This window comes from Anabrus simplex, chromosome 1 (genome assembly GCF_040414725.1).
Source record: "Anabrus simplex isolate iqAnaSimp1 chromosome 1, ASM4041472v1, whole genome shotgun sequence".
Lineage (NCBI taxonomy): Eukaryota > Metazoa > Arthropoda > Insecta > Orthoptera > Tettigoniidae > Anabrus > Anabrus simplex.
Window position 1 is genome coordinate 720,123,414 of NC_090265.1, and position 72,089 is coordinate 720,195,502.

At 40.2% G+C, this 72,089-nt stretch overlaps 1 protein-coding gene across 2 annotated transcripts; it reads left to right on the forward strand.

Moving 5' to 3' along the window:
• Window positions 1-10,307: 10,307 nt before the first annotated feature.
• Window positions 10,308-53,657, forward strand: meng (meng-po). Of its 2 annotated transcripts, none has more exons than XR_010859929.2 (3): window positions 10,308-10,344; window positions 36,954-38,193; window positions 53,145-53,657. XR_010859929.2 is itself a non-coding variant. In XM_067146308.2 (3 exons), exons 2-3 carry the CDS (start codon window positions 36,969-36,971, stop codon window positions 53,232-53,234), a joined length of 1,146 nt encoding a protein of 381 aa, XP_067002409.2. In that variant the 5' UTR covers window positions 10,308-10,344; window positions 36,954-36,968; the 3' UTR covers window positions 53,235-53,657. The 2 variants fall into 2 exon arrangements, 1 of the variants encoding a protein (XP_067002409.2); XM_067146308.2 differs by having other exon boundaries at window positions 36,954-38,024.
• The last annotated feature ends 18,432 nt before the right edge of the window (window positions 53,658-72,089 follow it).

The following is a 72,089-nucleotide window of genomic DNA, read 5'->3' on the forward strand; positions in this document are numbered from 1 at the left end:
TGTAATGGATTGACTTTTAAAGAAAAGTTTAACTTGTTCTACTATTTTCCCCTTTATATACGTTTTTTACAGATCCTTTTAAAGTTAGTGCGATAAACTTTCGTACTATTAATTTTAGTAATAGACTTAAGATTTCCATCGGAGAAAATCTTAAAACTTTGCGTCTGAGATGGGACAGGTAAATGAGAAAGTGGAAATGAATTACGCAGGTTGAAGCATGTCAAAATAAATATTTAAAATATTTAAAATCACCTGATGAATATATTGAAACTCGCTCCTGTTGGATTGTTTGTCTATGTGTAAAAATCCTTCAGTTAAAATCTGACGAAAAATCAAATGGGACGTTTATGAATCAGGCTAGAACAACTGGATAATTTTTCTTATAAATTAAGAATGTTGGGTATAAAATTTCACAGGTTTTCCCCCAAATTATGGACGTAGCGCTTTGTAAAGTTAGCGCATGTATTTCATAGATGTCTCTCTGTACGGTAAGGTCATAGTATTCTGACTTTCTGTAAATACAATTACCTGGATGATTACGAGCTCGGGCGTCCCAATTTAAAGTTAATCAGTGTCCAGTTATGAAGGATATATGAAGGTTATATCACTACAAGAAGTGTTACTTAACATCTAAACTATACTGAAATCTGTTTCCCTGAAATATTGTGTTGGTGGTGAACGCGTCGATGGATTTCTTAATGGACTTATAGGGAATATGGAAAACGAAATTATTAAAGCAGTGTGTTAAAAAGAAGTAGAGGTCAATTAGTTTCTTATTTGAAGACTTCTTCTTCTTCTTCTTCTGGTTTCTATCCGTTCTGGATGTTGGCAACCATCTTGGCTGTGCTCGCCCTGTCACTTGCGGCTCGAAAACGTTCTGTAGATGTTTTAGAGGTCCACGTTCTGATGTTCTTAAGCCAGGATATTCTTCTTCGGCCAACGCTTCTTTATCCTGGAATTTTTCCTTGTAGGATGGTCTGAAGGAGATTGTATCTGCTGTTGTTCCGCATGATGTGTCCCAGGTACTGGATCTTTCATACTTTCACGGTGGTCAATACTTCTTTCTCTTTCTTCATTCTTCGTAGAATCTCGACATTTGTGACATGCAATGTCCACGGTATTCTTAACATTCTTCTCTATAGCCACATCTCAAAAGCCTCCAAACGTTTATCCAATGATTCTGTCAGAGTCCATGTTTCAACACCATAGAAGAGAGTGGAGAACACATAGCAGCGTAGAAAAGTCTGATCTTCGTCGATATTTCTAACCTGTGATTCTTAAACAGATTGCTCATCTTATTGAAAACAGCCCTGGCTTTTCCAATTCGGGTCTTCACCTCATCAAAAAGATCCCATTGGTCATGTATGGTGGTACCAAGATACGTGTACTTATGGGCTTGTTCAATGTTGTTCTGGCCTATCTTAAGATGACATGTAAGAACCTTGTTTTTTACTGATTATCATTGTTTTCATTTTTGGAGTGTTGGCATCTAGATCATATTCAGAGCTCTTTTGTGTAAGTCTGTCTACAAGGTACTGTAAACTATCCTCACTATCAGAAACGACGACTGTGTCGTCGACATATCGGATGTTGTTGATATATTTGCCGTTTAAGAGCACTCCCATCTCCACTTCATCAAGAGCTTCCTTAAAGATGCGTTCTGAATAGATTTTGAAAATCAGTGGGGATAATATACAACCCTGCCTTACACCTCGTAGAATGTCTATGTCCTCCGTATTTTCTCTGCCCAACTTCACAGAAGCCGACTGGTTCCAATATAAGTTTCTTATACGCAGGTCCTTGTCATCCAAACCAATGCTTTTTAAGATTTCTACGATCTTCTGGTGTTTTACTCTATCGAAAGCCTTCTGGTAATCAATAAAACAGGCATAAACGTCGTAATTCACGTCTCTGCACCTTTGAAACAGCACCTGGATACAAAACAATGCTTCACGCGTACCAAATGCATTTCTGGAACCAAATTGTGTAGGAGAAATTTGTTCTTCACAGATCTTGTATATTCTTCGGTGAATGATCCTCAGAAATATCTTTAGTAAGTGACTCATGAGGCTGATGGTCGTGTACTCACCACATGTTTTAGCTCCGGGTTTTTGGGGCAATGCAATAAATTCAGATTTAAGCCAATCCCGTGGAATGCAACCAGAGTCGTAGATGTCGTTGAATAATGCAGTCAACAATTTTAAATTATCTTCACAGAGAAGCTTTAGAATTTCGAAATTTACATTGTCAGGGCCAGGTGATTTACCATCCTTCATTCCATTTATCGCAGTTTGTACTTCTTCCATCAGAATTCTAGGTCCTGTTTCGCAGTTTACTTCAGGAGGTTCAGGACGATTGTCATAAAAGAGTTGTTCTACTTATGTTTTCCATGTGTTTTAGCTCCTCTTGTCCAACAATTACTCTCCCTTCACTATTCACCAACCTGTTCTTTGTTCTTGATTTGTATTTCCCAGTCACCTCTCTGACGTTTCGGTGAACATTGAAACTGTCATGCTTCAGTCGTAATTTCTCTATTTCATTGCACTGTTCCTGTATTTCTCTTTCCTTAGATTCTCGTATCCGTTCCCTGATCTCCTTCTTGATATTCCTGTATTCATCAGGGTTACTTTTCACTCTACTCCTTCCGTCCATCATTTAAAGTATTTCTTCGGTCACCCATGAATTCTTTTTGGTCATATTAGGTTTCAAATGTTCCTCTTTAATGGATTCCACTATAGAGTTTATTCTTTTAATTTTATCTTCAGTGAACAAGTTACCTGACAGAGACTTTCATTATTGAGATGGACTCCTGCATTTTCTCTTATGGAAGGTTCTTTTAATTTTCGGATATCATACATTTGGACTCTTTTCTTCTGAATTCTTTTCATTCTGATTTTAAAGACACCAACTAGGGGAACGTGGTCTGAGTTAATGTCAGCACCTGGATATGTTGTCATTGAAACAGATATTTCTATACCTTTGATTTATCAAGACATATTCAATCTGATTCCGGGTAATATTTTCATCTCAATCTCCTGGGGATTTCCAGGTATAGAGACGTCTAGGTGGTAGTGTGAAAAATGTGCTAGTTATTACAAATTTCCATTCTCCTGCAAATGCACTAAGCACTTCGCCTCTCTCATTTCTTTCACCAAGTTCATAGGGACCTATAATGTCGCCGTCAGATCCTCTTCCAATCTTGGCATTAAAATCACCCATGATTATAGTAAGATATTTCTTCGATAGTTGTTGTAAAACATCTGTGATTTGGGAATAAAATCCTGCAACTTCTTCATCACTATGGTCTGTTGTTGGAGCATAGACCTGAATAATGTTTAGCTCCTCGTTTTTTGGTCAATGAAGCAACATTACTCTCTCCGAAACAGGTACAAAATTGGTGGCACATTCTGCGATACTACAAATCCTACTCCAGACTGATACTGTCCATTAGATGTTCCTGAGTAGTGAAATCTGTGTTAATTAATGTTACAGGAACCTGATCCTGGCCATCGCATTTCACTTACCCCCATAATCTATATGTCCATTCTTCCATTTCTTGGATTGCATTGTTTATTTTACCAGCCTGAACCATCGTCTTCACATTCCATGTGCTTATCTTTATACTATTATTCAATGATAACATCGTCTTTGTTACAGCGTTGATAAAAACTATCGCCCCTCGAACTTGAAACTTCGGAACATTTGTTTTTTGAACACAACCATGATGTGTAACTAGAGAAATCCATTTGGATATTGAATGCAGTAGTTTCTCGTTGCTTTCTGCATTCCCATGCCGTTGGCTAACCAGTAGCTCATCCGCGTTTACAGGCGATTTCTCACCCCTTGGACAAGAGAGTGCCCAAATCTTCCACCAGCTCTTCACCCTCCAAAAAGGCGGTTGGTATGTGATCGAAGTTTATCTCCTTATCCCGGGAGATATTCGGTCCCTGCATTTATCAATCGCCAATGTATTTATTTATGTACCCGCAGAACAAGTGTAGGGTAATGTTAGGTGAAAAACCTACGAACGTTGAGCAGCGTTGTCCCCGCAATCAGAAGTGTAGACTCTGTGTCTTAGGAATATCGGGAAGGCCATACATCTTAGAGCATTACGAAGCCGTACATAGCATCCATCTTCTCCATGACTACCGTGATATTGGTGGCAAATCAAAAAAATTGCTGACACTTAAGGCAAGAATGTAACCTATATATCTAGTGTCTCTCTTCGTAGTGTTCTCTATGGATCGAATGCACGCAAAAACAATATGGCTGATACTTAGGGCAACACAGTAAGAAATATTGATGCCTAAACAGGTGATAAACGATCAAAAACTCTCTAGACAACACTAACATACACTAAACACTTAATGTAGTGTCAAAAATACTGCCTAGAAACCACAAACAGAGCAAGCATAATTATAACATATAGATGGAGATAAGACGCACAGAAACTACACTTGATCTTATGCTAGGCGGTTATAAGTAACTGTGTCCGCAAATATACTAAATTTGAACCAATGCAAGAAAATAGTTAAATATTCTATTAATATAACTCATATACATGCTACAGTGCTATTAATATTCAGAAGACTGATCATCTGAAAGGCCAGTTTTCTGTGGTTGCTTAGTGCAGGTTTCATCGTATTAACACACCCTATAATTGAGTTGGGTTGGGTAGAATGTTTCATTCTGTACCCTGACAGGGTAGGGTGGGTCGCCTAGACGGTTATGCCTTCTTTCAGGCCAAGGATATTTGTGTTGGTGATGTGATGTACGGAGGAAGTGAGGTGGATGCCTTTGAAAGAACTGTCCCGGCATTCGCCTTACTGCAGGGGAATGGAAAACCACTGGAATCCATTCTCAGGACAGTCAACGTTGTGGACCAGCACTCCTCCACTTCCCGAATGTAGAGGCTACTTTACTCGGTCATATTTACTTTGCAGGATCTTCCTGATTTAGCATACCTGAAAGGAATTAGCAGGGTGCATGTTGCACAGTAGTTTACTTACATATTCAGCTTACACACAGTGCTACGTAATGTTTCTTCTCCACGAAGTCTTGCTTCCTATAAACGCGTATTCTGCCTGTCGTAGGAGGCGACTAAAAGGGGACCAGGGACTCTCATCTTGGGCGGTGTCTGTTAGCGACGAAGGGGCCATTATCTGAGTCCCGACCTTGCTTCCAGTTACTTGTGCCGGTCTACAAGGATTTATATATTCTATACAAACTCTCTTGTTCTTTTCCGACCCCGACGGTATTAGGTTTACAAGGGCCAGGGAGTTGTTCAGTTTCACGCCCTTCGTAGTCCTTTTGCCGATGCCTTCATTTTCGAAGTGGCGAATCTCTTCCCTTTCCTTTTCGATTAGTGTCCAATTGCACTTCCTCTTAAAGGAGTAATCACCATCACCATCCAATTGCCAGAAAACAAGAATTGCTCAGGGTGATCACGTTTTCCCTTACTGTGGAAGCGAGCATATTACGTGACAAAACTCAAGATTACTAAGTCTGTATCAGTAGTTGTAGATCCTTTGTAAAATTCGTACGAGAGCACTGCAGCCCTCTAGAACCATGTTCGTTATAAGTTTGTGTGACCGTCTCACACTTCGTGTACATCTCTAATAGGGCCAGAAACAGGTCCAGTTCAAATTATGTTTGTTACATCAGCAGCTCAACGAATTTTCTCGGAAGTCGGTGTTTAACTTCAGCGATAGCCACCCCGTGCACTAGGCTATGGGTTATTTTTAGCGTGCTGCTACACTAACAAACAGCTCAGTATGTTGAATTCTCTAAAGTAACAGGTGGTTTGGAGATGTAGAGTTGCAGTCCAAACTCCCGATGTGCCGGCTACTTCCCTGCTTCACTTGTACAGCGGGACGGTCTACTCCTACTAAAGGAGAATGATGCAGATTCACATCAAAGCAAACAAGTTTTTCTACGACTAACTAGATGCGGTTTAAAGCATTCTGCACGAAGGAGGGGGTAATTTATTGAGGTTATGACTTCACTCGCAGTAGAGTGTTAGTAAATGTTCTGGTTATATGTTCATTGATTGGCTGTGACGTCGGAAGAGACATAAACTCTATTTGACGAGGTAGGGAGAGGGTGAAACCCGGTGTTGGCCTTTTCCTGTTGGATAACACCACGGTTCAAGTCTTCAAGTCCACATTCGACAGAAGAATAACCATCAACAGTGTCATATGCCTTCACACCATAAGAGCAATGTGGAGCGGTTTGGATTTGAATACAGGTTTCTGGTACGCAGTCTATTGATTGGGAATTGTACACCACTACCTGTATTCTCCTGCCAGTCAACACGATTCGAGCCGGCTAACCACGGTATCAGGTATCAGAGCTTGGAGACTTCACGCATTAACGATGATCGCCACCAGGGGCACTGGTTGCATGTTGATATTTACTGAATGCAGCAGGGGAGGAAATGTTGTTAATATATGAAAAAATCCAGGAAATTAAGTTCATTTTATGAACTTCATTTGTAACATAATGTCACTCCCGTCGTTGTTTCGGGTGTTCAAGAAAGCGTTATGTGGTGCATAGTGCTTTATCTAGGACAAGAAGTTGGTGATTTTAATTATATTTTGTTAGAGTCTTCTTTCTTTTTTATAAATCCGTTGGTTGGTTTTCCCTCGGACTGAGCGAGAGATCCCACCTCTACTGGCACAAGAACGGTGTTCTGGAGCATGAGACAGCTATTCGGGGATACAATCGAGGAGGACTAGTACCTTACCCCGGAGGCCTCACCTGTTATGCCGAATAGGGGCCTTGTGTGGAGATGGTGAAGATTGGAACTGATAGAGAAAGAAGAGGGAAGGAAGCGGGAAGAGGGGAAATTAGGTACCATCCTGGCATTTGTCTGGAGGAGAAGTGGGAAACCAGGGAAAAATACTACAAGGATGGCTGAGGTGGGAATCGAACCCCTTCTACCCAGTTGACATCCCGAGGCTGAATGGACCCCATTCCAGCCCTCGTACCACTTTTCAAATTTCGTGGTAGAGCCGGGAATCGAACCCGCGCCTCAAGGGGTGGCAGCTAATCACACTAATCACTACGCCACAGAGGAGGACTATTTTATAATAATAATAATAATAATAATAATAATAATAATAATAATAATAATAATAATAATAATAATAATAATAATAATAATAATACACGGCGAATTGGCCGTGTGGTTTGGGACGCGCGGCTGTGAGCTTGCATCCGGGAGATAGTGGGTTCGAACCCCACTGTAAGCAACCCTGAAGATGGTTTTCCGTAGTTTCCCATTTTCAAACCGGGCGAATGCTGGGACTTACATTAATGAAGGAGACTTCATGCTCCGAAAATATCATGCAACATTACTGCGGTTCGCGCAATATTGGGACGGTGTTGCAGCACAGCTCATTGCTATTTTTTGGACTGCTGCGAGACTGAAACTCTTGTAGACGTGCTGGGAAGATGAATTTTATTGCTGCTGACTGCAGGACATCACAACGCGAGAAGTGCATTAGGGTCATCCTCGAGAGCGTTAGGATGGGAAACCCATGAAGAGTCTTCTAACGGATCTTTTAGAAGAGCTGATTTTGTCGCAGTAAACCGGCGTACCGGAAAAACCAGTTCTATTGGATCCAACAACTCGCTTTGAAAGGAATCAACATCAGGCATCTGAAGTCGACCAAGAAAAGAGGTCCATCTTCGAGCCCAGTCTAATCACTTCCGTGTTCCATTGAAAACCACGTGGTTATCAATCCCATTGATCGGAAGGAAAATGAATGTGGAAATATGAAGAGAATCAAGAAGGAACGATTAGAGAATTAGAGAAAACAGTATCATACGAAATGAAGGGGAAACGATTTCGTACGTCCTAAGAAAGAAACCTGAAAATGGTGACGGACCCCTGACACTGCACTGACTGCCTCGTAAGTGATATAAACAGTGCCCTCTTATCTTTTTTCAGCTACAGTACTGGTTGACGACAGGAAGAACAGCCAGGCGTAAAACAGGGTCGATACCACTTGTGTGACAGAACGCGCCTGTGACTTCATCGGAGTGTGGGGAAAGTGGAAGTAGACGAAGAAGAAGAAGGCATCACATGCCAATCGATGTGTTAATTATTAAAATGCATGCCGTGTGTGGTTCATGCATGAGTCGGTTTAATTTGGTTTCATCGTCTAGGCATTTCCTATGTACTGTACCACTGGACACAGCTTTATGGAGTGTTGTCTACCTTGAGGAGCTGTGTTGGTCTCAACGTCTTCGTCTTTCCTACAGAACTGTACCGCTGAACATAAGTGTACGGAGTATTGCCTACCTCCAGGGCTGAGTTGGTCTGTATTTCAACGTCTTGGTCTTTTCAACGGTATTGTACCGCTGAACATAACTGTATGGAGTGTTGCCTTCTTTCAGGGGCTGTCTTGGTCTATTTTGTTGAGAGACCTCGTGTTTATAGAGAACTGTCTGTGGTATGGGCTAGAACATTGATCTGTCTCAATCACATCCTTGGCTTTGACAATATGAAAGTGACTGAGGTATGAGTGATTCTAGTAATACCATTCATTATGGTGTGAACAGGTCACTTATAAGGTCGGTTGGTGCATTCATGTCAGTGGGCTTGGCAGACTGATATGTAATAGCAACTTCGGTCTCGGTGAGGAAAGCAATGGGGAACTACCTCATTTCTCATTCTCCTAGTATCCCTCTTCAGTGATGCGTAGGCTATCTATGACAGTTTGATGGGGGAGTAGTTGAGGATCAAACCAGCCTTCAGGCTGAACACTCGACATACGTTATTATTATTATTATTATTATTATCACTATTATTATTACTATTATTATTATTATTGTCATTATTATTATTATTATTTCGTTTCACTCTCTTTCGGGAACGTTGAATCAATCATTTCTCTGTGTGTTTTCTTTCCTTAGAGCCCAGCATTTCTTCATTCTCTCGCATCTTCGTTTCGTCTCATCGTCTGAGACAATAGGTTTGGCTTTTAGTTTAGATTTGTCTTTGAACCTTATAATTTCGAATTTAGTTATTACTTTAGCTGTTCGATCTAATAGCGAATTTTCTGTCATTTTTAATTCTACTAGGTCTTTTTCAGTTTCTTTAAACCATCTGAGTTTTGTTTTGCGGTTATGGAAGAAGACAAAGATTTATTTCGTTTATCTATCAGAGTTCATTCTGAGAAGACCGTAAAAGTTTATCTTCTTTTTCGCATACTACCTGGGAGTTTTTCAATTTTATTGTAGAGCGTTTCATTCTTGATCTATATCACCTTATTATCCTGAAATTTTGGTCCTATGATCTGTCTTTAAATTTTAGTTTCTTTTAGCTCGAATTTACCTTCGGGCCCTTAAAATTCAATTTTAGTGTTTCTGCTACGTATAGTGCTTCTGGTTTAATCACTGTTTTATGATGTTTAATCTTGGACCCCCATGAAATGGATATCTTGTTTTATCTTTTGTTAGTTGGAAAGCCAGTTCAAGGTTATCTTTCATGGATTCCATTTCTTTGCATTCCACATCACTCCAACTAATCCGTTTTCCGATATATTTGAATTATTTTACTATTTCAATCTTTTGTTCTTGAACTTCGAGGTATTTGTGTGGGTGTTTGTTGTTCCTCATGATTTTGGTTTTTTCCGAATGAAATATGAAGACCTGTTTTACTGTATCTGCTTGTTTCTGCAGTTCAAGGATTTGGTTCCTTGGTTCTTCCATTGTTTCAGCTAACAAGGCCATATCATCTGCAGAAGCAATACAATTGATTTTGACGTTCTTTTCATTATTATTATTATTATTATTATTATTATTATTATTATTATTATTATTATTATTATTACCGTACACACAGGGGTTAGTGTCTGATAAGTGTGAATCCCTGGTCACATGAAATGCTTATCTCGAATCTAGAATTCGTGAAAGTTCGGGTTGAATTTCGAGGATTGTCCCCGATCTTGAAGTCATTTCCCTTTAAGAGGAATACCTTTAGCTAGCCTATGTGTCATATGCTCCAGGCGAGATGTGCTGCTAAGCAACCCTCCCTATAGCGCCGAGCTGTCGGAAATGACTGTGTTTTGAACTCCGGTCTCCATCATATCTCACTTAATGGACTGGTTTTTATAAAGCTTCACGTCGCCATTTCTGACACGATGTTATTGTAAAGCATTGAAGAAATGACACCACCCACGCGAATAATTACACCCACTCTCCCGAGTTGTTGGTAAGCCTGTCTGCGAGGGGCGGAGGGTGTCGCAGCTATATAAGCCGCGAGCAGCCGGCCTGCGCGGCCAAAGCCTCCTGGACCCAGCGTGCTATAAGCTCCGCTCTTCTCTCGGCAAACAGGTGAGTTGTTTCTGCTATCACTTCCAGCGTGGGATTGATACTTTATCTCTTGTTATACACGTTGTTTGTTTACATATGGTAGGGTACACAACAAGGAACTATAAGTAAAGACACGAAATGAAATAAACTTTTCTTGATGTAAAGTATTTAAACAATCGTAAGTTGTGATACCTCTTCTGCTATTATACCAGATATAATGAAATGTCGTATGGCTTTTAGTGCCGGGATATCCCAGAACGGGTTCGCCTAGCCAGGTGCCGGTCTTTCTATTTGACTCCCGTAAGCGACCTGCGCGTCATGATGAGGATGAAATGATGATGAAGACAACACATACACTCAGCCCCCGTGCCATTGGAATTAACCAATTAAGGTTAAAATCCCCGACCCGGCCGGGAATCGAACCCGGGACCCTCCGAACCGAAGGCCAGTACGCTGACATTATACCAGATAAGCTACTGCTTTAAATATGACAGTTTTAGTGGGTGAGATAAAGTTCCTTGAAGAAACACAATAATAGTAATAATAATAATAATAATAATAATAATAATAATAATAATAATAATAATAATAATAATAATAATAATAATAATAATAATAATAATAATATCTTCTTCTGGGTCATTTGTTTCTTCCTTGCCCAATAGTTCTTAATTTTCATTGTTCCTCTTAATTTCTGTTCCTCGGACCAATTACGTCGTGTTGGTTTCTTCTCTTTTTCCTTATTACATTTCTATCCTGCAGATTTGGTGGTCCTCATTCAGTGAGGTCTTTCTCTATTTGCTTGTACCATTTTGATGTCGAACGTTTGATTTGCAAAAATGTGCGTAGTAGATAAATTAGTCTGCTTGTTATTCATTCTCCCCAAATGGCTTACAATCTGAACTCGCCGCAGTCTCACTGTGTTACTAAGTTTAAATATATTTCCGAATGTGTTCCCTTTTTAATTATTGTCCCTAAGATTCTTCTCATGATTTTACTTTCTTTAATCTCTAATATCGTTCCTTTAAATTTTTATGATGTATTCTGAGCGTTTCTGAACCATAGTGACGAAATTTACTGTTCCAGGATAAGCTATCTTTGTTATAAACATTCTTTGTGTGTTGAAGAACAATTACCATTTTCTCAATTCTTGAAGCCACTGAATTATTTTAATTGCTATTTTCGATAATAATAATAATAATAATAATAATAATAATAATAATAATAATAATAATAATAATAATAATAATAATAATAATAATACATTTTTGTTTGTCCATGTTATCTGGAATTTAGTAGCTAAGGAATTAAAAAACAAATTCACATTTGTTGGTGCAGTGATATACAATTGTAAAGGTCTAAGAGAGGAAGATGACTTGTTGTAAAACCATCAACTTGCTGAATTTACAGGTTGCCACTGTGCGCAAAGTCAACTAATACATTATAGAATATAGGCTTACATCCCTGTAAGTTTATATTTTGTGTAAATACATTGTATAGTGTTAGGTATAACTAACTATAGATGTAGGATTTTACTATTCTTAATTAACTATGGATTACGTTAACCACAATGAGTTATGTGTTCAATATGGTGAGTGTGCAACTTTTTTTAAGTGTCCAAATGATGAAAGCGAATTAGCAATTTAATATGTAAACAAACACTTTACAAGCTTGTCTTAGAAAGAGAAAGGTTTAAACTTCCAAAACTTATTAATATATTTGTTGAAGGTTATCATTAGTCTCTGGATCTATATAAATTTCTACTTCTCCTGTTGGATGTAGACTAAAAAATTTCTTGCTATTGATTGCGATGGATGATTTCTATGGCTGAAGTGCAAAGTTGCTGCTATGATCCACAGATTCGAGATGTTGACAATATTCTGGCTAAAACAAAAAAATCAACCCTTAAATACGAAATTGATTATTTCTTTTAAATATGATGGTTTATCATTCCGAAAATAATAGATGTTAGCAAAAAATATGTAATTTATTTCGTCAAAATTAATATATTTTTATTTACTTCTATCAATTAAAATGTTAAGAGTTTTGAATGTTTTACTCATCGGTGTGTGGAAAGTTGTGTAGCTACTGTCATACTTCAGTCGTAGGGATGTCCCGGCTCACGAATTCTCTAAGGTAAACAACATTTTATTTGTTTTACCTTAATTGTTTAAGGTTTACACTTCACTCCAGCTGATTAGCAAGAAAAGTCAAAAATAAAAATATTGCTCATTTTTAATACACTGCAAGTACTAGAATTGCTATCGCTCATACGTCAGTCACTTTCATATTGCCAAAGCCAAGGATGAGACTGAGACAGATTAATGTTCTAGCCAATAACAGAGACATAGTTTTCTGTAAACACAAGGTCTCTCGAGAAAATAGACCAACACAGCCCCTGAAAGTAGGCAACGCTGGATACAGTCGTATTCAGCGGTACGGTACCGTTGGAAAAACCAAGACGTTGAAATACAGATCAACACAGCCCCTGGAGGGAGGCAACACTCCGTATAGTGGTGTTCAGCGGTACAGTACTATAGGAAAGACCAAGACGTTGAAATGCAGACCAACACAGCCTCTGAAGGTAGGAACACTCCATACAGCTGTGTCCAGTGGTACAGTACATAGGAAGTACCAAGACGATGAAACCAAAGAAAACGGACTCATACATGACACTTTTAAAATCATAAAGCACATATGACAAGCAAGTATATTCTCCTTTGAACATATGCTGTTCATTTATGGGTTAAGATTTAGTAGTCGATTCTGCAAGACTGCATTCGAGTTTATTTGTAAAATGTGACACATTTAGTAAAAGATAGTCTCTATAAATGTTCTGCCCTTGTGCAGATGTAAGGTTATAGTACAGTGTGTCAGTTTAGTGACAGAGTTCAGGCTGTTCTGTGCGTATGCAGCTTGTGCCACGTTGCAAATGTTTGCTTTTCTTGCTAGTTGCTTTACGTCGCACTGACACAGATATGTCTTATGGCGACGACGGGACATGAAAGGCCTAGGAATGGGAAGGAATCGGCCGTGGCCTTAATTAAGGTACAGCCCCAGCATTTGCCTGGTGTGAAAATGGGAAACCACGGGAAACCATTTTCAGGGCTGCCGACAGTGGGGTTCGAACCCACTATCTCCCGAATGCGAGCTCACAGCTGCGCGCTCCTCGCCTGGTGTAAATGTTTGTTGAGAAAGGAGTGTATAGTGTTTCTTCAAAGAAAAGGTAACTATTGATTGTGCACATTGGGTCATGTGACCGATACATACCCGGATATTTTGATTATACCGACTGGAACACCAGGTAACTAATGTTAATGTAACATTATGTCATTGTTAGTTGCGAATTTAAAACCAGAAAAGAAGTTTCATATTAGCCTCTGATATAAGGGCGATATTTCTAGGTTGACCTAGTTTCCGTGGCATATAGAAAGAGATTGACCACAACAAATTTGAATTTTTGTTTTTTTACAAGAAATGTTTAATATCTTCTTGTGTAATTCGTGCCAGGTTAACCAGGTTAAGGTTTATTTCATTGTGTCCGCTTTTCTTTTACTTCAGTTTTCATAGAATACGACTATTTGTTTTATGAGTTTTCTGATATGCTGCCAAAAGTTTAGAGCGCATTTTATAATGTCACTGTATTGCTTGATTTTCTGTCCTTTCTGAGTTTGTATATTCGCTAGTGAGTTTTGAGCCCGGAAGTTAGCTTTCGATTTTGCGATTCTTTCTGCTCAGTGTTTCCGATGTCCACTCACATATTAATAATGAAATGAGATTCAGATTTAATGGTCGTATTGTTACGTCTAATTTTTAGCTTTGTGTGTTTAGATATGTATTTTCATTGATGATATTTTCGCTCATTCATTTCTATAACTTTCGCATCTAATTTCGTTGGCGTTTGTTTCTAATCCGTTTACTTGATATTTTCAGCATGTTTTCAAATTACGGACCTCCTTTGATTTTTCTGCTTTTTTGTTGCAGGAATTTTCGTGTTTGTTTTCTGTGTTTCCGAGTAATGTGTAAAGACCAACTTTTTCTGCTGTTTCCTTCAAGATCTAATTTTGGGCTGTTGGGATATCACGAGTTAAGGCTGCTAGTTCGTCAGCAAACGATAGGCAAGATATCACTAATTCTCCTCTGTCTAATGAAATTGGTTGATTGATTTTGAGGATTATTTTTCGTTTGAACCATTAATGTACTACTTCTTCTAGGGCACAGTAGAACAGTAATGGAGATAATTTATTATCATGCCTTCATTTTGAAGGATTATGAGAATTTCCCTTTGAATGTAAATTTGGACTTTGATTCTTCTTATTCATTTCCAATTAACAAAACCTTTTTGCATCTTAGGGCTGTTTGTGTGTTCTTGACAACTTAATCGTCCTTGCCTTTGCCTCTTTGTACTTTGATTTGGTTGTTGTTTAGCTTCTTCTTATCTCTTTCCATTCAATCTTTTTAAAATTGGATTTGTGGACTTTCTTATATGACCTTTCCTTGGAAAGCTTGTGTGTTTTGTCTTAGTGTTTCACAAAGTTTCAAGACCTTGTATGACCTGTTTGCAACAAAGCGATGTTTTATTGCATTAACTGTCTCTGTCGATTACCCTGCTAGTCGCGATTATTCCAACCTTCTAGGTTCTCGTAAAATTGAGGCGTCTTTTGATAATGGCGTCCCTTACATTTACACTTCCTCGTTGAGCCTGTGTTGTATCATTATTATTATTATTATTATTATTATTATTATTATTATTATTATTATTATTAATCGATACGGCCACCTGTGGGCCACGTTTACACAATCTTCCTTCTGTCACGCAGACTGATACCCTTCTCTTTACACTCTCGCCAAAGATTCTTGAGTCTTTGACTTCTTCTTGCTCGTTCTTCCACCGAGATGTTCCGTGGCTTCGCATGTTGCTCTTCAGACGCATCCCTCAATCCCGCAACCTTCTTCCTAAATGATGTCCTTTCTTTTATATCCTCCTCCTTGATACCTATTTCTGCCAAGTCATTGTGCACGTGTGTAAGCCATCCCGGTTGTTTTTTCCACCTTTCCTGCAGAAGAAGTATCCTGTTGGTCAATCTCTCAGGGTTCATTCTTTTGATATGTCCATAAAACGTCAGTCTCCTTTTTCTCATCACAGTCGTGATTCTTTCTACTGTCTTGTAGAGCTCCAAATTCGATCTTAAGCGGAATGTGTTTGGGTCACTCGTCGACTTTCTAGGGCCTAAGATTTTTCGCAAGAATCTTCTTTCTCTTTTTTCAAGGACTGGGTCAGCCATCCTCGTCAAGTAAGGCCATTTGGACCTACGCAAAGTTCTTAGAGATTTTATTTGCCTTCGTTCGTGCTCATAGAATTGGACTATTCTATTGGTGATCATTCTTTTGATGTGTTCGTAAAATTTTATTCCACATTCGCTAATGTCGCTGTGAATGCTTGTGTGTTGTTTGTTTCTGAGACTTTATTATTCGCCTGTGAGTTCTGAGCCAAGAATTTTCCCTGTGAATTTGTGTTCTGTTTCCGACGTCTACTTTCTTCTCGAATGTAATGCTTGCGAACCATAGAGGTATTCTGCTTTAATGACCGTACTCTAACGTCTTAGTTTAGTTTGTCTGAAAACAAGTTTTTTGTTGTCGCTATTTTTGGTGAGTCGATATTCTGTTTACCTTCTTTAGCATCTAATTTCGTAGGTTTTCGACTCCATTTTGTATATCTGAATTGTTTCACGGAGAAATATATAAATTATGGGTCTCGTTTGTTTCTGACGAATTTTATATGCATTTTGCGTTTGATTATTGCAAGTATTTTTCTTTTTTTACAGGTTATAGGCGGAGATCCTCTTTCTACACTGTTTCATATAGACGTTTGTATTGTTTTGTACTGTTGGAATTTTGCGAGTTAATATTATTAGATTATCGGAAAATGTTAGGAAAGGTATTTATAATTTTCCTCTTCCTATTGAGATGATTAATTGATTTTTAGGATTTATTTTCGTTTGCGCAATTTTTTCGAGGGTACTGATGAAGAGTGCTTGAGACAGACTGTCACCTTGTCGTGCCCCTATTTTGAAGTTTTATAAATATTTCGCGCATGAATTAAATTTACGTAATGATGATGATGCTTGCTGTTTAAAATGACCTAAGATGTCGGTCATCGGCCGCTAATGGTACGAAATACAATGAAATGAAATATCACATTAAAATTTAAGGGGAGCCAGGACTGAAGTTTTGAACTTTTACAATTTACCACTTATCAAAAAGAAATTTAAAACTCAAGCACAAATTAATAAGATATAGACCCACATAAAATGTGGAGTTAATTAGCGAATTGATTGAAGAGTTATTGACAAAAAAGGTTTTTATTTCTACATGTTGCATAGAAAATGCCCCTTGGAGAACATATTTTATTTATTTAGGCTATAATTTCGGAGGCATGTTAAAAGTACTCATATATTTAAGAAATGTTTTTTTCAATCAAGCATAATTTATTGGGGATATAATTTTGTCAAGTTTTCCTTATTAGGCTAATTCAGTAGTTTCGTGCTATTTCAGGAGTAAAAATATGAAGTTAGTATTCAACTAATAATAAAATTTGGAACAGCTTTTAATGCCTATACATATTGAAATTTTTCTGAAAATGTCAGGTAAATCCGATGAGAACTCTTTTTCAAAGAACGTTTTGTGCGTGGCAAAGATCTGAAAGGTAGTTAAGAGCAAGCATACTTACTTTAAAACTTATCTGGACTGTAAATTACACCCTCAGATGTCTTTATCCTCTTAGGCACCGCGGTATTATTGAAATGGTAGTCCGCAAGAACTTTGAAGGTAATGTTGTCTGACAGCGTGAGAGAAATGGGCGTGGGCTACACTTTGAATGCGGCATTTTGAGCTTTAAACATTGTGTTAGGGGAAAACTGATTTGAAACAGGAAACTTTGGGGGGATATTTAAGGTTAAATTTGAAACTTTTTTGTGAAAAATAGCAAAGTTTAAGTCGTATTACACAATGACTAGGATTTAAAATGTGAGGATAAAAATATATTATGAATTGAAAATTAGCAAAGTATATTAAAATGTAATACTTTTCTTCTTTCCGTTGAGGCCTACTAAGAACCACGTGCCAATTTCAGTTCAGTTCTTCATACTTTGTTGTTTTCTCTTCCGTTCCTTGCAATATTCTTTCATCCTTTCACTATGCTGTTTTTACTGTCCTCGGATCACTTCGCACCAGGTTTCTTGTTCAGGCTTCCTTGGAATCCTTCCATACTTACTACCCTATTTCTAAAAATTTCTCTGTCCATAGTTTCTTCTTCTCTTACATTATTTCTTTCTAAACCTTTGTTTACTTCTTGAATCCAGTTATTTGTTGTCTTTTCGTCCGAAAGGTACTCGAAAATCCTTTCTGTTAATCTGGAATCATCCATTCTGTAAATATGTCCAAAGAATTGCAATCTCCTTTTTCTTGTCGTTTCTGTTATACTGTATTCTCCATGTTCCTGTATATTTCATCATTAGACCTTAATTTTCATACTTTTGTTGTTTTCATAGAGCCTAAGATTTTCCTCATGATTATCCTTTCGAGTATCTCAAGTTTATCTAATCGATAGTTTAGTATCAGGCATTCTGGTTTCACCACTGTAGTGTAGTGCCTTACTTTAAGACGTTTAGGTGGACACTTTTTGTTATAAAATTTCCTTCGGACTACCATTTCATTGATATCGCTAGAATAAATCTACCTTGCGTAAAGGAAGACAGACATCTGAGGGAGAAATTTACAGTCCAGGGCAGTTTTAAAGCAGGCATGCATCTTAAAACTCAATACCTTTCTTCTCCCTTAAAATATTTTCAGCTGTTTGCTACACATAAAATGCTCCTTGCCACAGATTTCTTATCGGAGAATCAGAGAATTAATATGTACAGGTGCGTTTTATTATCAGTTCAATATTACCTTCTTATTTTCACTCCTGAAATAACACGAAACTAGATTTTTCTTATTGAATGAATAATGAAAAATTAAAAAGAAATATCTCCGATAGTTTATACCTTAAAACAAAACACGGCGTTGTTCTTAAAAACAGGCTGACCCAAAAGTCAGCTAACATTTGACACGGAATATTGCAGGTAGACAGATAATAATTGACACATATGACTGGCGTGACATGGGGTTTTATTGACACGAAAATAAAGTAAATAAATCTTCACTAACAGTTCCTTTCCTGGTGACGTCAACATGCCGCGATTGCAGGCGCATCTCACGACAGCTTCTTTTATACCGTACACGGGTCTCATCAGGCATCGCTGGCGTCATCTGTTGGCCTCTTTGTGCTCTCGTTGTTGGTGTCAATAAAACCCCATGTCATGTCAAGCATGTGTGGCCATTTGTACTTGACGTGTTGCTGTTCAGCGCAAAATTTTGGTCATTTTGTGCACTGAATTTTGTTGTCAATAAAGCCCCATGACGATTATTACCTCTCTACCTCCAATATTCCGTGAAGTATTGCCTCGTCAAATGTTAACGGACTTTTGGGACACCCTATATATGAGTGTTTTTGACAAGTCTGCAAAATTATAGACCCAATTATAACCAAAAAATGATGAAAACTGTGCCGGAAGTATAATTTTCCATGCAACATATAAAAATAAAAATAATTTATCAATAACTCTGGAACAAATAAACAAATCAACTCCAAATTTTGCGTGGTGCTGTCTTATTAATATATATTTGTGTTTGAAATTTAGTTTTGGTAACTGGTAAATTGTGGAAGTCCAAAATTTCAGTCACGACTCCCCTTAAAATACAACCTCATGTACTTGACCTATTTCCAAAGTCGCACATGTTACTGCGTAGCATAAGCGTACTACGTGACTGGTGAGAATATCTAATTTTTTCGTGGTTCGCCAGTTTCAAGAAATGGCATATTCTGTTGTAATCGTATGGCGTGGATCATACAATTTTTTAAACATCGAGAAATCTTGATTTTGGCACTTAGACCCTTTGGAATTTAAAGTCTTTAATATCACTTATTATTTTCCACTTAGTGTCTGCTTCTTTCCTGACCATCTTACGAGAGTTCCACTCTACATGTTAACACGTACCGCTGGAGGGTTGCCTATGCGGAAGGAAACAGCTCCGAAGAAGTTTGACGTCTTTGTTCACCCACCTGTGTTGTCCAGTGAGCATATTCTAGTACTAAAGTGCCGCAGGTGGATTCCAAAAATAATCGAACGTTTGTGTTCCTTGGAAACAGAGTCATTGGCAGCCATCAGGCTAAATTTACCATCAGATTACAAGCTGCTGCAATAAACACACAACAGTTCTTTCTTTATGCTCGAAATCAACGAGTGCCTGCCAAGGACACGCTGCAACTGGACTGGAGACCCTGATTTACTCACCAGCCGGTAATTTAGACCGCAGCCTTCTTTTAATGCATTCTATATCGAGATTAAAAATATAATTTAGCTAGCTGTTGCCGTGGCTTAGATCGCGTGGTTTTCGTAATTTGATAAAAGTAATCGTTCCTCGGTGCTGCAACAGGTCATTATCTGAAAATCTCTAAAGTATAAAAACTCACCGAAAAAATGAGTTTCATTTATCCCAGAAACTCTTTGTAAATCACATTCATGGTATTGGCTTATGTGGCTAAAATGACCAGACTAGTGGCAGAGCTAATTCTGGAACATGCGACATAGAACTGTACATGTGAGGAATAGTCCTCTCTCAAGTCGAAAAAAGAAAAGTACGTGTTTCATTAATTTTAAAGGAGATTCCAAATACTTATTTTCGCATATGTAACATCTTCAGTTTTTGAGGTATAAGTATCCCCCAAAAATAATTCAAACACTTTATAAGTGCTTCCCGCCCCCCACCCCGTACCCAAACTTAAGTGGATTTTCTGAAAACAAAGATACGTGTTACTTTATTTTTAAAGGAGATTTCAAATACTTATTTCCATATCTACAACATCTTCCAGTTTTTGAGGTATAAGCATCTTCATAAAAAGAATTAAACTCTTTTCTGACTTCTATTCACCCCCATTAAGTGGCTTTTCTGAAAAAAAAAATATGCACGTTCGTTTATATTTAAAGGAGATTACAAATACCATTTTTAGCATCTGTAACATGTTAAGTTTTTGCGATTTGCTGTAAATTCACTCATTTTAAAAACTCACGCGCTTTTTCAATTCTTTTCACCCCCTTAAGTGGATTTTATGAAAACAAAAATGCATGTTTCTTTATTTTTAAAGGAGGTCCCAAACACTAATTTTAACGTCCGTAACATGTAAAGTTTATGAGATAAAAGTCTCCTCATAAGAAAGATTCAATCCATTTTTCACTTATTTTTACTCTCCCCCTATATGGATTTTCCTAAAAACAAACCATTGTGTTTATTGATTTTTAAAGGAGATTCAAAATACCAATTTTTACGTCCGTAACATGTAACGTTTATGAGATAAAAGTCTCTTCACAAACATTTTTCAACCACTTTTTCACTTCTTTTCATCCCCACCCCTTAATTTAATTTTTCGAAAACAAAATAATGCAGGCTTCTTTATTTTTAAAGGAAATTACAAATACTAATTTTCACGTCACGTCGTTAATCTGTTAAGTTTCTGAGATGTAGATATGCTCATTTGAACAATTCACCCCCTTAGCGATAGAATGTCCAAAAATCCTCCCTTAGTGAGGACCTACACTCTAATATAAATGTACACCCAAAGTTCCATTTCTTTATGTCCGGTAGTTTTGGCTTGGCGATGATGAATTAGTCAGTCAGTCAGTCAGTCAGTCAGTCAGTCAGTCAGTCAGTCAGTCAGTCAGTCAGTCAGTCAGTCAGTCAGTCAGTCAGTCAGTCAGTCAGTCAGTCAGTCAGTCAGGACGTGTTATAACCACTACTAGAGGACCTGTAGAGCTTGTTTGTTATAAACATATGAGATAACTTGTCTTCATAGGAAGTTGTTCTATGCGCTGCCTGGGTATTGATTTTAATGGTTACTTTTAGGATTTGTAACACTAGTTTTATTGCAGCTACGTTATTCACTACATGTCTCCTCAGGGTGATATCGTTCACATAGTTCACAGATGCACTCTAAGGCTGGCTCGTGGAAGGGTTTGGTTTTACACACTCGAAAGTGGAAGCCGTGCACCGAGGAACGAGTTACCATATGTCGGGCGCTTTACAGTCTGAAGATGTCATGGCTTCTGTTGCATAGAATTTCGACCACATTTCTTTCTTATTAGCTTGTAGGTCTGTTAGCAGGTCTTGGAAGACGGCTGTGGATGGCGAATCTGTCTTGAGACAGATTGGACATCCTCCAATGAATATCTGTCCTGAGCATCTTGCTTCAGTTGTCCATAGCTTCTTTGATATCTGTTAACCTTCCAAACCTTCTTCTTCTTCCTCCTCTTTCTTTTCCTTTACTTCCATCTATTTTTCTCTACAACATCCTCTCATGAAGACAATTTCTACGTAGCATATGACCCAACCAGGAAATTTGCCTCTTCCTTAACGTTTTCATCAGGTGTCTCTTCTCGCATACTCTCTTTGCCACTTCATCATTTCTCACTTTATCTGTCACTTCACTTTTTCCATTTTTCTCCACAACCATATTTGAAAACTTTCCAAATACTTTGTTTCTTTCTTAATGTGCATTTTTCAGCTTCATATGACACTACACTCTACACAAAATACTTTGTGAACCTCTTTCTTAAATCAATAGGGATTGAATTAGATGTAAAAAGCCCTCCCACCTTTCCGAAAGCTTCTTTTCCCATATATATTCTGCTGTTTATTTCATCTCTACCGCTTCCATTGCGTGTTAACAAGCTTCCCACATATCTGAATGACTTACTTGTTCGAATTTCTTTCCCTGTAGTGTTATAAGAACAGCAGTCTCCTCCATCACCTTAGTCTTCTCAATGTTGATATTCATTCCGAACTCTTTGTCCACTCTCTAAATATTTTCTATCATGACTTACAGATATTTTTCTGATTTCGGTAATACCACCACATCATCTGCGTATTTTATGGTCTTTATTGGTTCTGTGTAGTCATATATCCTCTAAATAAAAGTATTTCCTGGCGAATTCGTATGTTAGTCTAGACGGGGCGACAAACACAAAATATTCTTCAGAAAACTTATCTTCGTTTTTTCAGTTTTTGTTAATATCTCGAATATTTTCAATTAACGGACTGCAATTATTGGAGCGATCATTTAATGATGACGGAAAGTATGGCAATGGAGATTATTTTATCAATTAATAAAAACATAGTTTGTGAATGTGAATTCACTGGGGAGACAAGGAGAGATTTAGAAGTATATGGCTGTAATTTGAACAATAGCAAACATCCCTACGAGTCATGTAGGGGAGGTTGTTGGCTTGGTAATGCCTTTCTTAACAAGAAACCGTCAACCAGACCGGTCAGTCCGTATTCTGATCAAATCCCGTGAGCTTGCTACCTTCGAAATGCCAAAAGAAGTTATATCTGTCGAATTAAGGGAACCAGACAGTGTGAAATGACCAAAAAAGGCTATTTTTGTTTCTGGGCTCAAAACATTTTGCTCTCTTTTCCTATTACGGCAATATATAACACATTGTTATTTCTGAGGTCATTACGGATATTTTAATGCGTACGTCTACGTCTTGTAGTGCCACACCCTCTTTTTTCTCATATTCTACTTCGTGTAAGTGAGCGGTAAAATTTATTGTGTTCGGGGATTATCCTGTTCGTCATATTGGCTGGCCGGAGTCTGCTTTAACGTTATTCAAGTGTTTTCCTGCCTTCTTAATTTTATGTTTACACGTCATATCCTCTTTGAACCGACGCGTTGGATGAATGGTCAGCGTACTGCCCTTCGGTTCAGAGGGTCCCGGTTTTGATTCCTGGCCGGGTCGGAGGTTTTAATCGCTTCTGATTAATTCGTATGGCTTGGGGACTGGATGGTTGTGTATGTTCCAAAACTCTCCTCTTCATATTCAGAAAACACACTACACTACCAACCACCACAGAAACGCAATAGTTATTACATCCCTCCGTATAGGGTTGGCGTCAGGAAGGGTATCCGGTCGTAAAACAGAGCCAAGTCCACATATGCGACGCAGTTCGCACCCGCGAAGATGTCATATCCTCTTTGGGTGTTCAGTAAAAAGGTGTGTCTTGATTGTGATTTATTTTCGAAGTGTAGAAAGTGTTTTGAAAACGGAAATTCTGTGGAAACCAGCATGCACCCTTTGAGAAAAAACGGTCATGTGAGGAAATAACTGAGCAGGATACATCTCCACCTCCACATTATGCTGACATAGCGGCTGAATATTCAACCAACAAGACAAGTAAAGAGAAGCAATGAAGAGCAGGAAGATGATAATTACCGTGGAATTTTTTAAAATCGAGGGCAAGTTCTTACTCGAATTTCAACCTCAATTTTCTTAAAATGCAATTTTTGCTCAGTTATGTACCTTTTTCTCAGAAATTACAAAGCGTACTGCCGAAAAGTCTCTACCACATACTGAGAAAACACCAGCACATACACTGTAGAAGAATGGGTTTGACTTCATTTGTAGGGATTGAGATAATAATTAAATATGAACCAAAAATTGGTTTAAAAAGGCTTAAAAATGTTCGGTTAGATCTTTTTTTATAAGATCAACTATAAAAGAAATCACTATAAATCTTTTAAGGAGTATTAAGAACCTATATTTGATTGGATATACCTATAGTTATGACTCTGTATCATCTAGATCATCAGAAAAAGGTACACAGAAAAACAGTATTTTTTCGTTTAAAAAATTGTAAACTTCGTTCACTGCTCACCGGATCAATCTATCCCTACTAAATTCAAGAGTTATTCCACAAGTTATTGTGGCAATACCGCAAAATCTCTGAAATATTGTTTAATTACTTTGGAAGATATTAAGGATTTATCGGTGACCCCTGTTTACACTACCCGATCCGCTTTTAAAATACAGTCGGGACCGCCAATTAAGGGATTTTTCCAAAGTGATCCAACTCTACTTTTTTCTGATTTCAAGCTGAACTTGGGAATGTATTCTTTGTCATGTGGAAAAGTATTTATTTCCAAAGTGGATTATATCTTTGTTAAAAATGGCACCTACGTGTTTTATTTATTTCCAAAGTGCTACAACTCCACACGACCGATAGCCCGGCGTGCGCATATCTCGTGACCGCTTACAGATTGTAGCGAGATTCTGCTCTTTCGCTCGCCGTTTCGTAAATTCTCTGCGGTTTTCTGTAACACTGGCGAATATTAGTGCAAATAGCGACATTTGACGAAGAAAGTCAAATCATTACGCTCGGAAATGGAAACGAATACCAGCAGAATGGCAGGAAAATAAGAACAAAATTAGAAGGTGTAGAAATGATGGTCGGCAGCCGGCGATCACGCGGTGTCAGGCCCCGGGGCTGAACAAGAGAGACTGTAACAGCTTTCATCGGCTTTTTTATAACTCAAGACAATCAGCTTTGTTTCTTACCAGTCATCTTCTGCTGTATTGTAGGCATTATTACTTTTTATTCATATTACAAGAATGTTGAAATTTATAAATTGTGAATAAATATAGCATTTTTGTGGAATATTTGATTAAATATAGCCGGCCCCGTGGTGTAGGGGTAGCGTGCCTTCCTCTTACCTGGAGGCCCCGGGTTCTATTCCCGGCCAGGTCAGGGATTATTTCCTGGATCTGAGGGCTGGTTCGAGGTCCACTCAGCCTACAATTGAGGAGCTATCTGACGGTGAGATAGCGGCCCCGGTATGGAAAGCAAGGAATAACGGCTGAGAGGATTCGCCGTGATGGCCACACGACACCTCATAATCTGCAGGACTTCGGGCTGAGCAGCGGTCGCTTGGTAGCCCATGGCCCTTCGGGGCTTTTGCGCCATCCTCGATAGCTGCAGTCGCTTAAGTGCGGCCAGTATCCACTAATCGGGAGATAGTGGGTTCGAGTCCCACTGCCGGCAGCCTTGAAGATGGTTTTCCATGGTTTCCCATTTTCACACCAGGCAAATACCGGGACTGTACATTAATTAATGCCACGGCCGCTTCCTTCCACTTCCTAGACCTTTCCTATCCCATCGTCGCCATAAGACATATCTGTGTCGGTGCGACGTTAAGCAAAAAATCCAACAAGAAACGTAGTTGGTCTTAAATGACGAACGCAGCATTTTATTAATGCGGTCTTATTTCGTCCAAATCGTATGTACAGAATTCAATAAGGGTGTATAAGAAGCAAGGACAATCTGAGAGAACTTATCTGAAAAGGAAAGAAACGTTACCTCCTCCATAAAAGATCATTTCAATTGAAATGGAAATACATTTCTTTATCAACTTAACCTAATCTTGTCTTGTCACGACTATGGCACGGTTTGCAGACATAGCCTTTGTGTGTTCTTATTGACTTAAGGCATATGTACATGTAATATATTTGCTTGTGTGTAGTATTACAGCGTGGTTTCACTTAAGTCCGAAAAGTAATAGGAACTTTCAAGAAGGAGATTAATTACTCGTATTTACAGCAGTCAAATAAAAACCGAAGATTGCGGTTATAGTAATGAGTACATCAAAATATAACATTAAATTGAAGACTCCAATTCCAAAACTGCTTCCTTACACATTAAAAAATAAGTAATGGCGGTTTTAATCTTTCCTCAACAAACTCTTTTAACAAATCTGTTACCCATTTTATGGCTAAACTTACTCTTTCTCTGAGTAAATTAGCGTCAAAGATGATGTAATTTTTCAAAACTCTCTCCTTCCATTATGTATACTGCTCCAAAACTATCGCTTTCCCTACCTGAATTATTTTCAGAACTTCTTCAATCCATAAGCAAGATTACTATTATTTGTTTTCTGCGTTGCGAAAGTCTCTCCAACCTCCCTTCGATTTGTCCTACAAGGTAAATTTAAGTTCATGTTTTCAACAATTACTAACACATAAGCTAGATTGTTATCCACTCCTAGTAGAGGACGAAAGAATCTGAGTGATCCGTTAAAATGGAGGAAAAACCCTCGTTTAATTTTCGGACGATCGTGTCACGTGTGGAGGAGAGAAGCTCTTGACCAGGTGTAGACTTCAATCCACTACCATGTACGACAGGTACTAAGTGAAACTCGTTGTTACAGTAAGGTATAGATAACGCCACTGACATATACGAATACTGTTTGCTATGGTTACAGTAGCGTCAGGAAATTTATGACACTAGAACAGAAACATACCCATATTAAAAGTAATGAAAGGCATTCTTTATTTATTACCTGGATAGAGATTCTCGAATTCTGTGAAATACGGTTCGGGGAAGGTAACTCCAACATCTCGTTACGACAAACAGCTCTTGGCTCTTGGCCACCCTGAAGCAGGCAGTGAGCGGAAGCAAGGCCCCACCTTGGCGGAACATTAACACGTAACTTTACGACTGAGGGGGCTGTGAAAAGACGTCAGTATGGGGGAGGTCGTTAAAACACGAGGGAGAGACTGTGTTGCTTCATTGTCTCCTTCCTGGTGCTGATTCCGAGGAGACAATAATAATAATAATAATAATAATAATAATAATAATAATAATAATAATAATAATAATAATAATAATAATAATAATAATAATAATAATAATAATAATAATTGGAGAATTTATCGAACCGACACGCCTTGAAAAGATCTCACAACAAACTCGTCTCCAAAAAATTAAAAGAGCATTAGGGTTATTTCAAAATATCTACAACAAAAAAAAAAAAAAAAGCATGTCAAGACATGCAAAAATTCAGCATTACACCACAGTCATAAAACCAACAGTTCTTTACGCGAGTGAAACATTGGCACTCAACGGAAAGCGAGAACTTGAAGAAATCAAAATGGAAGAGAGGAAGATCATTAGGGAAATCTTAGGAGCAAGATGCACCCAAGAAGTTTACAGGTTACGATCAATCAAAACAACAGAAAAGTTCTCAAACATTGAAATTGACATTAGGTAAAGACGAATGAAATTCTTAGGCCATCTGATTAGATTACCAGAAAATCGATTGACAAAAAGGATAATAGATTATGTAACCTCGCTAAAGAACTCAACACCCTGGCTTAACGAACTTCGCAACGAGCTCAAAAACGCAAACATAAGTTCAACAGACATTCTAGAAAGAGACATCCTTAGACACAAAGTAAACAACTGGGAAGCTACGTCAGAGCAACCACATCAAAAACAGTGCAGACCAAAGTGCTCTGCAGAACGTAAACAAGCCTTCTCGGAATGAATGAAAACCTATTGGGAAAACAGGAAGAAACGACAGAAGAAATGATTGAGTTATTTGCATAACGTCTTCCAATATTGAAAGAATTCGCTAATAATAATAATAATAATAATAATAATAATAATAATAATAATAATAATAATAATAATAATAATAATAATTATTATTATTATTATTATTATTATAATCCTCAAAAAAGTCATCCGTGAGTGGCACAAATAAATTTACAACAATGGGCTCCAATATGGTATGAGATTGGGATACAAGACTATGAAACTTCTTTCAAATGATTGCCTAGCCTTTGCGGGTGATTTGGTCATTTTCTCTGATGCTTTACATGGCTGCAAAGCAAATTCATCACCATAAGACACAGGCGGAAAAGCAGGCCTCCAGGTCTCTTTGGAGGAAACGCAATTCATAACTAACATCAAGCCAGCGCCAAGAGAGATAAAAGTAAACCAGGGGGGCAATCAAACGGACAGATAGATAAGTTTAAATATCTTGGCGAGTGGATAGAACCAAACATCCCCAAAAAAGATGCTTTCGCGACGTGAATAAATAAAATGGAAATGGCTTATCAAGTGACCAAAGACGTTTACAACAGGAAGACCATATCCTTGAACGCAAAACTCTGACATTATTGCACTGTCATAAGGCCAGAGGCTTAGTATGCAGCGAAATGCCTTGCTATGAACAAGAAAGGACTGACAGAAAATTGGAAATTAAAGAAAGAAAGGTCTTTTTCAAGGAAAATTCTTGGTCCAAACTACAAAAAAATGGAATTTACTCGTACATAAGAAAATCCAGATAAGAAATCTACTCTAAGATAGAGAAGATCACGGACACAATGCGCAAACGCAGGGCTTATCTTACGACGGAGGGACGACTCTCGATGGATAACTCGTATTCTTAACAATTTTGACTCTAAACTAAGAAAACAATTCCCTGGTACGTTAACGTCAAGAAAGACCTCGAAGAAATGGGGCTGATGCGAACAAACGAGAGCTTTTCACAACAAGCATCGCGACTTTTGGGACTTCCCGCGATGTGAAGTGGATAACTGGTGCAAAATGGTCGGATGAAGGCCGCGCTCCACACAGCGAGCTGATGAAAACCTACTTGATCAACCGAAAACTGAGTAATGTACAATAAACTTATCGTGGTTCCTAGTTGGCCAATTAGTGAATAAATAAATAAATAAATAAATAAATAAATAAATAAATAAATAAATAAATAATTTACACCAGTTTCATATGCAATAGATTGTTTGAATACTTTCTCAGATAGAAGAATAGGCAAAACAGAAAAGAGAATCATAAGGAAAATTTATGGACCATTCGGAAGAATGGCAAATACAAAAACTAACTGAGACCAGAACGAGATTTATACAAACATCAGAAAAAATAAGTCATGCTTTCAGAAAATGATGATTAAGATTTTTGGTCACCTGTACAGAATGCACAAAGGTAGACTATCAAAACAAATGTTTGAACACTGTGCAAACAATCAAATTAAACAAGCATTTTTCACAAAGAAGCCGAAGAAGATTCGGAAATACTCAGCATTAAAAGAGAATAATTTACAAATAGGAAAGAAGGAAAGCAATATTTGATGGTAAACTTCCAGAGAAAGTTAAGGAGAAGTTAGGCAGAAAAAGGATGGAAGAAAGAAAACAACAACAAGACCACTGCGAAAGGATGAAGAAGTTTTGGGAAGACAAGAAGAAGAAAACTGTTTCATGTCGTCCTAAGATGGGCTAATTTATCATAGCCGAGCCAAAACTACTGGACGTAAAGAAATGAAATTTGGGGGATACGTCCATACTGGAATGTAGGTGCTCACTAAGGGAGGGTATTTGGATATTCCATCGCTAGGGGTAGTGGGATAGTGGGTAATTGTTTAAATGAGTATAGATACATCTCAAAAACTTAGAAGTTTACAGTCGTAAAAATGGGTATTTGGAATTATCTTTAAAAATAAAGAAACGCATTATTTTTGTTTTCGGAAAATCCCATTGAGAGGGGGTGAAAAAAGGCGAAAAAGGGATTGGATACCTCTTATGAGGATACTTATACCTCAAAAACTGAAGATTTTACAGACATGAATATTGGTATTTGGAATTTCCTTTTAAAATAAAGAAACACGTATTAATTTGTTTTTGGAAAATGCAATAATGAGTGTTGAACAAAAGTGACAAACGGGGTGAATTTCCACTTAAGGGGAACTGAAAAAGGAGGCGAATTTTTAAAATGGGCACATCTACAGACTATCTCAATAACTTAACATGTTACATATGGGAAAATTGGTATTTTTGAAAATTGGTATTTTTAATATCTTTAGAATATAAAGAAACGCGTATTTTTTATTTTCGGAAAAACTCACTTGAGGGGATAAAAAGGACAGAAAAGGGTGTTGAATTATTTTTGGTAGGCTAGTGATATCTCAAAAACTGAAGATGTTTCAGGCGTGAAAATTGGTATTGGAATTTCCTTTAAAAATAAAGCAACGCGCATTTTGGGGGGTGGGGTATCAACTTAACGGGGTGGAGGGGGATTTGGCTGAAAAAATAATTGCATTTTTTATGAGGATACTTATATCTCAAAAACAGAAGATGTTACAGACAAGGAAAAGTGTGTTTAGAGTCTCCTTTAAAAACATGTTTTATTTCGACTTGAGAGAAAATGTTTCTCACATGTACAGTTCTATGTCGCATGGTCATCTTAGCCCCGAAAGGCAATATTACAAACGTGGTTTACGAAAAGTTTCTGGAGCAAATGAAACTCAAATTTTCAATGGGTTTTTACACTTTAAAGTTTTTCAGATAATTTCTTAGTACAGTACCGATTCACGATTATTTTTAACAAATTACGAAATCAACACCAGCGAAGCCGTGGCTAATTGCTAGTCATACATAATCTTCAGTCTGAAAAGCATTTATGTGCTTATTTGCCGGTGACATTGCATTGCTGCCTATTCACAACCTTGTAAATATATCTACGTTTAGATAAGCATAGCAATCTCTATATTAAAAGAGCTTACTATAAATAGCTCTGACAAATCCGTCTATCCGTTCTACCGGACTGACTTGATCCATTTTTATTGCATTCTCTCAGAAATTACCTGCCGGTAAATCATGAGACATTGATGGGTCTCTACGTTCAGCCAGCTTTTACTAATTATAAAATCAAGTCATTAAATGATCACTTCAATAACACCCTGCAGCCTTGGGAGGTCATCAAAGTAGAGGGGGTTCGATTCCAACCTTAGCAAATCTCGAAGTGGTTTTTGGTGGTTTTCCACGCCTCCTCCAGGCAAATGCCGGGATGGTATCTAACTTAAGGCCACGGCTGCTTCCTTCCATCCTCCTTGTCCATCTCTTCCTATATCTCCATCCCCCAAAAGACCCCTGTTCAGTATAGCAGGTGAGGCTACCTGGGGAGGTACTGGTCATCCTCCCCAGTTGTATTCCAACAAAATCTTTCACACTCCATTACACTGCCCTTGAGGAAGTATATTTATATTTTATATTTTGTGTACCATTTCTTTATTTTAACGATATTTCAAGAAACATTTATTAAATACAGGGTATTTATTTACTCGGTTCAGAAGCTGCACAAACTTTTAAAATGACATAATTGTGTAAAATAATGGAGCATTATAAAGTAAAGAGTAAGCAATTCCCCCTCGAAAGGAAGAAAATGAAATAACTTTCGCCCAAAATCGGACAACAACAACTGCATTTTCTTCAGCCTTCAATAACTCTCCAGGATAGAGTGGGCATTGGCTGTCTGTTCTTCTCCACAGCTCCACTTGATAAGGAAATCCCTGGATTTGCCAACACCTGATCGTAGTCTGTTCAATAATCTCCAGGCTAACGAGTCCAAAGTATATCCAGGATGTAAAAATTCAGTAGGTTTCATGCACGTTTGAAGATGGTCACATCTTCAGCCCACAGTTGTTCTGTGGGTCTTTGCGGAGACATATTTAGTGCTGAAGTTGAACTGAGGAAACTTGATCTGAATTTCAGCCTAGATCTTGGTGGTTAATGGCAAAGGAATGCGTGTAATACTTATTTGATATTCTTTCTCTGAGCATGTACATGAGCGGGATAAAAGAAATCAAGAAAGATTTAGAAAGAAATAAAATATTAAAGATAAATTTTTGATTTTATGAATGTAAGGATTCCAAGGAACACTGAAAAGGAAACACGATCCAAAGTGGTCTGAGGAGACGATGAGGGAATGTTGGAAAGAACGGAAGAGTAAACAACAAGGAAGGCTGAATTTAAAGTGACATGTGGTCCCTAGCAGACCTCATCGTCAAGAAGAAGAGTATGCACCTTAATAAGGCCGGGGTCGTTTCCTTCCCAGGGTTAGTTCTGTCCTCGTCATAAGACCTGTCTGTATCAGTGCAACGCTACACCGAAAGAAAAATCCTAGATTTTACTGTTTTCGGACACGCCGAGGTGTAGGATTTTATCCTGCAGGAGGTATTCCTATTGACTGTACGTCGCACAGTCACGAACAGGTCTTATGGCGACGATGGGGTAGGGCAGGGCTGGGAGTGGTGATGAAATGACCTCTGTATTTTCCAGGTTTGAAAATTTATAATTTACCGTTCAGGGCTACTGACGGTGGGGTTCGAACCTACAGTCTCCCAAATGCAAGCTGCAGACACCACGATAACACAGCACCACGTACAAGTATTGATTGATTGCTCGCTCCCAGGAGCTCTCACCTGCCTTATGACGTAGTTGGTGACGTCATAGCTGTATCGAGCGGGTCTCCAGCTCTGGAGCCTGGACTGATGACGCACGAGTCTATTTTTAGCCTCCCCCTCTGGATAAGTGGGGCTGGAAATAGCTCGTACACCTTAATTATGTTCCCGTATTCCTTTACGTCCCTGAATACTAATTGCTATATCACTACGTCGTGAGACTAGTTTAAATTTAGTAAACCTCAATTACTTTTACACTTCAGGAACTGCAGGTGCTAATTAAATTAAGGGACACTCTAATGGTTATCCGTCTTTGTTAAGTTTAGTCTGTTTAACACTAAATTTAGTGGGAGAAGTGATATGGTCTAAATTAACAACAAATCAAAATTAGGTTTAAACTGACATATTAGTTTGGGAATTCTACATCTCTTTTTCGATTCAAAAGGTAAAAATTTCATTCGTATATTTTCTCCCTTGCGCATAAAACATAGAATTATGGATATGTGTTTTGGCTTAGAATACGACAGAGTGAGTATAGATTCTTTTTGTTCCCCTCTTAGTAGACTCCTACAATAGGCAGGGACTTCACACACAGGAGTGATAGAAAGTTCCGATAAGTGAAGAAAAAAAAAACAGATCTCAGAATATTAAAGTAGTGAAGTGTTGTGTGATCCTGTAATGATTAATAGGGGAGTTCCTCAAGGCACCGTAATTGGACCTTTGTTTCCTTATATACATAAATGATATGAGTAAAGAACTGGAGTCAGAGATAAGGCTTTTTTTCGGATGGTGTTATACGGTATACAATAAGTAACTGAGTTGCGGGATTGTGAGTGACTGCAGGGGGCTTAAACAACGTTGTGAGACGGAGAACACACAATGGTAGGAATGTAAATGGGATGAAATGTTAAATTGTTTCACCAAAATGGAAAGTCCTCTCAGTTGTAATTGTTGTGTTGATGGGGTGATAATACCTCATGGATAACATTGCAAGTGCCGAGGTGTTAATATAAGGAATGAACTTCATTGGGGAAATCATATTAACGAGGTAGTTAAGAAAGCTTACAGATTTCTTCACATGGTTATGAGAGTATCTAGGCGTTGTAGTAAGGATGTAAAGGAGAGGGCATACAAGTCTCTGGTAAGATCCCAATTAGAATATGGCTCCAGTGTATGGGACCCTCACCAGAACTACTTGATACGAGAAGTGTAAAAATTCAAAGGAAAGCAGGATGATTTGTTGTCGGTGATTTCCGACAAAGGTGTAGTGTTACGAATATATTGCAAACTCTGGGCTGGGAAGACTTGGGAGTAAGGAGACGAGATGATTGACTATATGGTATGTTTCGAGATATCAGTGCAGAGTTGGCGAGGAGTGACATGAGTAGACGAATAAGCTTGAGTGGAACTTTTAAAAGTAGGAAAGATTATAATATGAAGATAAAGTTGGAATTCAAGAGGAAAAATTTGGAAATATTACCTTATACGACGAGGAGTGAGGGACTGGAATAAATTATCAAGCGAAATGCTCGATAAATTTCCAATTACTTTGAAAATATTTAAGAAAAGTTAGGTTAACAATTGATAGGGAATTTGCCACCTGGGCAGATCATTGATGACAGATTGATTGTGAGGAAATGAATGATATTCTAAACCTCGTAAATGTAATACTTTTTATTAGTGAGCCCTGTGCCTGTCACTTATTCTAAGGCCCTGGGTTCACTTTCCCGCCAGTTCAACGATTTTAATTCCGGACTGAGGACTAGAACGGGGTTCACTTGATACGAGGCTTTCTCAAGGTCTTAGAAAGAGGAAGATGACGCTCCTGACCTGGTATACGTAGACGAACAGTGGTTGCCATGGTTACAATAGTGTCTGTAAGCCGATGGCGTAATTCCAGACAGAAATAACATAACCATGTAAAGAGAAATGAAAAACATCTTTTTTAATTTTTTATTTAATTATTGGATACAGCCTATGGAGGGCCATTTTAAACTAACAATAATGATAAATTTAAATAAGTATAAAAGATAACAATCGGTATAAACAACAATATTAAGTGTCAAAAATAAATTATTAACAATTATAATGTTACAACAATGACACCGATAACTGGCAAGTGTCGGTTACAGCATTAGGAAGAAAGAGGTCGAGGATTGGATGGACGGAAGAGAATGGAAACCTGGAGAGGACTTCAAAGGAATTTTTAATTTTTTGTTTGAAGTATGCGAAAGGTGTGAATTTGTCGATATCGGGTAGTGAGTTACCAAGTGTAGGGAGACGGTGGAAGATAGAGAGAGCGTTGTTAGGCGCGGACGGGACACATGATGAGTGCGCCGCTTGCGTGTTGGGCGTATAAGGAAGTACGCCGGATGAGTATTACATTTGATGTAGCCATTGATTATTTTATGAAGGTAACATAGATCGGCTTCTCAGGTCAAGTATACCCAGATAGTTCTAAATGTCAGATTTAGTTTTATTCTTAAAAACAGGATTTCGAGTCTTAACAATGAAATTGAAAAGGCTAAAATACTATTTAGTTGAGATATGTTTGTGATAGCTGATGAGGACCAAATAGGGGAACAAAAGTCAACAATGCGGGGAATATAGGACACAAAGTACAATTTTAAGGCGTTAATATAATTAATTTCAGTGAACCTGTAAAGAATGCCTAGGGTACGCATAGCACGGGACTTTACTGACTGAATATGAGCAGAGAAGGATAGTTTACAGTCTATTATAACACCTAGGTCTCCTTTCAAAATTCTTGAAATTCGTTCCGCAGTTACTAAAGATCCTATATCAACTTCTGCAGCAAGAATGTCATTTTCGAGTCAGAATGGATGAATGAATAAATAGAATGCTCTTCATTGCCAATCACGGATGGCCGCCAACTGGGGAAAGAGCATTCGTTTGTTGCAATCATAACGATTACATGTAGTTACGGTTTTGACATAACTATGTCTTATGGATGGTTGCCATCTGAAATTAGCAGCCGTTGATGGATGGCCATGGCCGAGAGACATATTTATGATAATTTGATTTTCGCAAAGGGAAAAGTGGTATCTATTTTTTTTGTATTAGAAAATACCAAACATATTCCAACTAATAAAATGTCTTCTTTCTTTCTTAATCTGTTTACCCTCCAGGGTACTTGGACTCAGCGAGGCATATCACCTCTACCGCCTAAGGACAGTGACCTAGAGCGTGAGACTTTGGGTCGGAGGATACAACTAGGGAGGAGGACCAGTACCTCGCCTAGTACCTGCTATGCTAAAGAGGGGCCTTGTAGGGGGATGGGAAGATTGAAAGTGCTAGACAAGGAAGAGGGAAGGAAGCGGCCATGGCCTTAAGTTAGGTACCATCCCGGCATTTGCCTGGAGAGGAAACCACGGAAAAACCACTTCGACGGTGGCTGAGGTGGGAATCGAACTCCCCTCTACTCAGCTGATCTCCCGAGGCTGAGTGGACCCCGTTCCAGCCCTTGTACCACTTTTCAAATTTCATGACACAGCCGGCAATAGAGCGCGGGCCTCCGGGGGTGGCAGCTAATTACACTAACCACTACACCACGGCGGGAGACCTAATAAAATGTCACAATAAATAATTTACTAATACAGTACAGATCCCATTCACGTTGTTCGGACATATCTTTAAAAATTGGACAACTTTCTGAGATATTTCCTGGGCTTTAAGTTATATAGTCAAGGATATCTCTTCATTAATTACATGTATTCTCTGTTTTTGCCTTCTCTGCATTTACATTTTCATATTCCAATGCTATAACACAATTTTATCGTTTTTCTGGATACCTCCGTTGTCTAGTTAATAGATTATCAAGGGTGTAAAGTACAGATTAGATTTAATTTTACCCATTTCCTTCCACCTAAATATTTCTGTCCAGTTTCTGTACAGTCCTTGAGCAGATGTGCCACTTTCATATGTGTATTGCATAAAATGCCTTGATCTTCGTTATTTTATACTCCCATCTTATCGAGTGAGTGAGTTTGTCATGCGCTTAAGGGCGCACAGCTGTGACCATGCATTCGGGGGATAGTGGGTTCTAACACCACTGCCGGCAACTCTGAAGCTGGATTTCCGTAGTTTTCCATTTTCACGCCAAGGAAATACTGGGGCCGTACCTTTCCTCCCACTCCTAGCACTTTCTTCCCGCATCGTCGCCATAACATCTGTCTGTGTCAGTGTGACCAATACCAAATTGTAAATAATAATAATAATAATAATAATAATAATAATAATAATAATAATAATAATAATAATAATAATGTTATTGGCTTTACGTCCACTAACTACATTTTTACGGTTTTCGGAGACGCCGAGGTGCCGGAATTTAGCCACAAGGGATTCTTTTATGTGGCAGTAAATCTACTGACACGAGGTTGGCGCATTAGAGCACCTTCAAATACCACCAGACTGAGCCAGGAACGAACCTGCCAAGTTGGGGTCAGAAGGCAGCGCCTCAGCCGTCTGAGCCACTCAGCCCGGCGAGAAAAACCAAAGAATATCCACTCGCTTTCTTGCCTTCTAAGCCTAGAAACTATATCCATGAATCTATGTTTTTCCGTGTGGCGGAGAAACTGTACGAGTGCGTATATTTTATTTCCTAGTTCACTCACTCCATGTTGATTGCTTGTTGCAGGGCGCTGCTCGCAAGATGCGGGGTGGCACCAAGCGAGGAGAGTCGCAGATCCACCGCGTGCAGGAGGTCACCTTGGAGGACGTGGAGCTGGACCGGGACTACGACGTCCTGCGCACTCTGGGCGAGGGCTGCTTCGCGCGCGTCCTGCTGGCCACCCACCGGCGGACCGACACCACAGTGGTGCTGAAGGCCATCCACTCCGAGATGACCTCAGTGAGGGACTTCTATCGCGAGTTCCATTACAGCTACCACCTGAGTCCGCACCCCAATATCCTCTCCGTCTACTGTGTGGCGTTCCGCTCCGAGGGCTGTTACGTGTTCGCGCAGGAGTTCGCGCCCTGTGGAGATCTGGCTGGGAACGTGAAGGCCGGCGGACTTCCCGAGGAAGCGTGCAAGAGAATAGCACAGCAGCTAGCCTCAGCGCTGGAGTTCCTTCATTCCAAAGAACTCGTCCACCGCGATCTCAAACTGGAGAACGTGCTAGTGTTTGCTCCGGACATGTCCAAGATAAAACTCTGTGATTTTGGCGAGACAAGACGTGACGGAACACTGGTATCCAGAGTTCGATGCACGTGGCAGGCATTTCTTCCCCCGGAAGTGTGTGAGATCGTAAGCAATGAACGGTACCTGTGTCGCATGTCGTCGGACTGCTGGCAGCTCGGTATCATCATGTTCGTGTGCCTGACAGGTTGCCCGCCATGGCAGGCTGCAGACAGTATCTCGGACTCAGCGTACTGTAACTTCTCCCGGTGGCAGAAAAGGCGGACCACCAAGCTACCGGCTCAGTTCAAGAGGTTCTCGACGCGACTCCTGCGCCTCTTCCGCAGGCTGCTGGAGCACAAGGCGGAAAAACGAGCGTCGGTGGAAGAAGTGAACAAATACCTCAAGGACACGTGGTTGAGTGTCAAGTCGGCAACCAGCAGTGTGGCGACGGGCTGCGGGACAGTATCGTCAGGCTGCAGGATGAAGGAGACGCCCAGTCCTCCGTGCAACGACCTTGTGGATGAGAGCAAGTGCAGGCTGAAGAAGCTGCTAGGTAGCTACGGACTGGAGACCACTGTGGACCAGAAGGTGATCAGCAAGAGGGTGTGGGAGTGGGTGTTGTCCTGTGAGGAGCACGCTGAACCGAGCCTTGAGGGCATTTGAGAGGAAGAAACTTACCTCTGAGAGCAAGTAGACTGACTCAGACCATCGCCTTCACCCGTAGACCTCAGCCACAACTCACTGACTCACTCAAATGGTAGCGATCATAACAGACCGTTTGCATCTGCCTCTTAGCAAAGGTCATGACAACATGTAGCTTCCACCAAAGTTCCAGTCTCATCCATGGCTACATCAGTATGGAAATTGCTGAGGTTTTACTGAGCACGACCAGATGAGCAGTTTCTGGTTCAGTGAGGAAAGCAACGGCAAACTCCCTCACTCCGCATCTTGTTCAGTACACCTTATTACAACACTTCCATTGGTGGTAATATGAATGTGTTTTGTTACATCTGGAGTTAGCGTCATACATTTCCAGACATCATTGTAACCATGGTAACCAGTGTTGGCTTATGCATACGATGTCGGTAGCGTCATCTTCTCACTGTGCGCCTTCTTCCTGTAACTAAGAGCTTGAGGAACTCTCGTATCAAGTGAACCCTGTTCTACTTTTCACGCCATCCTTTGACTCCAGCCTTAGGGGATATAAAGAGTTCTGTTCAACCAAAAGACTGGCAATTGTTAAAAAACGAAAGGCATTCTAGACCTTTTAAACATAATGCTAATATCATTATTACTGAAAATGAAAACCTACAACCTGTTTTCCAGTCCTTGACCGGGTCAGGGATGTAATGAAGGAAACATGTATAGGCTGTTATTACAATGGGGTCGCCACTCCCAAGGTGATTTATTAATGAGTGATAAATGCTATGAAATGCTAATGGAGAGTGTTGCTGGAATGAAAGATGTCAGGGAAAACCGGAGTACCCGGAGAAAAACCTGTCAAGCCTCCGCTTTGTCCAACACAAATCTCACATGGAATCACCGGGATTTGAACCATGGTATCCAGCGGTGAGAGGCCGACGCTCTGCCGTCTGAGCCACGGAGGCTCCCAAATTATTATTATTATTATTATTATTATTATTATTATTATTATTATTATTATTATTATTATTATTATTATTGTTGTTGTTGTTGTTAATATTATTTATTTATTTATTTATTTATTTATTTATTTATTTATTTATTTATTTATTTATTTATTTATTTATTTATTTATTTATTTATTTATTTATTCGCTAATCTGCCAACTTGGAGCCACAATAAGATTCATTATACATTCTAGTGTTTATTCAATTTTCTCGGCGTTCATCCGACCACTTTGCAACAGTTGTCCATTTTTTTATCTCGGAAAGTCCTAGAAGTCACGATGCTTGTTCTGAAAAGGTCTCGTTTGTGCGCGTAATGTGGTCGCAGGCCCATTTCTTCGAGGTCTTTGTTGACGTTAACGTACCGGGAAAATGTTGTTTTCGGTTGTGAGTCAAATTTGTTAAAAATGCGTGTTGTCCATCCGTTGTATGTGAACGTAGAAGCGATCCTTCTGTCCGTGATCTTGTCTATCTTAGAGTAGATTTCTTGTCTGGATTTTCTTATGTAAATCCGTTTTCGTAGTTTGGGCCAAGTATGCTGTGGAGGATTCTTATCGTTTTTAATAATGGTTTTTGTTTTACGTCCCATTAACCTCTTTTACGGTTTTCGGAAACGCCAAGGTGCTGGAATTTAGTCCCGCAGGATTTCCTTTACGTGCCAGTCAATCTACTGACACGAGGCTGACGTATTTGAGCACCTTCAAATACCACCGGACTGAGCCAAGATCGAACCTGCCAATTTGGGGTCAGAAGGCCAGCGCCTCAACCGCCTGAGCCACTCAGCCCGGCATTCTCGCTTTTCTTTTTTTCTCCAACTTAGCGAGCTCACACTTCTGACGGAGGATAAGGAATTTTGACTCATAGAGACATACCAGAATTACGACAGTGTTGTCATGATGACGTTTTGTGTTTATAACAAAGCACGGTTTGTTATATATTATTATTGTTGTTTCGTACAGGCCGACTAAGGACTACGACATTCAACTATTGTTTTTGCGCAGTGTTTTGATGTCTGCCCCGTAATTGTGCTGTTCTTTCCTCTCCTTTGTCCAGAGGGCATCTGTCTTCCTTATTGATGGTTTGTCCTCGAACCTCATTTGTTTAAGCATCCTTCTGAGAGATGTCCGATCTTTTATGTTTCTCTCTGTTCCTCCCAGTTTCTTCACATCTTTCTTTACTTCAATCAACCATGGTGATTTGGTATTTCTCTTTCGCCAATAAACGAGAAGCTGGCATGATGCATCCTGTAGACGCGTCTCTTTCTGGCCAGGTCCGTGCTCTTTTTCACAGTACTTGTAGAGCTCTTGCTTGGGTCGCCTTTTATAGTCATTCCCTTCCTTGACTCGTCCCAATATCTTGCTCAATATTTTTCTCTCCCGAATTTCGAGTTTGTCAATGAGTCCCTTTCTCTTCAGGGCGGATGACTGTCTGGTAGTGATTCATTTTTGGCCAGTTCTAGCTTATTAACTCGCGTTGATAATGCTACTCCTTTGGAGAGATTGGGTTCCAGCCATTCTCCCAGCTAATTAAATATGTTCGTTATTATTATTATTATTATTATTATTATTATTATTATTATTATTATTATTATTATTATTATTATTATTGCTATTGTTGTCCGACTCGTTCGCTGAATGATCAGCGTACTGGCCTTCGGATCAGAGGATCCCGATTTCGATTTCTGGCCGGGTCGGGGATTTTAACCTTCATTGGTTAATTCCAGTGGCTCGGGGGTTGAGTGTTTGTGCTGTCCCCAACACCCCTGCAACGCACACACCACACATAACACTATCCTCCACCACAATAACACTCAGTTACCTACACATTACAGATGCCACCCACCCTCATCGGAGGGTCTGCCTCAGAAGGGCTGCACTCAGCTAGACATAGTCATACGAAATTATTATTATTATTATTATTATTATTATTATTATTATTATTATTATTTCTCTTTAAGGTCTTCTAGGGACTACGAGACAATATCAATGCTTCATCCTTTGTTGTTCTTCTTCCTCCTCCAATATTCCTTCACCTTCTCACTACGCCACTTTTCCTCTCCTCTGACCATTATGAGCCTGTTTTCTTTCCCTCGCGACCTTGAAATCCTTCCATTTTTAACACGTCTTTCCCAAAAATATATCTCTATGTTGCTTTTTCTTCCCTTATGTTGTTTCTTTCCAAATCTTCCTTGACTTCATGAATCCAGGTTTTTGTTGACTTCTTGTCCCAAAGATATTTTAAGATCTGTTTGGTTAAAATGTTGTAATCCATTCTGTATAAATGTCCAAAAAATATCAGTCGCCTCTTCCGCTTTGTATCTGTTGTGTTTTCTATGTTCCGGTATAATTCATCATTACTTCTTGGTTTCCAAAGTTCTGCAGTTCTTAGCTGGCCGAGTATTTTCCATATCATTTTTCTTTCCAGTACTAATTTATTCAGCTTGTAATTAAGTGCTAGACATTCACTCGCGTATAGGCATTCCGGTTTGACTACTCTGTTATAGTGTTGCATTTTGAGGTTTTTAGATGAACACTTTTTGTTGTAGATATTCCTAGTTATACCGTAGGCCTATGTTCTTCCCAACTTGTGTATCCTTCCTTCTACAGCGAGTTTTTCAAAACCATTTTCTTCATTTGTTATTATTATTATTATTATTATTATTATTATTAAAAAGCCCTGTGGTGTAAAGGTAAGCGCGCCTGTCTCTTATTCCAAGGCCCTGCGTTCGCTTTCCGACCAGTTCAAGGATTTTAATTCTGGACTGAGGAATATAACGGGGTTCACTTGATACGAAATATATTCTCAAGCTTAAAATCACAGCAATAGAACCAGCTTTTGGGTGGTTAGGCCGTGTGCATTATGCAGAGTTTCGTCCAGACGTGCCATTTGGACTCATCAGCTGGAATGGCACGCCCCTCCAGGACTCTGCTTAGCAGGCAGACCAAACTGTGTGGCCCCGCCGAGTTAGCAAATCAAGTTTGCTAACCTGCTAAAGGAGAAATCATTTCTCCGTTCAAAAAAATGCTCCCCCATTGGAGATACAATGTCAAAAAATGCTTTCACAGCCGCAGATCTTAAAATCACAGCAATAGAACCAGCTTTTGGGTGGTTAGGCCGTGTGCATTATGCAGAGTTTCGTCCAGACGTGCCATTTGGACTCATCAGCTGGAATGGCACGCCCCTCCAGGACTCTGCTTAGCAGGCAGACCAAACTGTGTGGCCCCGCCGAGTTAGCAAATCAAGTTTGCTAACCTGCTAAAGGAGAAATCATTTCTCCGTTCAAAAAAATGCTCCCCCATTGGAGATACAATGTCAAAAAATGCTTTCACAGCCGCAGATCTTAAAATCACAGCAATAGAACCAGCTTTTGGGTGGTTAGGCCGTGTGCATTATGCAGAGTTTCGTCCAGACGTGCCATTTGGACTCATCAGCTGGAATGGCACGCCCCTCCAGGACTCTGCTTAGCAGGCAGACCAAACTGTGTGGCCCCGCCGAGTTAGCAAATCAAGTTTGCTAACCTGCTAAAGGAGAAATCATTTCTCCGTTCAAAAAAATGCTCCCCCATTGGAGATACAATGTCAAAAAATGCTTTCACAGCCGCAGATCTTAAAATCACAGCAATAGAACCAGCTTTTGGGTGGTTAGGCCGTGTGCATTATGCAGAGTTTCGTCCAGACGTGCCATTTGGACTCATCAGCTGGAATGGCACGCCCCTCCAGGACTCTGCTTAGCAGGCAGACCAAACTGCTTGCTTGCTTCAATGCTTTCATTCCCCACCCTGAAGGGGTGGGGCGGGCCACCTAGAGGGTGTCGCCCTCTCTCTGGCCAAGAGATGCGGGCGGGTTGGGGAGATGTGATGGAAGAAGGAGGTGGGTAAAGGATGTGGAGAGTTAGGAGATGGGAGAGGAATTGTGCCTATGCCTGGGTATTACACAATTGCTTTATTTAAGTCATAAGTACATATATGATTTACAAAAGGGTGTGAGGGATAAGGGGGTGTGCAAGGGGGAGAGATGAAGTGTAGAAGGAAGTGCTGGGGTAAAGGTGCAAGGTAAAGAGATGAAGGCTGGCTGTCATGTGATTAAGTGAAGTGAGGAGAAGTCGAAGGAGTTCAAACGTTGGGATGGTTGGGGGGATGAAACCAGTCGGAGGAAGGGGAGGACAAACTGGTGGAGATGGGTAAACAGGAGGAGGGTCCGGCCGGGGTCGGCGACGAGGAAAGGTAAATCGGGTCGAAGGTTGGGGAGGCGAACGGGAGGGTTCCACACGATGGTGACGGTCATATAGCTTGATCCCATGAGTGATGAGTTGGTTCACGTCTTCGGGCGTCGACAGGTGGAGGCGAACTAAAAACGTTGGACCATCAGCGTTGTGTATCCGAAGTGCTCGTTGTACGGGCAGTCCTTGCTGACGGAGGTGAGTAGCGATGATGTCAGTAGGAATACTTGGGTCCACCCCGCAAGCAACACAGCTGTAGTTATGAGTACGGTTGGGCGACGGTGGTGGTGATGGTGAATTGGCCATGTTTGTTGAAGTCCCAGTGTTTGTTCGCTCGGCAGGTGGCTGGGAGGTTATACACTGAGGTCTTGGTTGATCAGTGGTGGGAGGGTTAGGGAGTGTAGACATCATAAGGGGTAAAGGATGGGATAGAGTTGTAGTGGTGGTAGGGTGGGTTGGGGAGGTGGATGCAGTGGTGGTGGTGACGGTGGTGGTAGTAGTTGTGGTGGTAACAGGGTTGGTATGACTAGGGAACAACGGTGGCGATGGAGGAGGGGGTGAGGTTACGACGGGCGAAGCAGTTGTAACAGGCGTAGTAGGTTCATCTTCTGGCAGCTGGGCTAATATATATGATGGAGTAGAGGTCGCTCGGTATCGGTAGCCATGGAGGAGCGCTCCGGTTGCTTGTAGGCGATTGCGGTCGTCTTCAAAGGCAAAATACAGAAGTACATCGGGAGATGGGTCGGGGCCATCATAGAGCCGTGAGGCGCTATGGACGCCGGTCCCGCGGAGGGCAGTCTGGATGTCGTCGTTGGAGAGAGCAAGGCTGACTTCTTCGATAATACAGGTATACATGGTGGGAGGCCGACTTCCAACTAGGTGTCAGGCCGTTATGCGTGTTTGGGATCGGCGGGGTGAAATAGTAGAGGTGTGGAATCACCCGGCCGAACAAAAAGAGACCTTGCGTGGAGAAGCGATTTGTCGACCAAACTGTTTTATTCTTTATTCAAATAGTTATTTCATTCCTGCCCGGTAAGGGGCAGGCGGGCCACCAGCTAAACATGTAGCTCTTTGGCCGGTGAGTGAGTACATAAAAGTAGAATTTTGAAACACATACATAGAAGTATGTCTCGTACATACTGAAAACAAAACATAATCAAATACAGATTGAAGCAGAGAAAAAAAAAACATAAACAAGTATATAACAAGGAAATATTATGTGATTCCTTCCATGTCAGTCTATTTTTCATTGATTTCGATTGGCACACAAAGTATAAACGCACAACACATCGTACTGAGAGAGAAATGTCTTCAGTTCATCTTGACGTACGATACGAAAAACACTATGGTGGAAGCAGAAAGAAATGGACGTACACTAGTGGAACAATGAGGACGCGAAAAACACAGAATGATTGAAAATGAACACGGATAGAGATGACACTGGTAGTGTCGTAAAGCACTCAGACACAGATATTGGAGGCCGGTACCACTGCCGCGAGGAGCATCGTAATATCCAGTAAAAGAAAAATTAGAATAAAAAGGCAGTGGGACAGGGGGGGAAGTTACGTGATAGGGGTGGGGAAAAGGTAAGAGATAGCAGGAGAGCGGTCATTATTAAGGATAGCGGTGGCAAGAGGAGAAAGGTTGAGGGCTTCTTTAATCGCAGAGTGATTGATGGCTAGGGCACATTGTAAGTATTTGAGACGAAGATCATGGACATGAGTAAGGATGGTGGGGAAAGAATAAAGAGGTTGGAAGTCAGCAGAAGGGGTGTCAAAGGGGAGATGGTATGCAATACGCATAGCATGTCTGTCAAGTTTAAGCAAGGTCACGTATTGTTGTCTGTCAGCTGTGAGCCAGGTCAAGGAACTGTATGTTACGACAGGGCGAATAAAAGATTTATAAACTGTGAGGATTTGGGAAGGACGGAGGCCCCACGTTTTACCAGTGAGAATACGAAGGGCTCGGAAGCGTTGAAGTGCACGTTTGTATACTTGTGTTAAATGATGTTTCCAATGAAGGTTGTTCTGGAATTGAATACCAAGGTAGATTAGGGTATTAGTTTCTGTTAGTGGAGTATTATACAACGTTAAAAGAACTCGGTGACGGGGTCTAGTGAGGCGGGATTTTTTCCGAAATACAATAAATTGGGTCTTGGTGGGATTAACAGCAATATGCCAGGCGTCGAACCAGGATTCTAGAACGGAGAGGTAGGTCTGTAAATAACGGGTAAGAGTAACAGTAGTAGGTGTAAGTGCAAGGATAGCCAGATCATCGGCATATTGATAGAGTCTTAAAGGGGGGTCGGGATGTGGGATATCATAAGTATATAAAATATATAAAAGGGGGGAAAGTGGGGAACCTTGGGCTACGCCCGCAGTCATACGAAAGGAATAGGAACGGGTACCACGGATGAGGATCTGTGCTGATCGATGTTGAAGATAGTTGAAAATAAATCGAATGATAGTGATAGGAATGGGAAGATGGCGTAACTTAAAAAGCAACCCAGCATGCCAGACTGAATCAAAAGCCTTATTCACATCGAGGCAAACTAAAGCGGCAGTTTTACGGGGGCGAAGATAGGCATTGAGAGAAGAGGATATGTGAAAGAGGTGATCGTGAGTGGAATGATGGGATCGAAAACCGGCTTGAGAGGATGGAATAAGACCTAGAGAGTCGAGATAGGAGGAAAGTCTCCTACTCAGAATCCCTTCTAGGATCTTGCTGAGGACAGGGAGTAAGGAGATTGGGCGATAAGACCGAATGTCAGATGGGAGTTTATGGGGTTTTAGGAATAGGAGAAGATTGGCGTTACCCCAATGATCGGGGTACGCGCCTGTATAAAGAATGTAGGTGTAAATAATGCTAAGAAGATAAAAAAGAATAGGAGGGGCTTCTTGAATATGACGATATGAGATGGTATCGGAGCCAGGGGAGGTGTTTTTCCGATGTTTCAGGAAAAGCCGGATATCAGTGGGTGTAATGGGAGCATTTAATGGATGAGTATAATCAACATGAGAAAAATGGAGGAATGAAGGTTGAAGTTCAGGGAGGTTAGGATCAGAGTAAGCAATGATGGTAGGTTCGTGAGGATGATGGAAATTAGGGGCGTGGGAGGGGGAAAACACAGTTTGATAATAGTCAGCGAAAAGATTAGCCTTGTCTTGGTCAGTTTGTGGATGAGTGGGGGGATGTGTAATAGGGTAGCGAGGAAGAGGGTTGGTAGTTTTGGTTAGTTTTCGAAAAGTCGTCCAAAAACGTCGAGGGTCGTGATAATCAGCTAGCTCAGTACACTTGTCCATCCACATTTTACGTTTAATAGCTTTAATATATGAGCGCGCGTGGCGTAAAGTTCGGCGGTGTTGTTGGAGCGTAGTAGGGTCCTTGGTTCGAGTATATGCAGTAAAGTAGTCATGAGCTAGCTGCAATAAGCGGAGAGCTGTGGGGGGTATAGGAGGTTTAGAGGGGTGGTAGGAGTGACGAGGAATATGAAGAGAATCTGCGGTAAGGATAGCTCGCTCTATTTTAGAAATTAGGGCGAATAGAGTGGGAATATTAGTAGGCGGTACAGCATCACTGAGTAAGTTAGTGAGTGTAGTGCGATAAGTATTCCAATTAGTGTGATTGAAACGACGAGTAGGGGGAGGGCGAGGAGGGGGTAAGGTCTGACGGGGAAGAACACCAGGAAAGGTGAGAAGGGCTGGGGCGTGATCGCTACCTATAGAAACGAGCTGCTGGATGGTGATAGATGTGGCAAGGGAGGGAGAAAGAAGGAGGACATCAGGGGTGGAATTATTGGCGGGGAGGGTGTGGAAAGGAAAATGGAAGCGCATGCCCCGGAGAGACGTACATAAATTAGTGAACTCGGAGATTTGAGTAGGGGTATATGAAGTAACATTAAGGTCTGCAACTATAATATATTCAGAAAATGTAGCGTCTATGTATTTAATAAAATCAGAGGGAATGAAAGGTTTAGACGGTATGTAGATAGTAGCTACCGTAATGGTTTTCTGAGGAGTAATTACTTCGAGTATTAGATATTCAGAGAAATTAGTAGGGAAGTGAAAGTAGTGCTGAATAACAGTAAAATCTCGTCTGACGCCGATAGCCACGCCACCACGGCCTTGAGTCGGACGATCAGCGCGATAGAAAGTAAACCGGGGAAATTGAGGCATTTGAGCCGGCGTCAGAAATGTCTCATTCAGAACAAAAATATCCGGGGCATACAATGAAAGGGAGGTGTCCAGCAGCGGCCGATTGGACTTAATAGATCTTATGTTGGCATAGTAAAGCTTCAATACGCTAACGCATAAAGTGAACAGTACTTAGGGGAAAAAATGCAAAATGCATTTTATTCCCCGAGTACGCCACGTCGACATGAGTGTTCAAAACCAATCGAGCCGCTAGCTGGATCTGATTTAGGATGTGTGGGCGATGGAAGGGGAGGACGTTCTGTAACACCATCGTAATAAAACGAATGATGTTCTCAGAACTCGGAGGGAGGAGGAAGGAGGAAGAGGCAGGGGTAGGTAGGTCTTGAGATTGAACAGGGACAACGGTTTCAGGATGATCAGGTTCAGGAGCAGGTTTGGAACGACATTTATAACTGAAAGCAGGATGATTTTGATTACAATTAACACATTTTGGATTCGACTTATTGGGACAAGCATGAGTAGGATGCTCCTCACGTGAACAGATGGCACATACCTCCGGATGAACACATGGTGTCCCTGGGGCGTGGTCGAACCTCTGGCACGTCCCGCAGCGGATCTTCTGAGGTGGCGATGTTCTGGAGGGTTCCACCCGATGGCGCCGGGCGTAGATCATGGCGCCGTCACGGAGCAAGGCGTCGAGCGTCGAGACGTCGCGTGATAGAATGCGAACCAAGGAAGTGGGTCCTTGAGCGTTCCGAATACGGATGACTCGGTAGATGTGGTGACCCTCGAGTTGGAGTTGAGCAGCCACCTCATCGTCGGTGTAGTCTCGGTCGACTCCATAAGCAACCACAGATAGAATTGTTGCTGGTCGGGTGGGCGGTGCAGGACGTTGTGTTGGACGCTGTGTGGTGACATTAGTGGCCCGTGCATGTGTCCCCAGTTGATGAGCTCCGATGTTATTCATGAAGTGATGGTAAAATGGTTGGCAGGTTTTAAGATTATAACCATCTCTCGACCGTTGGATTTCAAGTTTATAATCCTGAAGATTGGGCGTAAATTTTGCAATTAGTTGATAGATGCACCTGACGTTGGCCTTGGTGATGTCCAGATTTGTAAGCTTTATCAGATAGAAAGGCGGTTGAACAGTTGGCTGGAGCGTTGGAGTAACAATACTGCGCTGGCGAATATTAGGTGGTATTGCTGGGTTTTGCGCCGCCTGAGCATAACTACGTACATGTGCAGGCATGTACGTTGCAGGTTGGTCCAACAGGTTGGGCAGTTGGTGGGCGGTCGATGGTCCAGGGCCCAGCAAATGAATCCCAAGGTCCGTTCCAGAAGATTCCAGACGAGCATGAGATCCCGGTGAGGTTTCGACAGAGCCTGGAGAACGTTGTATCAGGGATTGTGTCGGACAAATTCTTTTCCTTTCTCCATCAGGACTTCCAGAACCAGATTCCGATAAACGACGAGGTTGTTTGGTTTGAGTAGTTTCCATGTCCTTTGGTGGCGACCTGGGTGAACGTGATCGCGTTGGTGATGGCGGCGGTGAAGGAGTCATCGCGTAACTTCCAGAAACTTCTTGATATGTAGACGTAAGACTGTCGACGTGTAGAGATTCCGGTCCGATCATATACTGTAGACTGAGGGTGACCAAACTGTGTGGCCCCGCCGAGTTAGCAAATCAAGTTTGCTAACCTGCTAAAGGAGAAATCATTTCTCCGTTCATTTCAGAGTCCTGGAGGGGCGTGCCATTCCAGCTGATGAGTCCAAATGGCACGTCTGGACGAAACTCTGCATAATGCACACGGCCTAACCACCCAAAAGCTGGTTCTATTGCTGTGATTTTAAGATCTGCGGCTGTGAAAGCATTTTTTGATATTCTCAAGCTGTTAGTTACATGAAAAAAGCGCACAGTGAGAAGATGTCGCCACTGGTTGTCATGGTCAAAATTGTGTCTGGGAAACTGGTAACGTTAATTCCAGATAGATCAAAAGCATATCCGTGTTAAAATGAAAAACTTGATGCAATACATAATCATATGTATGCTCTTCTGGACAACTCATGGCCTACTATACATCATAACATTTTCCCACAAGAAAGGCAATTAAGATACATAATACCAAATGTAGTACTATAATAGCGTAATTATAATATGTTAAACGTAACCTTATTTTATGTTAACGTTTTTTCCACAGAACTGCTATATTTTTGTTATGGTAATCGGTAAAATTTTGTATGCAACTCGTGAGACGTGAATTTTGTTTGCATTCCTGTCATTTACGCATGAGTAGGGCCTATCCTTCCTACTCCTGCAAAACGGACCCAATTTACGCACGAGTTGCATATATAAGTATTAAAATTCAGTGTATTTATGTATTTCATGAACAAACACGCGAAAATCTTAAGGAGAGATGGAAAGTCCTATGTCACATATTTTATTATAATATTATTGTTTATTTTAATCAAATTCATACAACAGAAAACCTGTTTCCAATTACAGTATATTTTAAATATGTAAAATACAGCTGTACATACACTAAATAATTGTATTAATTTTGATCATGATAATGAGATTGGGTTAGTGATAGTAACAAATGAATAAATAGACATAATGATGACAAGGATGGTAGAAAAGGTGTAATAATCACTAACAAATTAATTTCCATATAATCAATAATATTTGCATACTTTTTGTGCCTAAATCATGAGCCTGAGCTGATGGGGAAAATTGTGCATGTTGCATCCAAAATCTAATTCCATATTGTTCACGGCCATTCTGTTATTCTTGGTGCATATTCTGTGAAGTGGTGAGTTAATGAAACTCGTGTTTTCGCCTGTGGGGCATTGAATTTTGATAATGAAAGGAAATAGGTATTATCAAGAATACAATTTACATTTTTATACATAATTATCATATCACATAAAGTTCTACGTGATTTAAGAGATTTGAAATGGGCATCTGTGAGCAGACACTCGTCAAATGAATGACCCTATTTCTCTGAAATCTCCTCGGCTATAATTTTTATATATTTCGATATTTTGCACATCAATTGTAAGTTCACAAAACCAGAATGCATATGATTTCACTTAAACTAAGACACATTTTGAGAGGGGTAAATATTAACGATGGAGCGTCTAATTCATCCAGTGTGGAAATCCTTGCTACAAGTTCGGTTCAATGATCCCACATGGCATTCTTAATGTACTGATGAAAATTTGTATGTACTTTGTTCTGTAGTTTGGAAGATAGGGACACATTACATAAAAAGTATCAACCGCCAAAAATATCATTAGAGCAATGCATTAAGCATCCTCTCACAATGTATTGAAAACCTAGCACCTTACTCAAGGCTGCATGCCAATGTTACCAATGTAAATAATGAAGCTGTTTCTACAACTCAGGGTAAACAAACAATATTCTCTGGCAATTATCGTTAGGGATCTAGAGGTTTCAAGGGGAAAATAGAGCAATCTTACATATAACGTATCAAACATAAAAAACTGGAACGAGTTTATTAACAGATGACAGGCATACATCAATTTAAAGAGGAAGTTGTAAATTTCTTTGTGAAATAAAATTCTTAAATTTGTTAATATTTTGAAAATCTCGTAACAGTTACATTTGCTGAACTTTTGCCACTGTCCCTGTAAACATCTTCAGCTAAAATTAAAATATTTTACAGTTGCACTGAACTAAAATTGTGTAGTACTTTTGGCTTGGGTGATATCATAGTTTGTTTTCTTATTTTAGACAATGTTTAAAAAGAAACATATCGTAAAACTTCATCTAATTCTGACAGGAAGTGAGTTCCTACTAAAATTTGAATTTAGTGATATTTTAAAATTGTTTTATAACATACCTGAAAATAGTATTGTTATCAATTTAGTAGTTCGTTAGACAAAGGTCTTATTACAATGAAAATGTTAAATACTGGAAATTGAGATCAAAATCATTGAGAATGAAAAATCACACAACAAAAACCATGAATTACAAAATAAATAAGGAATTCTGGACAGCTACACTTGTTATGACAATGCTCGATATGTTAATGTAATCCGCATTGTCCGGTGGTTAAATACACAGATTTCAATATAAACGTGTCAAAACTGGATAATTTTAACCAAGTGAAGGTTAAATAGAATCCAGGATTCTAGTACAGAATTTAATTATTCTAATACACACTCATATTCATAAAAAGCATAATACCTTGAAAGACTAGAGATAGGAAGTTCATGTCCACATGTCATTAGTATGTTCTGAAGAAATTATTGGCATTTCAACCATGTCGGCCATCAGTTTCAAGGTCCACATCAGTATCTCGGTGCACCACCATCGACTAGTAAAATGTGCCTGCGGCTCTCAGTGACACTATAAAACGAAAGTCATGGATCAGTGTGACTTGAGCAGACATGCAGGATGCATCGCAGACGTTTTCGAGAACCGTATCGTCAAATGAGTGAGTTTGAAAGCGGGCGCATTATGGGAATGAGGGAACGTGGTGCGTCCATCCGGGAAATTGCTGCTCATGTGGGATGAAGTGTGTCGGCAGTGCAACGGGCGTGTTGTACAGAATAGTTCACAGAAGGCCGCAGAACACGACTATGTGGTTCTGGTCGCACCATCCAGACTACCCCCCGAGAATATCGACACCTCATCCGAATGGCATTGCAGAACATATCTACGTCCTCCTCGGCTCGGGCGCAACAGTGGAACAGTGTAATACATCTTAAACTATTACGAGTGGCAGTCCGTCGCCGTTTATTATGGTCTGGGTTACCGGCGCGTCGTCCACTTCTCCGCCTACCTTTCACTAATGTACATAAACATGCTAGACTGCAATGGTGTAGGGAACGACGTCACTGGGGACAGGAATGGCAGCATATAGTGTTTTCGGACGAATCCAGGTTCTGTTTGTTTGAAAATGATAGCCGCATTTTGATTCGCCCAAGACAGGGGGAAATTCATCACATTGACTGCCTTCGCACAAGACATACAGCGCCAACTAATGCCTTATGGTGTGGGGTGCTATTGGGTACAATCACAAATCACAGCTGGTGCGTGTCCAGGGCACTGTGACCAGTTTGACCTACATGAATGACATCCTGCGACCCGTAGCCGTACCCTTTCTGCACGAAACCCCAGACGCCGTATTTCAGCACGAAAATGCGCGACAACATGTTCACATGTTCCTGCACGAACACGCGCCTTACTGTTGTCACAGGATGTCAGACTGTTGCCCTGGCCTGCCCCTTCACCGGACTTGTCGCCAATCAAAATGTATGGGGTATGGTGAAACGACGGGTGTGGCGCTGTGACCCAGTGCCAGAAACCAAGGATGAACTGTGGAACCAGATAAATGCAGCATGGATTGCTATGCCCCAGGACGCCATTCGTGCCTTATAAGCATCGATGCCATCACGCATAGAACAAGTTATCAGTGCCGATGGAGGACCCAGTGCCTACAAGGCAACAGGACACATGCTGAACCTAGGTGACTGAAATGCTAATCGTTTCTGCAGAACATACTAATGAACATGTCCTGTGAATATGAACTTCCTATCTCTAGTCTTTCAACGTGCTCTGTTTGTTATGAACATGAGAGTATTTCCTCGTTTCCTATTCTACTCTCCTTAAGAATTGTGTGTCGAAACGACTGTCTTGTGGAATAACCATGTACCTTTTACAGGAACAAACCGGAAGGGAAAATAATTGTCCAAGTAAGAACAGTGAGGTCCAGTCATTGCATTGCGCTGATGTCTCTCCTCACACGGGTTGAAGGCGATGGTATCGTGTGAACTGAAATCTTCTAGTCAATTGAAAAAAATCTGTAAATATTCGTGAGTCGTCATGGACGGAACTCAGATTTGTACCAAAATGAGTGTATAAAGTGTACGTGGTGTGTTAAATAGACCATTGATTTGTCCGCAGTGCTCAATCCATAGTATTAGCGGTTACATATCTTAAAAGAACTGATTCCATCCTTAAGAAGTTAATTCCCAGTAGCGACAATAAGCGGACATGGTCCCAACACGTGCTAGTGACATCCACTCTTCAGACTCTTTATCGAGTGATCTCATTACATTTTATATGTGTGTGTATTAGAGTATTTCATAAACATGGTAATTTAATATCTAAAACTCTTCAAGTGTGGATATTGTACGACCTCTTCCATAGAATAAATAAACACTTGAAGAATAAATTCTCAATATTCAATGTTTATTCCAGCTCCTTCCACCTCAGCCAACATCGTCTTCAATAGTGTAAGTAAACAAGTATACTGTGACGGTACGAAGTGGCATTGAAGTAGAGAGTAAAGAACGAGATGTAGTAAGTAGACACTTGATTTTTAGATAGTAATAGGTTAGAATGGAAACTAATTTGGTTATTAACAACTGTCAACCAGCCCGTTGTTCCATAATGTATCAAGAGTAACATAAATTCTAGGGTTTCTGATAGACAGTGACCCTATTAGGAAGTGTCGACTAGCCCGCTGTCCCATAATGTAGTAAGAGTAACATACATTATAGGGGTTCTGATAGACAGTAACTCTATTAGGAAGTGTCGACTAGCCAGCTGTTCCATAATGTAGCAAGGGTAACATACATTCTAGGAGTTCTGATAGACCGTGACTATATTAGGAAGTGTCGACTAGCCCGCTGTTCCATAATGTAGCAAGAGTAGCATACATTCTAGGAGTTCTGATAGACCGTGACTATATTAGGAAGTGTCGACTAGCCCGCTGTTCCATAATGTAGCAAGAGTAGCATACATTCTAGGGGCTCTGATAGACCGTGACTCTATTAGGAAGTGTCGACTAGGACTCTGTTCCATAATGTAACAAGGGTAGCATACATTCTAGGGGACTATGATAGATCGTAATCCTATTAGACTAGCCCGCTCTACCATAATGTAGCAAGAGCAATATTCTAGGGGTTTTGATAGACCGTGACTCCATTAGGAAGTGTCGACTAGCCAGCTGTTCCATAACGTAGCAAGAGTAACATATATTCTAGGGGTTCTGATAAATCGCAATCCTATTAGACTAGCCCGCTCTACCATAATGTAGCAAGAGTAATGTTCTAAGGGGTTTGATAGACCGTGACTCTATTAGGTAGTGTCGACTAGCCCGATATTCCATAATGTAGCAAGAGTAACATACATTCTAGGAGTTCTGATAGACCGTGACTCTATTAGGAAGTGTCGACTAGCCAGCTGTTCCATAATGTAGCAAGAGTAATATTCTAGGGGTTTTGATAGACCGTGACTCTATTAGGAAGTGTCGACTAGGCCTCTGTTCCATAATGTAGCAAGAGTAGCATACATTCTAGAGGCTCTGATAGACCGTAACCCTATTAGGAAGTGTTGACTAGCCCGCTATTCTATAATGTAGCAAGAGTAGCATACATTCTAGGGGCTCTGATAAACCGTAACCCTATTAGGAAGTGTCGACTTGCCCGCTGTTCCATAATGTAGCAAGAGTAATATTCTAGGGGTTTTGATAGACCGTGACTCTATTAGGAAGTGTCGACTAGGCCGCTGTTCCATAATGTAGCAAGAGTAGCATACATTCTAGGGGCTCTGATAGACCGTAGCCCGCATAGTATAACCGTTGTGCAGGAAAGGCTATACTTGTTACTCGCTTCAGTAATTTTGCATTCTAACCTATTACTGTCCAAAAATCTGGACTCTAGAAGTAAGAAGATCTACCAGAATGTACAGGTAATGGTGAAGTTAGAATGCTATGTGAAGATGTAAGTATACAAGCAGACATTACTAGAAAGGTTCCATAATGTAGGAAGAGTAAAATGCATTCTAAGAGTACTGATAGACAGTAACCCTATTGGTTACCCTAACTACATTAGAAGGGGGAAAAGAGAAGAAAATATTGAATTCAGAAGAAACATTTAAATTATGATTACTGACTAATAAAAGTTAAAAGGATGTTTGACAGAATAAGAGTGGGGCACTACTGGGGTAAATAGATTCAGAATAAGGATAAGAATCTGAGAAAGAAAATAACGACTAGAGTGAAATATTTTGAAAAGCAGATGATTTAGGTAGAATGTAATACTAAAGGAACATTATTGGAATTCTACAAAATTACTCAAAAGCCGTAAATAAAGAGAGAAAGGAGATGTAAGACGTACGGTGAAGCGGCTAATGAGGACATATACAAGGGTCAAAGAGAGAAACACGACGAAAACCGTTGTTTATTCTCTGGAGAAACAATGGGAAAGGTATGTCTGTTGAGAGTATGTAGCGAGACTGACTTACTCAAAAGTGAATATAAAACAAAGAAAGAGAGAAAGAATCTCATACAATTGTTACATTCTTAAACGAAGTGTGGATTACACCCGGGAAGATCAGCAAATTGTTTTCTGTATTTGTTTCAAAATGTGGCAAAAGAATAAACACTAATGAAAATAATGAAGGCTAGGAAACATGTTGTTCCAGAATATGTAACATTGTATGCCATCTAGCACAGAAGAAAAATACAAGAGTGATATTGTGTAGAATCGATATAGACACTACTTGGTTTAAGTATAATATTTAATGTAGCGATAGAAAAATATTAAAAATTATTAGTTCCCAGGAGGTAATTTAATGTTTAAAGTTCTTTAAGCCTTTTCAAACGTGATATCACCTGCGTTTCTCCCCAGTGTGACAGTGGGCTCATCAGTTGGTCTAAGACACTGCGCCCTTGAGACACTAGTACTACTGAAGTGTTTTCATTCCTCCCCTGAAGGGGGGGGGGGCGGATCCCTTGAACGGTCATGCCATCTCTCAGACCAGGAGATCTCTGGTGGTGATGGAGATGTGTGGGGTTGGCGGCCGTGGCTTTTACTAGGAATTGTTGCGGCATTCCTCTCAGTGCAAGAGAATGGAATATCATTCTAAGGATAGATGACGGTGGGAAACAGGCCCTTATACATCTCCCGAGTACAGAGCTGTAAGACCACTTGTAGGTCGAAGTTTATTGCACAACTGTAGACCGTTGAGACACCACTGCCATCCTCCTTCAAAGGACAATGCAGGGACGGTGCACTACGGGAAGTAGGTACTTGCAGAAATGCCTGATTTGGACTTTTATATCTCAAAACATAATTTCCTACAAGGAAACTATAATTTAATTTCATCGATCGCAAATGTTAAAAACATTCAAGCTCTGTCTCTTTTTTTGTCGATAATTTTTGGACAATTTCGTAGAATAGCAATAACGTTCTTCTACTCTTACATTGTGCCATAGTCATATTTTCCTCAGTGTCTCTTACTTCAAGAGTACGTTCTTGTTCACGCTCTTACTTTCGTTCTAAATTTCTTTATTCCAGTGCTTTGCCATTCCTATTCTTTCAAACCTAAAGACTTCGAATGTATGCATGTATACAATAAATAATGAAGCTCTCTCCCGAGTTTAAGGTCATCCGGAACTAGGAGACAGGAGTCTTCTATTCTGTTCTACAAAATGTCTGTACACAAGAACAAAGCTCGTTGTATTTTTGGTGAAACAAAATGTTCTCTTATAAAAATATGTGCTTAGTGATTTGTTTATCTCAAAACCGAAACTTTGCAAGTGGTTGTAGGTTTTCCGAATATGGTACAAGGTGTGGATCCCATTCAAAAAATTTGAACAAAAATTCGTCCTTACGAACATAGTATAGGAGGTTCTAGCGTAAGGTTACGTGAGCCATCTTTTGGCAATAAAAGAAACCACTTTTCCCTTTGCGAAAATAAAATGATAATAAATAATGTCTCCTGGTCATGGTCATCCATCAACGGCTGCTAATTTCAGATATCAAAGACAGCCATGAGACATAGCCTGTATGGTTGCTAGGTAACAATACCTTACATTAGAGCTTGCACGGTTGCTATGGCTACATTTCCGTCACACAAATTTTCGGATGACTCCCAGTCATAAGACATATTTATGGCAATATTTCACCTATAATCTCGTAAACGGAGTGATCAGGCATGCTTTACTCCGATGAGGGCGATGTTTTCCTGTGGGCGAGTTCCCCACTCAATCCCCGCACGTGGGGAGAGGATGGCGTGATATAACATCACAGTATGTTTTCCCTAACCCCGGTCTTTGTTTGAGTGAGCGCACATCCCCGCTAGCTGACCTTGTACACGTGTCGGATGCCGCAGTAGTATCTCAGCTGCTACCAAGTGTGTGTGTGTTTAGTTCTTTTCTTAATTCTGCAATTAGTCATAAAGTGTATTATGACTCGTGGGCTTTCAACGTATAGCGCCTCTTTATGTACGTTTCATGGTTAACTCAGTCAGCTCGTAAAGTTGAAAGATGGTTTCAAGAAACATCCCAGGGTATATATATATTCCAGGTTTTGAAACTGCCCATAAATCTATACTAATATAATGAAGAGAGAGTGGGAATTTTGTGAGTTTGTGTACATCTCGAGGGTAATCTCAGAAACTAATGGATCGATTCTAAAAATTCTCTCACTAATAGATACTTTATCCCAGAGTGCTGTAAGTTATATTTTATTTTCAAAACAATTCGAGGGGCTGATGGGGAGATATAAAAACAATAGGCTAATATAGGCGAAATATCGAATTTGTCCTACAAGGAAGAGACAAAGCTCAATTTAAGCCCATTGACGCAAAGAACAAAACTCGGTAAGCACTACGGGCCCGGTAACCATGTTTTAAGGCCCTAAAACCAACCGTTATGGAGATATTGGCACCACACTACCCCTGCTCTAGGAATCGGATAAAGAAATGAACTGCCATAACCATGGCAACGTCAGCTCCAAGATTCTAGAGTAGCGAGATTATGCATGTGCGTTTGCGCATAGCTGCCAACCAAAATTGGTACACATATGACTTACTATCTGGAAAAGATGTGTAAGACACTCATAGGACTCCTTTAGGTGGGGATGGAAAGGGGGAGAAGTATAAAAATAATAGAAAACAACCTATATTAATGTAGAATCCATAGTTTTGCGGGTCGCTGAGATGAATAGTCACACTCCAGATATAATTTAAGACCAAGATTAGACCCATTGGCAATGCGGTGAGAAGGGGTGGAAAATAATATATCCAAAATGATCGAGATGACGGGTGAAAGTATGTATGTTCTAGCATGGCTCTCAACCAAACATGGTACACATACGACTTACTATCTGAGATAAAACGACTGTGGGGAAATACACTCCTAGCACCCAGATATTAATGTGGAATCTATAGTTTTCAAGGTCCTCGAGGAGAATTGTGACAATCTGGATGCCGTTTAAGTCATACTTCAGCCCCAACATGACCAAGATTATGGATGTATGCGTGTACCGACTATGATAATAGAATTCATGAATTTAGACGCTGAGCATTGCTAACATGGAAATATGGTTCAGTCGTGTTCACTGGCAATGGTTTTCGTCATGATTGTTTTAAGGTGTAAAAACTGCATGGTCATTGGTCCATATCGACACGAAAAATTGTGAAGATGATTTTTAAAACATCGTAGAGGAATTACTAATTAAAAATTATTTTACTAATAGATACATTATCCCTGAGTGCTATAAGTTATATTTTATTTTCAAAACAATTCGAGGGGGGAGGTGACTGGGAGATATAAAAATAATAGGCTAATACAGACGAAAATAAGAGAAAAGGGAGTGATGACTGAAGACAATTTAATGAAAGTCGGTATGTTAAGTCGGAGAATGAGGTACTACAATCTAGGTTATAAATAATGTTATTCGCGCTAAGTGAAATGGTACTTCAGGGGAAGGCCTAACTTTTAATTCTTAAAAATCTATGTAATTACCTACCAGCACATATCTTGATGCCAAAAAAATATAACATTAAACATTGTCTACAGAGAAGCGTTCATATGACATTTTGTGGAGAAATTTAAACCCATCGAAATTGTTTAATGCCACTCTTTGTTCACGTCTCCAATTCTACTACATCAAACATTGTATGCAAAGATGCTTAGTAAGTCAGAAATAAATTCCACGCGTACGAAGCCGCGGGCACTGCTAGTTTTATAATAAATTTCAGGAAACTGGATGTATCCAGCCTCAAAAAACGAAAAAGAAATCTAAGGTTCTCACTGAAGAAAAATTAAATGACATTGGTTATTGTGTGGAAAATTCTCCTCAGAAATCATTTAGCCGTCTTGTACAAGAAGTGGGAATTTCGTATGGGTCTGTGGAAAGGGCTACTAAACTTAAATTGAGGACCAAACATAGAAAAGGATGAAAGTGACCGCCAATAATAAGAGTTCCCGAGCACAATGGCACTTTCAGCCTTCTCTACGAAAGGAGACCAGGAGTTAATGATTACCTACCGCCTTTGAAGTGAAAGTATACTACACCCAATACATTTTGTATAATTACTAACAATATTTAGCTTCTATACATTTTATTTCTTTAATTAAGTGGCTCAGAAATTAGAAAATACATGAGTGATAGCACACTGACAATGGACAGCACAGAAGAATTACAGAGATAGACGCTGGTACATTTACTCTTCCCCACCAAACTCCACTGGGAACATTGGACGGCGTCTCTACCTGTTGAACGTCCTACAAAATAAACTAATAACTTCAAGCACATGCGCAGGTTACCATGCCCTTGAGGCGGTAGAGGTGGGATCATTGTAAGTACCTAGGTGTTAATATAAGAAAAGACCTTCATTGGGGTAATCACATAAATATGATTGTTAATAAAGGGTACAGATCTCTGCATGTGGTTATGAGTAGAGACGAGATTTATAGGCACTACAAGCAGTTAGAATAGGCAGGCGTAAAGGCTCTTAAAATAGCCAAAATAGGCATTTACAAGCAACGTTTCAATGTTTTCCGGTAACAATATTGTTCTCCTCTCATGCATAATGTTTTTTTTACTGAGAGAAAGATTTCTCAACATCACATGAAGTGACTGAACAAAACTTCAATGAAGCCACTTCATTTGGTTTTATTTCGCTGACAGTGGCTGCATTCCTAGAGGTTCGGTCAAAACTTCCCCTGACTTTTTCCACAATCCTAAATGACTCCACCAGGGGCATGCCATTCTTCTCCAACTTGGTGATTGCTCCCAGCAGCTTGTTGAAATTTGAAGATGCTCCGGTTTATGCTGGGGCATATTAGCTCCCAACATTGCAGTGCATAGGTCTGAAGAAAATGGTTGTTGGTCGCTGCCCAAAGTGCACTGGTAGAAAGGCTGCGTTGATAAAGATTTCTGTACTCGTATCAGATACATCGCAGTATTTCTAAGTTGATCTCACATTTAATCTGAAAAGTAATTAAATTGACATAAATTACATTGTCCCTATATCTTAAATTTCTATATTTGGGCTAATAGGCATAATGCTTAGTATATATCATGTATTTGTTTCATAAAAAAGAAGACTATTAGAGATGATGTTTCTAGAAGTATGAAACTTTAAAGTAGGAACAAGGGAATTAGTAATTTACATGGAAATATGCCCTCAAGGATTTTAAGTAATTTACATGTAAATATGTCCTCAAGGATTTTCAGTTATAATTTGGCAGTATCGTGTCGAGTTCACCGGGTGAAAAATATAATAAAAAGACGTGAAATGATACCGGAGTAGCGTAGAGGAGAGATCCGTTCTTTATGCTTGACAAGGATCCACCAAAATGGCCCTAGCAGTATTCTTATTTATATAGAAGAATGAAAACGGAGGCACTATAAATCTCAGATTTGTGAACATTTTATTTGTTTTTATTCGCCGGCTTTAGTCAGTCGGGTCAGCTGTCATGAAAACTATATTCTGTTGCCTGCAATAGATCCTACATAATGTGTGCCCACAAGGTCGCCACACTCGTTGAAAATTAAAAACTGCGTAATTTGAAACTGTCGTGATAACAGACAGGCAATGAGCAGCAGGATTCTAAAGTTGGAAGCGTGCGGCCGCGGCCATGTTACGTCACTACACTACCCCGATGCATTAATGTAAAATAGGAGGCGAAACGGGAATATTGGACAGGAGATAATTAAAATAATTAAAAGCACATCGAAATAATAACTACACTGATTAATTAGGCCTATGAGGTCCTTCATTTGACTGTTATATCAATTTACGAATGCTTGAAAATAACCAACCTGTTTTAGACCGATCTATGGTCAAATCTGTTTCCATTCAACCCTCTTATTGCACGACTTCTTTGTTCGTTTGTTTGTTTGTTTGTTTGTTTGTTTGTTTGTTTGTTTGTTTGTCCAACCCTTGTTCCGTTTTTGTACAGGGTCGGATATGAAGTAAGATGAATTTGTTGTGGCGAGTCTTTATGACCGGATGCCCTTCCTGACGTCAACATTAACAGAGGAGTTAATGAGATGAAATGAATGACGTGATATGTGATAGTAGGAAGGGAGAGGGTGAAATCCGATGCCGGCACAGAGCCTTCTCCTGTCCAATAGCACCAAGGGGTCTGCTCGAGGCTTATCTTTCTCATCCGAAGGACAAATCACCATCAACAGCGTCATATGCCCTCACTCCATATGAGCACTGTGGAGAGGTTTGGAATTTAATCCAGGTTTTTGGCACGCAATCTAGTGATTGGATATTGTATACCACCACCTCCTCTAACTTGCCGGCCAACATTCTGATAGTGAATTATTTTTCGACCAATGGGACTCGAACTGGCTAACCACAGTGTTCGACTGTTTAGACTTCAATGCCACCAGGCGGGCTCTGACACGTATTTTCAGGTACAATAATGAAATTACAGTAATAAGGCAATAGACGTGCGCGTCCTTTGAGTTTAGATATAAAGCATGCGAGCGACTTCATTAGGTATGATCCCTTTCATCACTGAGCTTAAACGATTACATGTGTTCTCTCCGAAATACATCTCAGTAAGCTCGCACACATGAACGTCTTTCGTAGGAATGTGCAGATTACCTCCATTCTTGAAAGAGGTAAGGGTAAGGTAAGGGTTATTCTGCCCGAGGGCAGGTCCGAACCTCCGCAGAGGTGTTCCTGAGCCGGAGTTTACGTGCGGTAGGGTGGCCAGTTCCTTTCCGCTCCTCCATTCCCTTATCCCCACCAACAGCGCGTGGCAACCCATCCAACTCCTGACCACGCCCAATGTTGCTTAACTTCGGAGATCTCACGGGATCCGGTGTTATCAATGGATAAGGATTTTCTAACAATAATGTTTAATGTTATTTATTTTACGTCTCACTAACGACTTCTGTTTTCTGAGACGCCGAGGTGCCGGAATTTTGCCCCGCAGTTCTTTTATGTGCCAGTAAATATACCGACACGGTACTGGCGTGTTTGAATACCTTCAAATATCACCGGACTGAGCTAGGATCGAACCTGCTAAGTTGGGGTCAGAAGGCCAGCGCCTCAAACTATGAGCCACTCAGCCCAGCTAAGGATTTTCTTTTTGTACAATAGCTTCCTTGGAAGTAACACACGGTTGATAACTGGCTAACATCTTTACCACCAAATCCTGAGATATAGTCAATAATATTTTGTGATAATAAACCTAACACCTATTTTGATTGTTACAAGCTTACCAATTCACCCACTCTAATTTTAACAGTAATTTTGATATCCTTACAATGCATCTTTAAAGAATATAAGAGATCGAGACCACTATTATTCCATTACTAACACCACCGAAACATTATTATTATTATTATTATTATTATTATTATTATTATTATTATTATTATTATTATTATTATTATTATTATTATTATTATTATTAGGTCCTAGCCGCACTCCATCACGAGGGAGCTAATGCCGACAAATATACACTGGAAGAAAGTGAATTAGGCACATTTAATAGTAAATGCAATCTTATTATTAAGTAGGCAACAGGTGTACATGAGCACATGTACGCCGCTTACCGGTGTATTAAGACTCCTATTCTTTCCTTATACTTTCTTCGTAAATAGGAGAAACCTCACCCAAATACTACTTAGGTATTCACCATTCTGCTACACAGTAGCTTTCCGAAGCATTATTGTGAAATGTGCATTAAAACAACATAAAATCAAACTGCACGTAACACAGTAACATGCATGTTTATAGTGGCTCTGTAGTGACGTAAGATGGCGGCGGCGGCCAAGCTTCCGGCTTCACTTGCACCAGTGCTACGAGATAGGGCGCTGCCAGTCTATTTACTATATGTCTGTGGTCGTGACATGCGCCCATAACCTTATTTTACCGGACGAGTTGGCTGTGCGGTTAGGGGCGCGCAGCTGTGAGCTTGCATCCGGGAGATAGTGGGTTCGAATCCCACTGCCGGCAGCCATGCAGATGGTTTTCCGTGGTTTCCTATTTTTATACCAGGAAAATGCTGGGGCTGTACCTGAATTAAGGCTACGGCCGCTTCCTTCCAACTCCTAGCCTTTTCCTATCCCATCGTGGCCATAAGACCTATCTGTGTCGGTGCGACGTAAGACAAATTGTAAAAAAAAAAATTGCCACATATGTTTTTAGAATGCAGAAAATATATGTTGTCCTTCCCGGTGAAATCCACTCTTTATTTAATAATTTTACAACTGAAGCCATTAATTCCAAAACAGCACAAGTCTGCCTTTTGGCAGTATACGAGTTATTGAAATGCCGTATGGCTTTTAGTGCCGGGAGTGTCCGGGGGCATGTTCGGCTCGCCAACTGCAGGTCTTTTGATTTGACTGCCGTGGGCGACCTGCGCGTCGTGATGAGAATGAACTGATGATGAAGACGACACATACACCCATCCCGCGTGCCAGCGAAATTAACCAATGATGGTTAAAATTCCCGACTCTGCCGGGAATCGAACCCGGGACCCCTGTGGCCAAAGACCAGCACGCTAACCATTTAGCCATGGAGCCGGGCATACGAGTTATTGATATCAGTGTATTCATCCCAGGCTAGGCAAATCACTGACAGTCAGAAAAGCCCAAAATTCTCAATGAAAGGTATTTTATAGAGGCAATGACATTGATAACAGCACAGGTCCATGAACAAATGCTTTTCTGATTGTCATCTTTAACATCCGCCATGTATTCCGAACCAAAGTCCACTCCTACTTGCCTTGTGAATGTGATTTTGTCTGTATAGTTCTGAAGAAAAGAAAGCAAGAAACTGTCTACTCACCAAATCAGCGAGTTAAGATAATCCAGGAAAGTGCTCGTGATATAAACGTTGTTGATGTCAACAATCCATGAACAAAGATTACGAAGCCTTCTTCTCTAGTTTGAAAGAACCTGTTCCTCTGACAAATAATCAAGAGAAGTGGAAGTGGAAAGTGATGAAATATAACATGATTGAGTACCATAAGAACTGTGTGACCGTAAGCAATATTGTAAGTGGTCAGTTCCAACAGAAACAGATTCTTAATCATTGGTTGATTAAATGTGCTTATGAAGATGACATACCAATTGAAGTTCTTAAGGCAAAGGAAATTAGGAAGTATGTAGCATCCATTAATCCCCATCATCGCCAATACTTTGAAGACCTGATGCAGAAATACGGAACGCAAAAGGAGAAGCATTCTGACTCAGAAAATGAAGTTTGTGACTCAGATTAAAAGTGCAAACGTACTATTCACACTATTGTAAACACATTTAAGTCTAAATGAATTCAGTTTCTACCTCAGTAACTTAATTTGGGCTCTCTTATTTTGAGGTTGCTTAATCTGCTACACAATAACTTCCAAAAAGAAAAAAACAGGATTTTTTAACATTTCTTCACACTTAAATCATTCATTGTATTTCCCTGATATTAAACAAGGTTATACTGTATGTACGTATATTAGTTAGCTGAATACAAAATATCAGCATAATAAAGTAAACAGTTCGAAAAGTATACAAAAATAATTGATTTTGTCAGAAAAGTGTGGTGGACTTCTGGTGTTCTGGAAAGCATGGCTTGAATTGTATGGAATTCTTTCTCTCCTCCCATTTTTACTTTATATCCACTAACCAGACATTTAACCCTAAGCGTATCAGTCTCCGTACATGCTCTCAATAGCTGAGCCTTTTGCACTGATTTCCCAAAGTATAAACAACGATTTTCGTAATTTTTCTCTCTTAGATCCGTGTCCTTATAGTCGCCCATTAATCATCACACCATACCTCTTATTTTTCTATTCGTAAGTCTTTCTTTCTTTCTTTCTTTCTTTCTTTCTTTCTTTCTTTCTTTCTTTCTTGACAAATTTTGGATAACTTTCCAGAATTATAATAATGCTGATATAAGATAAGCTCACGGGACAAGACGTTAGTCACCCCAGTGCGCAAGCACAGATGATTATTAAGCCGGTAGAGATGGCGCAGCGAACTAGTCTCGTGCTCAATCGCACGCGCACTGCCTTTACGTGAGCATAAGGCAGTAGCGATCAGTGAGGTTTTGATGTTTCAAGCGGGCAGTGTATGTCAACATGGGTAGATGTAATGATGCAACAAAGTTGCAAAAAGGGGCAATCGTGTTTGGTCATGCCCATGGCCATACGGTGCGTCAAAGTGCTGGATTTGTTGGTGTTTCACAGCGGACTGTTCAGTGTGTCTACAAGCAGTGGTGTACTACACGTGGCCACGAAACATTACGCCAGAATTGTGGTCGGTAAAAGATCCTGACTGAGAGGAACCGGAGACGCCTTTCAGGGCTTGTGAATCAAATCGCTTCCAAACCCGACAGCAATTGCTGCAGGCAGTGAATGGAGGTCCATCCAAACCTGTTAGCGAGAGAACATTGCGACAGCATCTGCATGCAATGAACATTTGGGGTTGGTTACCTCACAAGATGTCATTGCTCACACAGGCACAAAGCTGCGCATCTTCGATGGGCTAGAAATAATCGAAAATGGACAGCAGCTGACTGGCGGAACGTAATGTGGACTAACAAATCACGTTTTAGCCTGTGTTCCAATGATGCACGTCGTCGAGTGCACCGAAAATGCCAAATGAAGCATTTCATCCTGGATGTGTGCAAGGTCAGGTTCAAGCCGGAGGTGGATCTGTACAATTTTGCGGGTGTTTTTCGTATCATGGATTGGGCCCACTCACTGAGGTGTTTATTTAAACATTCTGGATGATCAGGTGTTGTTTTCAGTCAACATCTGCATGATGAGTATGCTACTGATACCCCGATTTTTCAAGATGACAACAGCAAAGTTAATCTGGCTGGACACATATGTGACTAGTTTGATAAACATTTCCCCACATATTACATCTCAATTGGCCTGCAATATCACCTGACTTGAACCCCACTTAAAAGACATGGGCTTGTCATATTCTGACATCAGTGGTGATATAATCATAGGACCAATTTCTTAAGAGTGTAATTGATTCTCTTACTTATGTGAGTACGATACTAACCCCCATTTTCAGACAATAAATTGACAGGGAGCGTGATTTTTCATTTTTTCAACAGGACTGTGCCAAAATAGTTCTGTGGGAGAGATCCATAAAGAACAAACTTATCAGTAAAGTTTTTTTGCCCCCGATTTATCCACCTGCGATTATTATCTCTGGGGTACTTTAAAAGATGTGTACAAGACGAACCCGCACGCCAAATAAGAATTGAAATACCAGGTGGCTCTCGAGTGCCGTACTTTCTACTTATAAGTGTCCCTAATGATGAACGGGATACCTACTAACTGATTTTCACAGGGGTTACTTACGTCAGAATTCGAAGAGATAACAACCGGACGGCTGCTCACAGCACGTTCCTCAGGGCTACCCGTCTAACGCGCCCTATTGCGGTAGTAAACACCATCTTCAACCTTCAGTAGTAGGCTAGTATTTGGTACAGTAGCATTACAGTTACTGCCAACATATCAACAATGGCCGGTGTGTTCAGTAACGACGAATAAACACACATCATTTTAATCTCTGGAGTGTGGTCGGAATGGAGCCAAAGCTGGCAGACAGAATACGCAGGAGTTTCCAAATAGCCACCTGCCTTTTATACACGTACAGTCGAACAGATTTACAATTGAGAGGTACTAGATCGTTCAAGACACATACAAACAAATGTCTAGACTGGAATATCTGTATCTGTATAAGTGAATGAGTTATTAAATATTTATTTTCTGCATTTTTGGAGCGTTTACAATGCACTCTGTTACAGAACATGTGTAGTAAAATGACTGCTAATTGTTTCACATCCAAAATATAGCACGTTGTAGCGCTGCTTTGTAAACTAGCGATTAGGCATCCCATTCATCACTAGTGCATGCGGGACGATACAATTTACGGGGTTCGAGAGCCATCTGGTTTATAATATTCGTCAGAAAATTGCCGGGATTCTTCAACATTAACTACAGCGAGTGATTAATAATTTCCTAACTAGGTGTTAAAGATATCTGGAGAATGAAGGTAGGCAGTTTTCAACACCTGCTTTCATAGTTTGATAAGTAATGAACTTCTTAAAATATTATTACTTTTGTGTGGTTTACCTTCTCGGTATTGACCTCGACGAGCACACGCTTGCCTATAGTGGAAACAATGCGCACCGGAGTAAATTGTAACTGCCCGCCTTGTATAGCGATATTATTGCGTTCCCGTAGTCAAATTATTCCTTGTTTGTTCTGAAGTAAATTCTCCAGGCAATACTTTTGCAAACTTCTGTGAATTCTCCTTATTGTCAGTGGGATAAAGAAGTGCTGAGAAACGAGAAAATAATTCTGTCGAACAGGCGAGGTAGAGCAAAATGCATGGAATAAAAATTGGCTTCTTTAAAAGACTGCCAAAAGGCACCAAATAGACAAGTATACTCCGAATAGACACGAACAGCTGAAAGGTATTTATAGGCGTAAGGATGTTACTGTGACAGTCCTTCGCTAGTCCCAGCAGTAGGCAGCTGCGTGCTTACAGTGTAAGCAGAAATACGGTCTCTGTTGTGAAGGATAGTTCAATGTGAGCGGTGGAACTTGAGAATGTCGTAGTTTGAGCAGCAAGCAAATTTCAAGTTCTGCCAAAAATTACACAAATCTGCTGGCGAAACGTTTGACATGATCAAGTAGAAATCGCCCGGTTCACCACGACGGAAAAAGGATGCGGATAGACAGGTCAAAAGACTATATGATCCGCTGGGCGAGTTAGCCGCGCGGTTAGGGGCGTGCAGCTGTGTTCTTGCATCCGGGAGATAGTGGGTTCGAAGCCGACTTTCGGCAGTCCTGAACATGGTTTTCCGTGGTTCCCCATTTTCACACTAACCAAATGCTGGGGCTGTACCTTAATTGAGCCCACGGCCGCTTCCTTCCAACGCCTAGGCCTTTCCTATCCCATCGTCGCCGTAAGACCTATGCCGATGTGACGTAAAGCCACTAGCAAAAAACTATGCAATCCTTGAGCTGTTAGCGCCAGTCCACGAACATATTGACTGTAGTATATAGATGTACACTGTGTTGCCTACACTGTAGGTGCCGGTCCAAGAAGTTATTGACTGTAGTGCATAGATGTACACTGTGTTGCCTACAATGCAGGGAGGATGGTTGCCTAGTTGTACTTCCTCTTAAAACAATAATCACCACCACCACCACCACCACCTACAATGCAGGTGCCAGTACAAGAAGTTATTGACTGTAATAAATAGGTGTACACTGTGTTGGCGACACTGTAAGGTACCAGTCCAAGAAGTTATTGACTGTAGTACATAGGTGTACACTGTGTTGCCTACACTGTGGGTGTCAGTCCAAGAAGTTATTGACTGTAGTATGTAGGTGTACACTGTGTTGCCTAAACTGTAGGTGCCAGTTCCAGAAGTTATTGAGTGTAGTACATAGGTGTACACTGAGTTGCCGACACTGTAAGGTGCCAGTCCAAGAAGTTATTGACTGTAGTACATAGGTATACACTGTGTTGCCTAAACTGTAAGGTGTCAGTCCAAGAAGTTATTGACTGTAGTACATAGGTGCACACAGTGTTACCTACACTGTAGGTGCCAGTCCAAGAAGTTATTGACTGTAGTACATAGGTATACACTGTGTTGCCTAAACTGTAAGGTGTCAGTCCAAGAAGTTATTGACTGTAGTACATAGGTGCACACAGTGTTACCTACACTGTAGGTGCCAGTCCAAGAAGTTATAGATTGTAGTACATAGGTGTACACTGTGTTGCCGACACTGTAGGTGCCAGTCCAAGAAGTTATAGATTGTAGTACATAGGTGTACACTGTGTTGCCGACACTGTAAGGTGCTAGTCCAAGAAGTTATAGATTGTAGTACATAGGTGTACACTGTGTTACCGACACTGTAAGGTGCCAGTCCAAGAAGTTATAGATTGTAGTACATAGGTGTACACTGTGTTGCCGACACTGTAAGGTGCCAGTCCAAGAAGTTATAGATTGTAGTACATAGGTGTACACTGTGTTGCCGACACTGTAAGGTGCCAGTCCAAGAAGTTATAGAGTGTAGTACATAGGTGTACACTGTGTTGCCTAAACTGTAGATGCCAGTCCAAGAAGTTATAGCCTGTAGTACAAAAGTGTACACTGTGTTACCTACACTGTAAAGTGCCAGTCCAAGAAGTTATAGCCTGTAGTACATAGGTGTACACTGTGTTATCTACACTGTATGTGCTGGTCCATGAAGTTCTTGACTGTAGTACATAGGTGTACACTGCGTTGCCGACACTGTAAGGTGCCAACTCAAGGAGTTATTGACTCTAGTACATAGGTGTACACTGTGTTGCCTACACTGTAGGTGCCGGTCCATGAAGTTCTTGACTGTAGTACATAGGTGTACACTGTGTTGCCAGCACTGTAGGTGCCGTTCCACGAAGTTATTGACTGTAGTACATAGGTGTACACTGTGTTGCCTACACTGTAGGTGCCGGTCCATGAAGTTCTTGACTGTAGTACATAGGTGTACACTGTGTTGCCAGCACTGAAGGTACCGTTCCACGAAGTTATTAACTGTAGTACATAGGTGTACACTGTGTTGCCGACACTGTAGGTGCCGGTCCATGAACTTATTGACTGTAGTGTCACATGCTAATAGGTTACTTTTCCGTACATAGGAACAAAAATAGGCAAAATCTCATTCCTAGTTATTTGTGGTTATTGATGGCTATATTGATTATAAAAGTTTTGCGGGTGGAGCTAACTTGCTACTCTCTTCTAGACCCGTCCCTCTCAGTTAGATATTACTGCTGCTGCTAACAAGGAATCGCGGTCTCATAACAGCTAGTTGCACTAAAAATCTGTTTAGTGCTTCTCTATTGTTGGTGGTCAGGGCGCTCATAGTCTTTCCTTTCTCCTTGTTATGCTGCACTGTAATATCATGATGTCGAGTGGCCTCGTGCAGGGCTTTCTTTTCGACGCCAATGGGTGACTTGCGTGTGTGTGTTCGTGATGGTGAAGTAGTGAGATTGCGAAACCCGGCGTCGGAACGTAGTTGAGAGAGATAATCTACCCGATATTCGCCCCTATTAGGAATTCGAAAGCTCTAATCAGTTCAAATGAACAATATTTATTTTATCTGTTGGTCGGATGTAAGGGGAGTTTGACTTAAAATTGCCAACCATCAGGGGGATTTTCTTTTTCATTTTTAATGTTGAAATCACTTCTTAGCTGACAATGTAGGGTCCCCATACTACGAAAAACGTAAAATTAAGCGATTTCCTCAATTGTGACGAAATTCGAAGGGATAAAAGGCCCGGAGAGGTTTCAAATTATGAGTAACTCTATCAAACTAGAAAAATTCGAAAATCACTTCCGGCCTAAATGTACTTACGGAAAGCAGCCTAACATTCGCTCGTTTCTTTACTCTTTTTCTTTTTTCTTCAAATCCTAGCCAAATTATTTACATTATTATTTCTGTAATGTGTTCCTTGGTTCAATACCCTTAGGCGCTTTTTGAATCTTCGGAAAATGTCCACACCGATTGTAGTTATAAGGAATTGAGCGTAACTCTGCATCGGCTCACATTAGCGCTCGTAGTGGCAGAAAAAAGAAATCTGCTAGTTTCATCGATCACATAGCGATAATTAAGGAAAGGATTGCCACTGTTGGAAATAAATAAAGAATATATTATCATACTTCATCATCTTTTATTTACCTAAAATTCGTAGCTCATACCCCTAGGATGTTTTCAACATTGAGTTGCTTGCTGAAGAGCTAGAGCTGAGAATTTTGATTGGAAAAAGAAAGTCCAGTACATGGTATTTCCATGAATATTCCAACACAGAATCCGCTATGGACTCGATAATGGTGTCCGGGATTGTGTTTATTCTTAGAAAGTTCAGCGTCTCCTTCGTAATTGTCCCTCTAGGGCAAATCATAAGCACAATTACTTCCCATTTTGTAATTTCATACTTCTTTATGAGATCCTCAGTGTATGGTTCATATGTGGGCTCCTCCTTCTCTCAGTCTAATCGAGGGTGATGATCATTTTCCTTGAATCTTATAACGGGATCAGTCACAATACCCGTACCTTTTGCCCAGTTGATATCAGCTCGTCTTGTGGATCCATTTGTGGAACATCCTACTGTAGAGAACTGAACTATTTGCTCCTTGAACTTAGATGTATGCCTGATATGAATAAACCAGAGTAACCTCTTTGAAGGAATAAATGGTTACGTTTGTTGTTCTTCATGTTCAGGGGAGCATATGACTGGTAACCTAAAAGACTGAGTAAGGAAGGTTTTAGGCCATAGACATGTCAATAAAGAAACCTTATTCACTATGCTACTCCGTATCGAAG

What these genes read in the sequence shown, in the direction of transcription:
- meng (XM_067146308.2), top strand. Translation starts at nt 36,969, where the DNA reads ATGCGGGGTGGCACCAAGCGAGGAGAGTCGCAGATCCACCGCGTGCAG. An exon ending in AGACCACTGTGGACCAGAAG is followed by an intron (nt 38,025 to 53,144) that starts GTGATCAGCAAG and finishes TACCTTTTACAG; the next exon opens with GAACAAACCGGAAGGGAAAA.